At 44.8% G+C, this 72,089-nt stretch overlaps 5 protein-coding genes across 7 annotated transcripts; 1 reads left to right on the top strand and 4 right to left on the bottom strand.

Moving 5' to 3' along the window:
- Window positions 1-28,605: 28,605 nt before the first annotated feature.
- LOC123395459 lies at window positions 28,606-29,661 on the bottom strand. Its single transcript, XM_045090464.1, has one exon. It carries the CDS (start codon window positions 29,389-29,391, stop codon window positions 28,798-28,800), a length of 594 nt encoding a protein of 197 aa, XP_044946399.1. The 5' UTR covers window positions 29,392-29,661; the 3' UTR covers window positions 28,606-28,797.
- A 72-nt stretch (window positions 29,662-29,733) lies between these two features.
- Window positions 29,734-30,841, top strand: LOC123395460. The gene has a single exon (XM_045090465.1). It carries the CDS (start codon window positions 30,039-30,041, stop codon window positions 30,597-30,599), a length of 561 nt encoding a protein of 186 aa, XP_044946400.1. The 5' UTR covers window positions 29,734-30,038; the 3' UTR covers window positions 30,600-30,841.
- A 6,684-nt stretch (window positions 30,842-37,525) lies between these two features.
- On the bottom strand, window positions 37,526-42,365 carry LOC123398512 (ankyrin-3-like). Of its 3 annotated transcripts, XM_045092974.1 has the most exons (9): window positions 42,143-42,365; window positions 41,594-41,740; window positions 41,377-41,499; window positions 41,047-41,186; window positions 40,776-40,862; window positions 40,454-40,582; window positions 38,917-38,989; window positions 38,207-38,575; window positions 37,526-38,085 (listed from the first exon to the last, which is right to left on the bottom strand). In XM_045092974.1, exons 1-9 carry the CDS (start codon window positions 42,180-42,182, stop codon window positions 37,802-37,804), a joined length of 1,392 nt encoding a protein of 463 aa, XP_044948909.1. In that variant the 5' UTR covers window positions 42,183-42,365; the 3' UTR covers window positions 37,526-37,801. The 3 variants fall into 3 exon arrangements, with proteins under 3 accessions (XP_044948909.1, XP_044948911.1, XP_044948910.1); XM_045092976.1 differs by lacking the exon at window positions 38,207-38,575; XM_045092975.1 differs by lacking the exon at window positions 40,776-40,862.
- A 23,199-nt stretch (window positions 42,366-65,564) lies between these two features.
- Window positions 65,565-67,107, bottom strand: LOC123396516 (aspartyl protease family protein At5g10770-like). Its single transcript, XM_045091432.1, is given in 2 exon segments — window positions 65,565-66,760; window positions 67,059-67,107. Coding segments are annotated over 2 exon segments (1,245 nt in total).
- Window positions 67,108-68,965: 1,858 nt separating this feature from the next.
- Window positions 68,966-70,303, bottom strand: LOC123396293 (luminal-binding protein 4-like). The gene has a single exon (XM_045091268.1). The coding sequence runs from the start codon at window positions 70,301-70,303 to the stop codon at window positions 68,966-68,968; it is 1,338 nt and encodes a 445-aa protein (XP_044947203.1).
- Between the last annotated feature and the right edge of the window lie 1,786 nt (window positions 70,304-72,089).

Here is a 72,089-nt window from a genome sequence, read left to right as displayed (position 1 = left end):
CACACCCCTGTGTTCGAATCCTAGGGTTTTGCGGAGCCCAAAATCCGACATTTGGCGCGCCAGGTTGGGACGTGTGAGGGATTTCCTCGAGCTTCCTCCCTCCCAGACCGTTGCGCCGATGGCCGGCGACCAACCAGCTTCTTCGGTCCTCGTCGAGCTGGTCTCCAACCGCCACGTCACAGCGGCTGGAGACTCGCATACCGATGTCGCAGGACCAGGTGGCTCGTACCAGGCCATCAACATCGTCTCCACCATGACGGCCACCCGTGCCACCCAGGCGCATGGGGGATGGGCGGTGGCCCGGGCACCCGCAGTGCACAGTATCAACTTGGGGGACCTCAGCACACACGACGTGTTGCAGATGGCAAGAGAGATGCTCCGCCAACGACCGACACCAGGGGGCTTCGATGCTTGGGCGGACCACATCATGGAGCTAATCGCCATCGCCCAGAAGACCATGTAGCATGGTACATCTTCAAGGCCATAGGCGCCGGTTGCCGGGGGTTCGCACCGTGTGCCGGCCCCCAAGCCTACAAGCTTTGGGGCCCTTCCCGTTCTGAGCGGGACCGAGATAGAGGCGATTCACGCTGCCCTCCACCTTCTCCAGACCCCAGCGACCGGCCCTGAAGCGCACCACACCGACAACCACCAGGGACGAGAAGCCAACGGCAGGACGATCGACGCGCACGCTGGCACGCATCACCCAGACCAGGTCGTCCCTCGACAGCCCGAGGCGGCCGACAGGAGCGCTCCATCCTGAGCATCTAGCAGAGGGCTGAAGCGATGGCACGGGTGAACTACGACAGCGGAGATACGACTGGGTATCAAGGCGGAAGTCAGCACCAGGCGGCGCCGGGACCTGCCATCAGCAGCAAGAAGAACAAGCGACTTCGCGTGGAGGCTTATCGCAGGAAGATCTTCGAGCAGCAGGGCCGGGGGGATCCCCCTCCGCCGCCAAGGGGGGCCGCCACCATCGCGCTCGTGAACGGCCACGAGGGACGGTCGAGTGACTACATGGAGCCGTACATGCCGGAGTATGCGGCACTACCTGACCCTCGAGACGAGGAAGAGCTCCAGGCATCCCCCCAGTGCGCCTATCCTCCTTAGGAGTGAGGAGCGTTTGGGGGCTCCTCCTGGATCCGGGCCCAAGAAGCGCGGGCAAGGGGGCGTCCTCAGGACGAGGGGCGCGGCGTCAGCCGCCCTCTTCACAGAAGGACTATGTAAGGCCAAACCCACGGGCCTCAGGAGTACGAGCCTAATGCCACGATGAGACGCAAATGGCACGGATCACCCGCGACGACCACGATGCAGGCGTGAGCGTCGGGGCCTGGCCTCGCGAGGCGTTCCTGAGGCGCAAGGGGACTTCAACTATTCAGCGAGGTATGGATTTACTGCCTTAACGGGTGTCTGCTGCCCATAGGAACTTCAACTATTCAGCGAGCTGCTACGCATCGCCCCAACATGGAGTTGGGGGAGCCCCGCGGCTCCTCAAGACCACAATTGACAGGATAAAATCAGAGTCGCTTGAGCGTCCAAGGGGGCTCCACAGCATGGCGCTCCAGGCGTCTTACCAGTCACAAGGCCACCTGCCGCCCTTGATATCGTCCTTGATCTGGTCGTTATGAGGGGTGGCAGGGCCTAATCCCATAGCTGAGATCGTTCATTCGGTCGCAAGCAGCGGCGGTCGGGAAATGTGCAGGACCGGGTCCTGGCGACGCAGAGCCGCTTGAACGTCAAAAGGGGGCTCCGGAGCATGGCGCCTCGGGAGCCTTACCGGTCACAAGGCCACCTACCGCCCCGACAACATCCTTGGTGATCCGGTCATTGTCGGGGGAGGCAGGGCCTGACCCCGTGGCTACATCCGTTCACTCGGTCCCACGCAACGGTGGTCGGGAAATGTGTGGGACTGGATCCTGGTGACGTAGAGCTACTCGAACGTTAGAGGGGGGTTCCTGAGCATCGTGCCTCAGGGACCTTACCGGTCACAAGGCCACCTGTCGCCCTTAACAACGTCCTTGATCCAGTCGATGTTAGGGGAGGCAGGGCCCGACCCCGTAGCTACATCCATTCACTCGGCCCCATGCAACGGTGGTCGGAAAATGTGCGGGACTGGGACCTGTCAACGTAGAGTCATAAAATTCCCTTAACAGGCCTCCCGGGATGGAGCACAAGCACACAAGACCTGCATCAACCCGCCGCACCTCTGCATCGTCCTTCAATCCTTCCGGAACCTACTTCATCCCGTGACACTCTCACGTAATAACGAGCCGAGGCTCTATACACCCAGGGCCCCCGAGGACGCGGAAGGGGTCCACCCCACACCTAGTGGAAGACCTTAGCTCCGCGCTAGGTACAACACAGTCCACCAATGACTCTAGAAGCTCACGCCCCAATGCCTTGGGGGTAGGGACACTCACGAGGCCAAAGTGTCCTGGCGACCTCCCATTTACACCCCCACCTTGACACTCTCACGTAATAAGGAGCCGAGGCTGTATACACCCAGGGTCCCCGAGGACACGGAAGGGGTCCACCCCATGCCTCGTGGAATACCTGAGCTCCGCGTTGGGTAAAATACGAAGGCAATCAGCATGGCCTACCAATGACCATGCTTGCAGCTGGCAAGGAAACCCATATAGTCCGCCAATGACCATGCAGCTTTAAATGTCGGACACGGCACTTGCTTGCTTTCTCTTGAATTCGAACTATTTTCCACTGAGTTTGAACTGGATGATTTCTTAAGTTGGTTTTTCCATTCTTAATGACCGATGTTTGAAAAAGAATAAAAAGGGGGGAAATTTTCTCTGGCGTTTCTTATTTCACTAGCTTTGAAACCTCCCATTCGGAGGACGTGTTTGGAGACAACCGCTCCGCTCCACCCCTAGGAGTCAAGGAGCATGATTGCAAGGACTTGCCACCTTAGAGGCAACATTTTTCAGTGGTCAACCCCCGCTCGGGGTGTGGACCGAAACTTGATACCACCACAAAGAGTCTCGGGAGGCCTCAGGGTCCCCTGGGCCAATGACCTAAGGAATGAAGTGCGGAATCACTCGGGCGCCAGAAAGGGGGGTTCCTGGGCGTGCCTCAGGAGCCTTACCGGCCGATAAGGCCGGGGCCTGACGATGCAGAACGGCTTGAGTGTCAAAGGGGGCTCCTGAGCAGTGCGCCTCAGGAGCCTTACTGGTCGCAAAGCCACTCAGCCCCCAGGGTGTCGGGGCTTTGCCCCGCGAGGAGCAGCCTTGGTAACGGGTTGAACCTCACGGCGGCAAGGAAATGTGTGGGACCGGAACCTAGAGACATATAGTGCCGAATGGGTCTTCACCTCGTCCCGCCTACGAAACAGGAGCTGCACCAGAGGAACTATGCAAGGGACCGACCCAAACCCACGAGCTAAGTACCTCACAGGCCCCAACTAGGACACTCTCGCATTACACCAAACTAACGGTGAATTAAAAACATGCCCACTAATGAAGGGATGCAGGGCCTAAGGCTTCAACGACAATAGGAAGCTAGTCCAGAACCCTGATACGTTCATTTTGCATCATGTTTTCACATTGATATTTATCGCTTCTTGGTCTGTTATTTCACTTCACGGTACAATACTTATGCCTTTTCTCTCTTATTTTGCAAGGTTTACATGAAGAGGGAGAATGTCGGCTGATACGTCTCAAACGTATCTATAATTTTTTATGGTTCCATGCTGTTATCTTGTCATCTTTGGATGTTTTATGTACCTTTTATATCTTTTTTGGGACTAACTTATTAATTCAGTGCCAAGTGCCAGTTCCTGTTTTCTATGTTTTTGGCTCTTTTCAGATCTGATTTTGGAACGGAGCCCAAACGGAATAAAATCCCCGAAATGATTTTTTCCCGAACGGAAGAAGATCACGGGGCCTGTGGGCCAAGCCAGGAAGGCTCCAGGGAGCCCACAAGCCCTCACTCCACCACCAGGGGGAGACGACGGTGGCAGGGCTTGTGGCCTCCCTGGGCGCCCCCCTGACCTAGATCTTTGGCCTATATATTCCCTAAAATACAGCAAAAAATCAGAGGAGCCTCGAAAATACTTTTCCGCCGCCGCAAGCTTCCGTTTCCGCAAGATCTCATCTGGAGACCCTTCCCGGTGCCCTGCCGGAGGGGACTTTGGAGTTGGAGGGCTTCTTCATCATCATCATCGCCCCTCCAATGACTCGTGAGTAGTTCACTTCAGACCTACGGGTCCGTAGTTAGTAGCTAGATGGCTTCTTCTCTCTCTTGGATCTTAAATACAAAGTTCTCCATGATCTTCATGGAGATCTATCCGATGTAATCTTCTTTGGCGGTGTGTTTGTCGAGATCTGATGAATTGTGGATTTGTGATCAGATTATCTATGATATATATTTGAGTCTTTGCTGATTTCTTATATGCATGATTTGATATCCTTGTAAGTCTCTCCAAGTCTTGGGTTTTGTTTGGCCAACTAGATCTATGATTCTTGCAATGGGAGAAGTGCTTGGTTTTGGGTTCTACCATGTGGTGACCTTTCCCAGTGACAGTAGGGGCAGCAAGGCACACATGAAGTAGTTGCCATCAAGGGTAACAAGGTGGGCTCTGTCGTTGATATGAGATTTTCTAGCTACATCATGTCATCTTGCTTGAGGCGTTACTCTGTTCTTTTGGACTTAATACACTAGATGCATGCTGGATAGCGGTCGACGTGTGGAGTAATAGTAGTAGATGCAAACAGTATCGGTCTACTTGTTTTGGACGTGATGCCTATACATATAATCATTGCCATAGATGACGTCACGACTTTCGCGGTTCTATCAATTGCTCGACAGTAATTTGTTCATCCACCGTCTACTTGCTTTCATGAGAGAAGCCACTAGTAAACACTACGGCCCCCGGGTCTATTCACATCTATCGTCTACACCTCCTCTTTTACTTTGCTTTGTTACTTTGTTGCTTTCAGTTCTCACTTGGCAAACAATCTATAAGGGATTGGCAACCCCTTCCTAGCGTTGGGAGCAGGTTCTTTGTGTTTAGGCTGGATCTTGTGATACTCCTCCACTGGTTCGATACCTTGTTTCTCAAAATGAGGGAAATATGTACCACCACTGTGCTACATCACCCTTTCCGCTTCGAGGGAACACCAACGCAAGGCTCCAAGGCCACGGGGGAAATCCTTTGCATATTTGCCTAGGAAGTCTCTTAAGGCGTAGCCGCACCAGAAGGATTCCTGGTGCCGTCGACACGACTATTCCTGGCGCTGTTGCCAGGGAAGCACAGCTGACATCAGATGTATTTCTGGCGCCGTTGCCGGGGAGGAGAGATCTATCCAAGTAGGTCTCACAAACTCATCTCTTGCATTTACTTTTTTGCCAGTTGCCTCTGGTTTTCCTCTCCCCCACGTCACATTTGCCGTTTTCATTTGCCTTTCTCCTTTGCCTTTTTCGTTCGCCCTTTTCTCTCGTTTGCCTTTCCGTTGCTTGTGTGTTATGTGCCTTCAATATGCTTGCATATTCGCTTGCTGAAAATCTAGTGATATGGATCCTCCTCCACTTGGTAAGCTCTTCAAGAGACCCACTTACGTGGAACGAATTGCTAGTGAGTTGAGTGCACTTGACTATCTTTATGGAGTTTTGCTTGAGATGCGTGAATCTGAAAATTGTGAGGAAGAAATTTATGAAGTGATTCACGAGGGCTCCTTGGATGAAAAGCATGATTGCAATGGTTTCACTATAAATTCTATTAGTGACAATCATGCTAAAAATATGCAAAACCCTAAGCTTGGGGTTGCTAGTTTTGCTATGTCCACTACTTGTTGAATTAATCATGATTGGGGTGATGATCTTTCTTATGATCTTGAAAAAAATTTCAAACCTCATGATGAATATGATATTTGCAACAATATTGAAAGTGGGATTGGAGAAGTCATGACTTTAGTTGATGATAATCCCACTATTTTTGAAGAGCGTCAACTTTGCATGCATGTGGATCATGAAAAGAATATATTATGGGATAGCTATATTGTTGAATTTGAATATGATCCCACATCTAATTGCTATGAGAGAGGAAAATATTTGGTAGAAACTTTCATGTTACCAAATTACCTCTCGTTATGTTGAGATTGACATTGTCTCTTTCTTCTTCCTCGCATATGGCAACTATTGGTTGTCTTGCCAATTTGTTTCCCTATAAAATGCCTATGCATAGGAAGTATGTTAGACTTAGATTCCATCACCTTTTCCTAGCTAAGGGCGTTAAACAAAAGCGCTTGTTGGGAGGCAACCCAACGAATCTATCCCTTTTCTTTCTGTTTCGTGTTTTTCACACTTTCATAATTCTGTTATGATTGTGTTTTTTGTGTTTCTTTTTGCTTTTGTGCCAAGCAAAACCGTTATGATTAGTCTTGGGGATGATTGTTTGGTCACGCTGGAAAAGACAGAAACTTTCTGCTCACGAAAAGAATTTCGCCGCCGCCACGAGGCGGAACTTGAGCAAAACCAATCTAGAGCTCCGGCAGGACGATCCTGCTGGGGAAACTTCCCTCCCGGAGGAGGAAATCATCGCCATCGTCATCACCAACACTCCTCTCATCGAAGGGGACTCGTCACCATCAACATCTTCATCAGCACAATCTCATCTCCAAACCCTAGTTCATCACTTGTAACCAATCTCCGTCTCGCGACTCCGATTGGTACTTGTAAGGTTGCTAGTAGTGTTAATTACTCTTTGTAGTTGATGCTAGTTGGATTATTTGGTGGAAGAGTTTATGTTCAGATCCTTGATGCTACTCATTAACTCTCTGGTCATTAATATGATTATGCTTTGTGAGTAGTTACTTTTGTTCCTGAGGACATGGGATAAATCATGCTAATAGTAGTCATGTGAATTTGGTATTCGTTCGGTAATTTGATATGTTGTATGTTGTTTTTTCCTCTAGTGGTGTTATGTGAACGTCGACTACATAACATTTCACCATTATTTGGGCCTAGAGGAAGGCATTGGGAAGTAGTAAGTAGATGATGGGTTGTAGAGTGACAGAAGCTTAAACCCTAGTTTATGTGTTCCTTCGTAAGGGGCTGATTTGGATCCACTAGTTTAATGCTATGGTTAGACTTTGTCTTAATTCTTCTTTCGTAGTTGCGGATGCTTGCGAGAGGGGTTAATCATAAGTGAGATGCTTGTCCAGGTAAGGGAAGTACCCAAGCACCGGTCCACCCACATATCAAACTATCAAAGTAACGAACGCGAATCATATGAACATGATGAAAACTAGCATGACAAAAATTCCTGTGTGTTCTCGGGAGAGTTTTTCCTCCTATAAGACTTTGTCCAGGCTTATCCCTTGCTACAAAAGGGATTGGGCCCCTTTGCTGCACCGTTGCTACTTTTGATACTTGTTGCTTGCTACGAATCATCTCACTACACAATCACTTGTTACCGACAATTTCAGTGCCTGCAGATTTTACCTTGTTGAAAACCACTTGTCAGATCCTTCTGCTCCTCGTTGGGTTCGACACTCTTACTTATCGAAAGGACTACGATTGATCCCCTATACTAGTGGGTCATCAAGACTCTTTTCTGGCGCCGTTGCCGGGGAGTGAAGCGCCTTTGGTAAGTGGAACTTGGTAAGGAAACATTCATATAGTGTGCTGAAATTTGTTGTCACTTGTCACTATGGATACTAATCCTTTGAGGGGCTTGTTCAGGGTAACTTAACCTCGAACGGAAGCACAAATAGTTGCTCCTCAACCTGCTGCACCTACTGAAAATATTTGCTTTGAATTTCCTTCAGGTATGCTTGAGAAATTGCTGGCTAATCCTTTTACACGAAATGGAACATCACATCCAGACTTGCATCTAATCTATGTAGATGAAGTTTGTGGTTTATTTAAGCTTGCAGGTTTGCCCGAGGATGAGGTCAAGAAGAAGGTCTTTCCCTTATCTTTGAAGGATAAGGCGTTGACATGGTATAGGCTATGTGATGATACTGGATCATGGGACTACAATCGGTTGAAATTGGAATTTCATCAAAAGTTTTATCCTATGCATTTAGTACATCGTGATCGGAATTATATTTATAATTTTTGGCCTTGTGACAGAGAAAGCATCGCTCAAGCTTGGGGGAGGCTTAAATCAATGCTATATTCATGCCCCAATCATGAGCTCTCGAGAGAAATTATCATTCAGAACTTCTATGCTCGGCTTTCTCATGATGATCACACCATGATTGACACTTCTTGTACCGGTTCTTTTATGAAGAGAGATATTGACTTCAAATGGAATTTATTGGAGAGAATTAACCGCAACTCTAAAGATTGGGAGCTTGAAGAAGGTAAGGAGTCAGGTATGAATTTCACTTTTGATTGCGTTAAATCCTTTGTTGAGACAAATACTTTTTGTGACTTTAGCGCTAAGTATGGACTTGACTCTGAGATAGTAGCTTCATTGTGTGAATATTTTGCTGCTCATATTGATCTCCCCAAAGAGAAGTGGTTTAAATATCATCCTCCTTTAGAAGTCAATGTAGTTAAACCCACTCTAGTTGAAGAGAAAGTCATTGCCTATAATGATCTTGTGGTTCCCGGTGTTTACATTGAGAAACCACCTTTCCTGTTAGGATAAAGGATAATTCTAAAGCTTCAACTTTTATACATAGAGGCTACATTAGAACACCTACACCCCTGACCAAATTAGAGTTGAACCTATCATTGCTATTATCAAAGATCTTCTGTCCGACGATGTTGAAGGACATAATATTCACTTCTGTGAAGATGCTGCTAGAATGCTAAACCTCACGCTAGAGACAAACATAGGCTTGTTGTTGGCATGCCTGTGGTTTCTGTTAAGATAGGAGATCATTCTTATCATGGTTTATGTGACGTGGGTGCTAGTGTTAGTGCAATACCTCAATCCTTATATGATGAAATCAAAGATGAGATTGCACTTGTTGAGATAGAGCCTATTGATGTCACTATTCAGCTTGCCAATAGAGATACTATCTGCCCTGTGGAAATTGTTAGGGATGTTGAAGTCTTGTGCGGTAAAATGAAGTATCCTGCTGATTTGCTAGTTCTTGCTACCGCTCAAGATAGCTTTTGTCCCATCATATTTGGCAGACCCTTCCTCAATAACGTCAATGCTCATATTGACTGTGAGAAGCAAACTGTCACTGTTGGCTTTGAAGGTGTGTCACACGAGTTCAATTTCTCCAAGTTCGATAGATAACCTCATCAAAAGGAGTTGCCTAGTAAGGATGAAACTATTGCCTTAGCTTCTATTGCCGTGCCTCCTACTGATCCCTTAGAGCAATACTTGCTTGAGCATGAAAATGATATGCATATGGATGAAAGGGATGAGATAGATAGAGTTGTGTTAGAAAATATCCTATCCTTAAGAATAACTTTCCTGTTGAACTGCTTGGGGATCCACCCCCACCAAAGGGTGATCCTGTGTTCGAGCTTAAACAGTTGCATGATACTCTTAAGTATGCTTATCTGGATGAAAAGGAGATATATCATGTCATTATTAGTGCTAGCCACTCGGAGCATGAAGAAAAGAAGTTACTAAAAACTCTGAGGAAGCACCGTGCTGCTATTGGATATACTCTTGATGATCTTAAGGTCATTAGTCCCAGTCTATGCTAGCACAAGATTAAAACCGATCATGATTTCAAACCAGTTGCTGATCATCAAAGGAGATTGAATCCTAAGATGAAAGAAGTAGTAAGAAAAGAAATACTAAAGCTCCTGGAAGCGGGTATTATCTATCCTGTTGCTCATAGCGATTGGGTGAGTCCGGTGCATTGCGTCCCTAAGAAGGGAGGCATTACTGTTGTCCCTAATGATAAGGATGAATTGATCCCACAGAGGATTATTACTGGCTATAGGATGGTGATTGATTTCAGGAAACTGAATAAAGCCACTAGGAAAGATCATTACCCTTTGCCTTTTATCGACCAAATGCTAGAAAGGTTGTCTAAACACACACACTTCTGCTTTCTAGACGGTTATTCTGGTTTCTCCCAAATACCAGTTGCACAATCTGATGAGGAGAAAACCACCTTCACCTTCCCTTTCTAGAGGTTCACATATAAATATATCATCTCTGACACCATCTATGATTGTGAACACTCACTAAACTATTGCATGCCTAGAAGTAGATGTTGGACAAGGAAGACAACATAATGAATTGTGTTTACTTGGTTCCGAACAATGTTATATGATTAGAGATCCCTTAGCATGTGACGATTGCTTCCACCTCACATTAGCCAAAACTCCCGCACCAAGTAGAAATACTACTTGTGCATCCATAAACCATCAACCTAGTTTTGCCATGAGTGTCCACCATACCTACCTATAAATTGAATAAGATCCCTCAAGTAAGTTGTCATCGGTGCAAGCAATAAAAATTGCTCTCTAATATGTATGATCTATCAGTGTGTGGAAAATAAGCTTTGTACGAACCTGTGATGAGGAAGACATAAAAGCGACAGACTGCATAATAAAGTTATTTATCACAGGGGGCAATATAAAGTGACATTCCTCTGCACTAAGAGGACATGCATCCAAACCTCAAAAGTGCATGACAACCTCTGCTTCCCTCTGCGAAGGGCCTATCTTGTACCTTTACTTTTTGCCCTTGAAAGAGCCATGGTGATCTTCACCAATTCCCTGTTTCGCCTTTATCTTGGCTAACGTCATATGCTTGGGAAATATCTATATTCATATGTCAACTCGGAAGTAAGTATTCATGAATTATTATTGTTGGCATTACCCTTGAGGTAAGCAGTTGGGAGGCAAAACTATAAGCCCCTATCTTTCTCTGTGTCCAACTGAAACTTTGATCTCATGAGTACCACGTGAGTTGTAGCGATTGTAGAGCACGAAAGAATGATTGAGTATGTGGATTTGCTTTACAAGCTCTTATTTGACTCTTTCTGATGTTGTGATAAATTGCAATTGCTTCAATGACTAAAGGCTATCGGTTGTTACTTCTCGGTAACGTTCTTGATCCATGCTTTGCTTTGTGAAGGAATTATCACTTTATCATGAGAGATTATATGTTGGTATTGTTGTTCTGATCATGATCATGACGCATGCATGTTCGTATCTTGTTTTGTCGACACCTCTCTCCCTAAACATGTGGACATATTTATTGAGCTAGGCTTTTGCTTGAGGACAAGCGAGGTCTAAGCTTGGGAGAGTTGATACGTCCATTTTGCATCATGTTTTCACGTTGATATTTATCGCTTCTTGGGCTGTTATTTCACTTCACGATACAATTCTTATGCCTTTTCTCTCTTATTTTGCAAGGTTTACATGAAGAGGGAGAATGTCGGCAGCTGGAATTCTTGCCTGAAAGTGGAGCAAAGTTGAGATACCTATTCCGCGCAACTCCAAACGCCGTAAAAATCAACGAGGATTTTTTTCCGGATTTATAAAAAATACTGGGCCGAAGAAGCGCCAGAGGGGCACCAGGGGTTGGCCACAAGCCTGCACGGCGCCGCCACATACCCCCCCCCCAGGTCGCGCCATGAGGGCTTGTGGGCAGCCTGCTGGCCCACTTGCCCCCCTCTTCTGCTATATGAAGGGTTTCGTCCAGTAAAAAATCAAGGAGGATCTTTTTCGTGGTTTCGCCGCCACCACAAGGTGGAACTTGAGCAGAACCAATCTAGAGCTCCGGTAGGACGATCCTGCCGGGCAAAATTCCCTCCTGGAGCGGGAAATCGTCGCCATCGTCATCACCAACACTCCTCTCATCGGAGGGGACTCGTCACCATCAACATCTTCATCAGCACCATCTCATCTCCAAACCCTAGTTCATCACTTGTAACCAATCTCCGTCTCGCGACTCTCATTAGTACTTGTAAGGTTGCTAGTAGTGTTAATTACTCTTTGTAGTTGATGCTAGTTGGATTATTTGGTGGAAGAGTTTATGTTCAGATCCTTGATGCTACTCATTACCTCTCTGGTCATGACTATGATTATTCTTTGTGAGTAGTTACTTTTGTTCCTGAGGACATGGGATAAGTCATGCTAATAGTAGTCATGTGAATTTGGTATTCGTTCGGTAATTTGATATGTTGTATGTTGTTTTTCCTCTAGTGGTGTTATGTGAACGTCGACTACATAACACTTCACCATTATTTGGGCCTAGAGGAAGGCATTGGGAAGTAGTAAGTAGATGATGGGTTGCTAGAGTGACATAAGCTTAAACCCTAGTTTATGCGTTGCTTCGTAAGGGGCTGATTTGGATCCAGTAGTTTAACGCTATGGTTAGACTTTGTCTTAATTCTTCTTTTGTAGTTGCGGATGCTTGTGAGAGGGGTGATACGTCTCCAACGTATCTATAATTTTTTATGGTTCCATGCTATTATCTTGTCAACTTTGGATGTTTTATATGCATGAATATGTTACTTTATATCTTTTTTGGGACTAACCTATTAACTGAGTGCCAAGTGCCAGTTTCTGTTTTTCCGTGTTTTTTGCCCATTTTCAGACGGAGTCCAAATGGAATGAAACTTTACGATGATATTTTTGGACCAAAAGAGACCCCCGAAGCTTTGGAAGAAGGCCAGAAGAGCCACGAGGGAGTCACAAGCCCTGACGCCGCCACCACCCCCCTAGGTGGAGCAGGGCAGGCTTGTGACCTCCTCGTGGGCCCAACCGACGTAATTCCACCGCCATAAATTCCTATAAATTCAGAAACCTAGCTCGGGAGTTCCGCCGCCGCAAGCCTCTATAGCCACGAAAAAACAATCTGGAGCCCGTTCCAGCACCCTGCTGGAGGGGGAATCGATCTCCGGTGGCCATCTTCATCATCCCGGCGATCTCCATGACGAGGAGGGAGTAGTTCTCCCTCGGGGCTGAGGGTATGTACCAATAGCTATGTGTTTGATCTCTCTCTCTCGTGTTCTTGAGATGTCTTGATCTCGATGTACCATGGGCTTTGCTACTATAGTTGGATCTTATGATGTTCTTCCCCCTCTCCCTTCTTGTAACGAATTGAGTTTCCCCTCTTGAGTTATCTTATCGGATTGAGTCTTTGAGAACACTTGATGTATGTCTTGCACGTGTCTATCTACTGTGATCAACTTGCGGGTTTGTGACATTGGGAACCTATGCATATGGGTTGGCACACGTTTGATTCATGTGAGTACTCGATGTATGTTTTGGTGATCAACTTGCGGGTTCGTGACATTGGGAACCTATGCATAGGGGTTGGCACACGTTTTGACTCTCCGGTAGAAACTTTGGGGCACTCTTTGAAGTTCTATGTGTTGGTTGAATAGATGATTCTGAGATTATGTGATGCATATCATATAATCATGCCCACGGATACTTGAGGTGACAATGGAGTATCTAGGTGACATTAGTGTCTTGGTTGATATGTATCTTAAGGTGTTATTCTAGTACGAACTCTATGATGGATCGAACGGAAAGAATAGCTTCGTGTTATTTTACTACGGACTCTTGAATAGATCGATCAGAAAGAATAACTTTGTGGTGGTTTCGTACCCAACAATAATCTCTTCATTTTTTCCCCGCTATTAGTGACTTTGGAGTGACTCTTTGTTGCATGTTGAGGGCTAGTTATATGATCCAATTATGTTATCATTGTTGAGAGAACTTCACTAGTGAAAGTATGAACCCTAGGCCTTGTTTCCACGCATTGCAATACCGTTCGTGCTCACTTTTACCATTTGTTACCTTGCTGTTTTTGTAATTTCAGATTACAAAAACCTATATCTACCATCCATATTGCACTTGTATCACCATCTCTTCGCCGAACTAGTGCACCTATACAATTTACCATTGTATTGGGTGTGTTGGGGACACAAGAGACTCTTTATGATTTGGTTGCAGGGTTGCTTGAGAGAGACCATCTTCATCCTACGCCTCCCGCGGATTGATAAACCTTAGGTCACCCACTTGAGGGAAAATTGCTACTTTCCTACAAACCTCTGCACTTGGAGGCCCAACAACGTCTACAAGGAGAAGGTTGCGTAGTAGACATCGAGCTCTTTTCTGGCGTCGTTGCCGGGGAGGTTAGCGCTTGAAGGTATATCTTTAGATCTTGCAATCGAATCTTTTTGTTTCTTGTTCTTTATCTAGAAAAATACAAAAAAAATGGAATTGAGGATGCCTCATATGCTCCACCTTTTCAGTGTCTTTCGAAAGCATGATGGGAAGGAAAATTGTGCTCAAGTGCTGAAAGAAGAATTACATAGAATGCTTGGCATAGAATATGTGAATGATGAGCATGATTTCAATGTTGTTACCATGAATTCTATGAATACCCATGATGCTAACGATATGCAAAGCCACAAGCTTGGGGATGCTATATTTGATGAAGATGATCTTTTTAGTTCTTCCACTTTGAATGATCAAAATCATTTTGATGAAAGCATGCCCCCTATCTATGATGATTATTGTGAGGATACTTATGCTTTGAAGAAGAGGGATGATAAAACTTGTCATACTTTTGAAAACCCCTTTGCTAAACCTTGCTTTTTATCATTGTGGACACAATTTGTAGTGCTCAAGTCTTTTACGATACTCCCACTACTACTCTTGAGAATAGATTTCCTTATGTGGAGAGTAGTAAAATTTCTATGCTTGTAGATCATGAAAAGAATGCTTTAGGTGATGGTTATATTGTTGAATTCATTCATGATGCTACTAAAAATTACTATGAGAGAGGATCATATGCTTCTACTTATTGCAATAGTATCAAGCTTCCTCTCCATATGTTGAAATTTTTGAAGTTATGCTTGTTTTGCCTTCCTATGCTAGTTGATTCTTGCTCCAACAAATTGTTTGATCACAAAATCCCTATACATAGGAAGTGGGTTAGACTCAAATGTGCTAGCCATTTCCTCCATGATGCTCTCGTTTTGTTTCAATCCTTACCTTTTATGTGAGCATCATTGAAATCAATGCCTAGCTAACGGCGTTAAACGATAACGCTTGTTGGGAGGAAACCCAATGAATAAATTTTTATTTGCTTTTTACTTCCTGTTTTGTTTTATCCAAACCATCATAATTTTGTTATAATTGTGTCTTTTGTGTTTCTTTTTGTGTGTGTGCCAAGAAAAACCGTTATGATTAGTCTTGGTGATGATTGTTTGATCATGCTTGAAAAAGACAGAAACTTTCTGCTCACGAAAAGAATTTTCATTTTTATTCTATAAGAGCTTTTGAGTTGATTCTTTAGGCTGCTGATTTCTATGAATTTCTTCAGACTGTCATAATTGTTCAGATTTTTTGAAGTACCAGAAGTATACGAAGTATACAGATTGCTACAGACTGGTCTGCTGCTAACACATTCTGTTTTTGTTGAGTTGGTTGCTTATTTTGATGAAACTATGGATAGTGTCGGAGGGTACTAGCCATGGAAAAGTGAAAATACAGCAACCCAACACCAACATAAGTAGAATTTAAGTTTGCTACAGTACCTAAGGAAGTGGTGATTTGCTTTCTTATACTAATGATATCACGAGTTTCTGTTTAAGTTTCGTGTTGTGAAGTTTTCAAGTTTTGGGTGAAGTTCTTATGGACAAAGAGATAGAGAGTGGCAAGAGCTCAAGCTTGGGGATGCCCAAGGCACCCCAAGTTTATTCAAGGATGTCGTAAAATCCTAAGCTTGGGGATGCCCCGGGAAGGCATCCCCTCTTTTGTCTTCGATCCATCGGTAACGTTACTTGGGGTTATATTTTTATTCACCACATGTTATGTGTTTTGCTTGGAGCGTCTTGTATCGTAGGAGTCTTTAAAAAAATTTTGTGTCACAATCATCCTTGCTTCATACCTAGAGAGAGACATGCACTCACCGTGATTTTGTCGAGGTTCACTTATATCCTTTGGTAGACAATTCAGCTCACATGTGCTTCACTTATATCTTTTGAGCTAGATACTTTTGCTCTATGTGCTTCACTTATATCTTTTAGAGCGCAGTGGTGTGTGGCTTGGTAGTTGATCTATGCTTTGAAAGTAGTCTCAAAAGGGGTAGTTATCCAAAGGGATACGAAAACTTCCACCTTCATGTGCATTGAATAGTTAGAGAAGTTTGATTCAATTCAATTAGTTTTGAGTTGTGGTTTTGGTAATATTGAAGTCATGCTAGTAAGGTGTTGTGGATCTAGAAATACTTGTGTTGAAGTTAGTAATTCCCGTAGCATGCACGTATGGTGAACCGCTATGTGATGAAGTCGGAGCATGATTAGCCTTTTGATTGTCATCCTTTGTGTGGCGGTCGGGATCGCGTGATGGTTTATACCTACCAACCCTTCCCCTAGGAGTATGCGTTGAATGCTTTGTTTCGATTACTAATAAAACTTTTGCAACAAGTATATGAGTTCTTCATGACTAATGTTGAGTCCATGGTTTAGATGCACTTTCACCTTCCACCATCACTATCTTCTTAGTGACGTGCAACTTTCGCCGGTGCACAAAACCCACCATTAGCCTCCCTCAAAACAGCCACCATACCTACCTAATATGGCTTTTTGAAAGTCATTCCAAGATATATTGCCATGCAACTACCACCATGACATGTGCCACCACGTCTACATTGCCATTGCATGATCATAAGATAGCTAGCATGATGTTTCCATTAATGTCTATGCCATGCTAGATCATTGTCACGGTACACTACTGAAGGCATTCCATATAGAGTCGTCGTTGCTCTAAGTTTTGAGTTGAAAGTGTGATGATCATTATTGATGGAGCATTGTCCCATGTGAGGAAATAAAAGAGGCCAAAAAATGCCCACCAAAATAAAAATAAAAAAATAAAAAAAAGAGCCCAAAGAGCCCACCAAAAAAATATGAGAGAAAAAGAGAGAAGGGACAATACTACCACCTTTCCACACTTGTGCATATTAAGCACCATGATCTTCATGATTGAGAGTCTCTCGTTTTGTCACCACCATATAGCTAGTGGGAAATTTTCATTATATAACTTGGCTTGTATATTCCTATGATGGGATTCCTCAAAATTGCTTTAGGTCTTCGTGAGCAAGCAAGTTGGATGCACACCCACTAGTTTTCTTTAAGAGCTTTCACATACTCCTAGCTCTAGTGCATCATTTATATGGCAATCCCTACTCATTCACGTTGATATCTATTGATGAGCATCTCCATAGCTCATTGATATGCCTAGTCAATGTGATCATCTTCTCCTTGTTTTCCTTGCAACCTCCACCACACTCCACACCACTTATAGTGCTAAAACCATGGCTCACGCTCATGTATTGCGTGAGAGTCGAAAAAGTTTGAGAAAGTAAACATGTGAAAACAATTACTTGGCCAATACCGGGGTTGTGCATGATTTAAATTTGTTGTGCAAGGATGATAGAGCATAGCCAGACTATATGATTTTGTAAGGAAAACCTTTTTTTGGCCTTGTTATTTTGAAAGTTCATGATTACCTTGCTAGTTTGCTTGAAGTATTATTGTCTCCACATCAATAGAAAACTATTGTTTTGAATCTAACGGATCTGAACATTCATGTCACATAAGAGGAGTTACAAAGGACATCTATGCTAGGTAGCATGAAAGCATCAAAAATTCATTCTTTATCACTTCCCTACTAGAGGACGAGCAGGAGTTAAGCTTGGCGATGCTTGAAACGTCTCCAACGTATCTATAATTTTTGATGGTTCCATGCTATTATCTTGTCAACTTTGGATGTTTTATATGCATGAATAAGCTATTTTGTATATTTTTTGGGACTAACCTATTAACTCAGTGCCAAGTGCCAGTTTCTGTTTTTTCCATGTTTTTGGCCCATTTTCAGACGGAGTCCAAATGGAATGAAACTTTACAACGATTTTTTTTGGACCAAAAGAAACCCCCGAAGCTTTGGAAGAAGGCCAGAAGAGCCACCAGGGAGTCACAAGCCCTGACGCCGCCACCACCCCCTAGGTGGCGTAGGGCAGGCTTGTGACCTCCTCGTGGGCCCAACCGATGTAATTCCACCGCCATAAATTCCTATAAATTCAGAAACCTCCAGAAAAAACCTAGATCGGGAGTTCCGCCGCCGCAAGCCTGTGTAGCCACCAAAAACCAATCTGGAGCCCTTTCCAGCACCCTGCCAGAGGGGGAATCCATCTCCGGTGGCCATCTTCATCATCCCGGCGATCTCCATGACAAGGAGGGAGTAGTTCTCCCTCGGGGCTGAGGATATGTACCAGTAGCTATGTGTTTGATCTCTCTCTCGTTTTCTTGAGATGTCTTGATCTCAATGTACCATGGGCTTTGCTACTATAGTTGGATCTTATGATGTTCTTCCCCCTCTCCCTTCTTGTAATGAATTGAGTTTCCCCTTTTGAGTTATCTTATCGGATTGAGTCTTTGAGAACACTTGATGTATGTCTTGCACATGTCTATCTGTTGTGATCAACTTGCGGGTTTGTGACATTGGGAACATATGCATATGGGTTGGCACATGTTTGATTGATGTGAGTACTCGATGTATGTTTTGGTGATCAACTTGCGGTTTCGTGACATTGGGAACCTATGCATAGGGGTTGGCACACGTTTTGACTCTCCGGTAGAAACTTTGGGGCACTCTTTGAAGTTCTATGTGTTGGTTGAATAGATGATTCTGAGAATATGTGATGCATATCGTATAATCATGCCCACGGATACTTGAGGTGACAATGGAGTATCTAGGTGACATTAGGGTCTTGGTTGATATGTATCTTAAGGTGTTATTCTAGTACGAACTCTATGATGGATCGAATGGAAAGAATAGCTTCGTGTTATTTTACTACGGACTCTTGAATAGATCGATCAGAAAGAATAACTTTGTGGTGGTTTCGTACCCGACAATAATCTCTTCGTTTGTTCCCCGCTATTAGTGACTTTGGAGTGACTCTTTGTTGCATGTTGAGGGCTAGTTATATGATCCAATTATGTTATCATTGTTGAGAGAACTTCACTAGTGAAAGTATGAACCCTAGGCCTTGTTTCCACGCATTGCAATACCGTTCGTGCTCACTTTTACCATTTGTTACCTTGCTGTTTTTGTAATTTCAGATTACAAAAACCTATATCTACCATCCATATTGCACTTGTATCACCATCTCTTCGCCGAACTAGTGCACCTATACAATTTACCATTGTATTGGGTGTGTTGGGGACACAAGAGACTCTTTATGATTTGGTTGCAGGGTTGCTTGAGAGAGACCATCTTCATCCTACGCCTCCCGCGGATTGATAAACCTTAGGTCACCCACTTGAGGGAAAATTGCTACTATCCTACAAACCTCTGCACTTGGGGGCCCAACAACGTCTACAAGGAGAAGGTTGTGTAGTAGACATCAAGGGGTTAATCATAAGTTGGATGCTTGTCCAAGTAAGGGCAGTACCCAAGCGTCGGTCCACCCACATATCAAACTATCAAAGTAACGAACGTGAATCATATGAACATGATGAAAACTAGCATGAAAGAAATTCATGTGTGTCCTCGGGAGCGTTTGTCCTCCTATAAGACTTTGTCCACGCTTGTCCCTTGCTACAAAAGGGATTGCGCCACTTTGCTGCACCATTGATAGTTTTGTTACTTGTTGCTTGCTACGAATCATCTCACCACACAATCACTTGTTACCGACAATTTCAGTGCCTGCAGATTTTACCTTGCTGAAAACCACTTGTCAGATCCTTCTGCTCCTTGTTGGGTTTGACACTCTTACTTATCGAAAGGACTACGATTGATCCCCTATACTTGTGGGTCATCACACCCAAGCACGCGGCAGCATGAGAGGTGCCTCAGGAGGGCAGAACTTCTAGAAGGTCGTGCTTCCCTCGTCGCCCGAAGCCACGATAGGTGCAGCAACGGGCCCTAAGCTTTCCAGCCCGGCTAGAACGACCACCACATGCAAGCCATCACCTCAGGAGTAAAAGAAAAGAGGAGAGCAGCAAAGGTAATAACGGCAAAGGTTCAACGCCCGACAGGGCAGGGTCTTTTTGACATCGTAGGAACAGGTAAGCAGAAGATGGGGGCGCCTAGGGGGAGGAACCGCCGGCAGCGCCCTTGATGACCGGGAGCTCGGTGTGTCAGAGTCATCCTCCTCGCTGGAGACGGGTACCCAGGCGCCTCGAGGAGCGAGAGCGACGCCGTGCAACTTCAAGACACGTGGATCACCTGACCCGCAGGCAAATGGGGCCCGCGACGTTTTGGGCCATCTTCAAGGCTTCACCGAGAAGCCAACCCAGGCGCGCCTTGGGCCCGGGGGCTACTGTCGGTGTTCTAGGAATGGAGGTACCCAGACCTGCCTGCATGCGGCCTAGGGCTGGCCCACTTCATCAATGCAAGATTGGCAAGGAACATCACCACCCTGAACAAGGCCCTCGTGAGGGGCCAAGCCTCGTGAGGAAGGGTGACATCAAGACCCGCAGGTGGGCCTCCTCAGGACCCCTCCAGAGCGGCGAATATTTCAAGGCTAGGCCGGGCCTCAGGAATCAAAGGGTGACGCCATGGACGGACAGGCGAGCAACCGATGGAAGGACGGGGAAGTTTCCCCTTTAGTGCAAAAGGGGAAGGAGCATATCAGGGCCCCAAGGGCATCTTCAAAAGGTTTCCCTTCTGGTGCAACAAGACCACTGCCACCCGCCGGCAGGACGAGGGTCATCCCTACGCCCACCTCTGCGTCGCTGGTAGCTACTTTGCAGGCGAAGACCACTTTTGACAGGGGAAGCATGTTCCCTTGTCTTCCACCGAAATTGGCTGTTGTGGGATCCCTTCCCACCTACGATAAGGGAAGAGAACCCGTGCCTCCACTATAAAGAGAGAGGGAAGGATACTTGACAAGGGGTCGGATCATTGAAACCCTAGAACAACACGCCTAGCCACTTGGCATCCGGAGGCTCGAGAGCACTGTACTAGTTCATCCACCTACCTCCATGAGAGGCAATCCACCAAAAGCAGGAGTAGGGTTTTACGCTTCGTAGCGGCCCGAACTTGGGTAAACTGTTATGTTCTGTGTTCTCCTCACCATCATGAGGGTTCTTCACTGTTTCTATCGAGTAGCGGGCTAGGTAAGGCCGAGCCAAGAGAGATCGCCGCACACGCCCCTGTGTTCGAATCCTAGGGTTTTGCGGAGCCCGAAACCCGACAGAAATGCAAGAGATAGAATACTTGAGATACCACCACAAGAATCTTGAAGAACACCTTCAGAATGAATAGATCATGAGCCACTTTAGAGAAAACTTCACCAATGCACCAGAATAATAGAGAAACGGACGAAGGAAAAACAATTGAGAATAATTCGAGAATGAAAGATGAGACCGATGAAATCATCAGAAATGATGGCCTTCGGAGGATCGAGAATGAAAACAATTCTGAAATGCACCGGATAGCAAGAAAGGGATTACTCATGATTGGAAACAATTCAAGATGATAACATAAAGCTGAAATGATGAATCTTCAGGTGAATGGACCAAGATTTGAGACAAACACACCTTCGGTCTTCCAAGCATAACTAAGACACTCCAGAATAATGAAGAATGAAAGATTGAGCCAAAGATGAGAAAATAAATTTGAAGTGATCTTAAAGAAGGAATATGACTGATGAAATTCATACTAACGTCATAGTTGACAAGAATTTAGAGAACTCCGGAAAAGATTAGAAGAGCCTGGAAAGATCTCGGGAAAGCGTGTGCATTATGGGCCCACTCAAAGACACACCGTTGAAACAATTGGTTAGAAAAGAGAGATTGCACCGGTACGATTGAAAACACGACGAGGTGAGACCCTCGAAATAATTGAAAGGATTGAAAATAAGAAACTTCTGAGATATCTTCAACACTCCCGCTAGAACAGAGAAGGATGAAAAAAACAAGAAAGACTTTAATAAGAACTTTCTACATGGAAAGAATTTAAATAATGAAAAGGATATGATGAACACGGAGAGCTTGAATTGGATCCACCAGATAAGAAAACAAGAATGAGAGATGATGAACTTAGAACTCCTGAGAATATTCACAAAAAATCACCGGTTACGATAGAGAAGAAATGATAGCGGAAGCATCAATGAATCGAACTACACTTGGATAGAATCTAAACAATGAATAAAAGGTCACGAGGTGGGGAAAACAAAAATAACTTGGGACAAATAAGATGACCTCCGGAAATAAATGAGAGATTGGTCTTGCAAAATTGGAGAGGATTGAATAACTTGAAGAGAAGCACACCGGTTGGAAAAGAATTGCCATGACAACTCCGGTTCAGAAGAATTGAAAAGACAACTTGATTGAGCAAAAGAATCAGCATTCCCATACAAATATCAGGACACCTCTTAGAAAAGATATGAGATCACCATTTGACATCAAAGCAACTCAAATTACCATATTCCAACAAAACAAAGGATGAGGCTTACGACACAAGCCAGAACAAATTCATGTCAGAGATTTTGTCCGATATTTTCGTGGATAGGATGACATGGGCTCTATCCTACAAAGCCATCATGTACAAGGCAGTGCACACGACATACGAAGCATCCACGAGTCGTAGAAAGCTACAAGGACTCTTTAAGACACAACGAGAACCGTTGTAAGACGACCATGAACAAACGAATCCACTAGATGTCGAACCCCAACCTCACATCATGCATCTGTTGGAAGATTGTCCTATAAGTAACTACTTGAATTCCCAACTAAGAACTCCCGAAATTTTCTGGTCATGCAATCGGGTCCACGGATACAAGGAGTAAAGTCCATTGCTCAACTCCTAGCATCTAACTCGTCGAGTGTATCACATCCATCAACACATAACCAGAATCTAGGAACCTCATCTATCTCAGACCCTCGTAATCACAACGACACTAAGTATGGCGATACATCCGGACCTATCTACACTAGTACTGGGGAAGCCAAACTCCTCTCGCCACTGCTATTATTGAAGCAATTTCGAATATCCTTCGTCCTGAGATACTAAGAAATATGAATAATAACGATATGCTCAAGAATCCCCTGGATCTCAACTCCCCAGAATAAAATCAACACAGTAGGAGGCACCAAGTCAGAACTCTGTCACATTGACATCATATAGATTCTAAAAATATCCGCGTGATCCTAAAATAATTTGAGTGAGAAGAGGAGTAGAATTAAAATTATTACGTCAAGATTACTTACCAAAGCATACAAGAGGAGAAAAAAGAATCCTACTCTCGATATATAACTAGACTCAAAGTAGTTTTTCACTAAACTCGACTTGGCCAAGTTCGATCAATCAAGGGGGCTCCTAGGTCGGTACAGCTCTGATACCAGCTTGTAACGCCCAAGATGCGGTCCAATCCTTATTTTGGCGCCAGGGCCTCGACAGGCATAGAAACACATCTCGTCGTTTCGCAAGAATGGATATGTTACAAGTACATGTATTGAAAAGATGAGTATAAGGGGTTGGCTTACACTCGCCACAAGCTACATCAGACTCACATCAGTACAATACATACAATCATCACGAAGAAGAGCAGGGTCCGTATACGGACGAAAACAAATGATAAAAGAACGACATCCATCCTTGCTATCCTAGGCTGCCGGCCTCGAACCCATCCTAGATCGATGAACAAGAAGAAGAAGAAACTCCAAATAGCACAATCGGCGCGCTCACATCAAAGTAACTATTTACCTGTACCTGCCACTCGTGTTGTAGTAATTTGTGAGCCCCAGGGACTCAACAATCTCATTTCCAAAGGTATCAAGACTAGCAAAGCTTAATGGGTGAGGTATGGTTAAGTGATGAGGTTGCAGCAAGCGACTAAGCATTTATTTGAGGTGGCTAACTTATTAGTACAAGAATAAGAGGGGGATGATCTACGCATTATCGGAATGAACTAATATTGATCAAATGAATGATCCTGAACACCTATTTACGTTAGACATAACCCCACCGTGTCCTCGATCGGAGAAGGAGCTCACGAAAGAGACAGTCACGGTTACGCACATGGTTGGCATATTTTAATTAAGTTTACTTCAAGTTATCTAGAACCGGATGTTAAACAAAGTTTCCACGTTGCCACATAACCACGGGCTCGGCTTTTTGGAAGATTTAACCCTGCACGGGTGCTCCAACTAGTCCATCACAAACAACCACGCGCTGCGAGAAAACAACCTCGATCAGGGAAACTTGTGATCTCCTCGGGTTCCTATTGGAAAACCTCAACCTCGAGATAGGCAAAAGTATCCTCGGAATCCCTCGCAAAAGACACTCGAGAAAGGTAAAACAAGTCTAGCAAGGCCGCCCGGCATGTCGACGATCCCGATAGGAGTCACGTATCTCCTTCTCAGGACACGACGGATAGTGCTCTGTTTTGGACCAGCACCATCAGCACTGGCCCTCCCTGTATTATGTTGAATTACTCCTTGGGTTCATAACGCCCTATGTTTTTCAGTATTAGCAGGATTATTATGTTGGGCAAATATAGCCAATGTTGGGCCTTGCGAGACGAGTTTTATACCAAAACGAAATTCAAGGGGGCCCCATAACAACCCTAAGCATGTTAGGAGCGCTCATTTATGGAATATAACATAGGTAGCCGAAACTAAGGCGACAAAGGTGGAACAAAACACCAGGCTAGAAGGCCAAGTCTTCCACCTTTTACCAAGTATATAGGTGCATTAAATTAAATAGCAATTAATAAGGTTATATAACAAGAAACCATGTTATCACATGGAAGCAACTGTACCTGCAGCTAGCAATGCTATCCAATGGTTAAGCTAGCGGTAACATAGCCAATGAGTGGTTTGCTAGGTTGTACAAAGGTTGAAGTTTTTCATGGCAATGTTGGGAGGCTGACATTTAACAGGTGGTAGGTAGAGAGACATAGCGATAGAAACGAAACAACTAGCATGGCAATGATAGTAATGGTATCTAGGGAAATGATCATCTTGCATGTAATCCCGCTTGGAAGAAGAACGACTCTGAGAAGCAAACAAACCGACATAGTCAAAGGGATCCTCACATTCTGACACGCTTGCGGAACTCTAACGAGACGAAGCAAATCGGAAACAAGAATCAACACACGATATTCACCACAGCACATGCACGACATGATGCAATACGCTAATATGATGCATGATCAGTTTCAAATATGCAAGGCATGGCATGGCCATTCACACATCCAAACGCTACACATTAAGTGAAGCTCAATATGCAAGGAGTTGCATATTGACGGAACTCCACATTTAGTTATGGGATTTTTATTTCTGTGCCCCTGGTTCGTTAGCTCTACTCATTCATCCCCACGCTCTTAACTTTTGCTCACTTTTCCCCACTCCTTTGCCTGAAACCCTCAGAACTGGTCACAACGGACGTTGCCGTCGGGTCAATGCTTTGACCGTTAACTCTGACGAGTGGGGACACGCTAGACTGTGTCGCCCGTTGGACCTGACAAATGGGGCCACGTCGAACGATGCCGCTATTCGCTCGTTGGGCCGTGGTTAGATCGTTGGGGCGTAACGACATGAGCCTGCTATGCATGCACGTAGCTAGCCTGCCTCCATGCGCTGATGCCCGCCGCCACGATGCGCTGACCTCCCCTCTTTCTGCACATGAGCCGCCACGTACGTTGACCGGCCTCTTTCTGCATCCTATCCGCCACGGACGCAGGGACGGTCGCTGCTGGGCCCTGCGCGCGTCGTAACAACATGAGCCTGCTATGCATGCACGTAGCTAGCCTGCCTCCATGCGCCGATGCCCGCCGCCACGATGCGCTAACCTCCCCTCTTTCTGCACATGAGCCGCCACGTACGCTGACCGGCCTCTTTCTGCATGCTAGCCGCCACGGACGCAGGGATGGTCGCTGCTGCTGGTTCGTCTCATGTCACACGCTTGTCTCCCCGATTCACTTGCATCTATTCGACGTGGCAATTAAAGTGGCGAGCCGCCATGATTTTTGCATGCTAGCCGCCACGATAAGCCTGCTATGCATGCGCGACATGAACCGCCTGCCTGCCTGCCAGCATGCGTCGATGCGCCCCGCCACGGCTGCAGCCTTCCTGTGAGCCGACATGATTCTTATAATTTTGTTCAACAAAATATGAGTTATCTGTCATTAATAATATCATTAGGAAGTTTTTCAAAATGTGCATCCATTTTTGTGACATATAGATAGTTTTTTGTGGTAAAATTATTGATCAAAGTTAGACATAAAAAAATTAAAGTTGCTTTGTATAAAAAATAGAGGGAGTAGCAAGGTTTTCCAACCAAATATAAAATAAAACCGAATGATCACTCACACTATTAGCATATAGACACACAAGAGACATCTTATAAATATGGTGAATCCATAAAAAAACCCGGTTATCGTATTTGATTGTGTCAAGGTAACCCTATCCCATAAGAGCATCTACCACGAGACCCCCATACTGCCCAAACGTCGGGGCAGGCTGTCTGGTTAGTGTCCGGACGAAAAATTGTCATACAACCGGGTGCCCCAAATCTTGCTCAAGCGCACAAACTGACCAACACTCCTTATATCAAGTCCTTATCTTGGGAGGATATGGGGACGACCGGACTGACCAACACTCCTTATATCCACTCCATATCTTGGAAGGATATGCGGACGTGTGGACTCGCCCGCCACGTCAGATCCAACCCACTTTGGCCCTGTCAACCACATATAAAATTGGACACTATCCGCACTCCAAACAAAACCCTAGCCACATTCCACTCGAGTCCAGTCCCCTCCACCAACAAGCTCACGTACATCGATCTCTCCCCTTCTCCAGCATGGCGGGCAGCGCATCTGAGTCCAACACCTCTTGATCCGTTGACCCGGAGCTCGGCCCATGCAAACCCAATGAGGAGACGGTCGCCCGCCTTGTGCTCCGATGTTCCTGGGAGGAGTCCTCCCGCGACAGCGGTGAGACTCCATTCAGCGGGAATACGTCCCATCCGCCCAAATGACGCATGGATCCGGCGTGAGCCGTGTCGCGTTGACCCACCGAAGGAAGTGCGGCTTGTCCGACGTCTGAACACCGTGGCGATGCACAACGGTGCGTTGAGACGAAGGTGAATGCTTCGGCCTCATCCGACGCAAGTATGGCGTGATGTGCTCCTCCGTGTGAGGCAGCGGGCGCGGGAGGCTACGGTAGCCCTCATGGCGGACGTTGGCAAGGAGGAGTCACACTCTCCGCTCCATGTATGGTGTCCGACAACCCTTTGTGCTGCAGTCGTGTCATGGTGGATGTTGCTAGCTCCGACCACGACGGATCCATGATTGACCGCACATCCACCGGCGACATGCAGGATACAGGCTCCGACGAGTAAGAGTAGGGCATGGGACATGTTGACACCTTGAGCACGTGAGCCGATGCGTGTGCCATGTCCTACTCCACCTTGTCGGCGACCGCACCAACACTCTTAGAGGGGCGTAACCAGACATGGGCACGACGAGGCCACACGAACTCCGCTTAAGATTAGGTTTTTTGTGCATGTAATAATATGGATTTGAGGATTTTGCAAATGGGGTATCTGGTTCTCAAAATGATTTTTGTTGTGCTGTCGTCTGTGGACTTTTGGGGGTGATGAGGAGAGAGATTTTGGTACTAAGTGTATAATGCATCACATCTCCTACTTGAGAATGGCGTTTTGGAGGTCGGCCTCCATGAAGGCCGAATTTTTCAAAAAAAATAAAATTCAAAAATTTTAGTTTCAGAAAATCTGAAAAAAATATACAACTAAAGAAGGGTGTGATACGTTTGTGTGTAAAATTTCAGGTCGAAATACTTTGAAACGTGATCTGTACAATAAAGATAAATTCATGGTCCGAAATGATGAATAGTAACATATGTTAAAAAATCCTAGATTAGTTTTTTTTTGCATAGCTCTTATTTCAAAGTATTTCATTTTAAAAATTTACACATTTATGTATTATACCTTCATCTATCTATGTATTTTTTCAGGATTTTTTAAAATATTAAAATATGAATTTTCATGAAATTTGAAAATTGCTTTTGGAGGCCTCATGAAGCTCAGCCTCGAAAAGCAATTTTCGTCTCCTACTCCCTCCATAAACACAGGTCAAGGGAGTAGTTCCCAACCCCCTTAGGCAACCTGAAAGTTGTTTTGATCATTAAGTGATGTTTAGACGATGTATACAGTGCCTACTTGGATGTTTCGTAGCGTCATGGTAACCGGTCGGTTAGATCACATGTTAGCAATGTACATATGCCCCTAGGGAAAATATCAGGTGATACCACCCTTTATACGCTACCATGATATCATTTTTCAAAAATCATATTTAGATAATTTAGAAAATTCTGAAAAAAATTATGGATATTCAAAAGACATATGTCTACAACCCTTACAAAAATCAGATTCAAATTCCAAATACCTATTGAGAAACAAAAATGACATATTTAGAACGAATAGTGTCAAAAGAGACAAAACGTGAACAGTGTCAGAAATGATACTATTCACACATATAGATTTGTCTTTTTTGTTTCCCAATGTATATTTCAAATTTTGATCTGAATATTTTAGGGGTTATAGACATATGTCTTGTGAACATCCATAATTCTTTTCAGAATTTTTTGAAGCATGTAAATGTGATTTTTAAAATTTTATACTAGCATGGAAGCATGCAATAGGTGATACCACCCTGCCCCCGTAAACTAAAACAAAAATGTATACACAAGCTTCATACATACAGTATAATAACTGCGCAAGAATAAACAGCACAATCGAGAGTCACATCTCACTCACCCATTGTTACCCACAACCACAATGGCACAACACAAATACACCATCACATAAAACTAGTTTTGTAGCAGGCTAATGAATTTGGTGACCAGGTGTATCGAGTGGTCAGGTGGTAGACATGGATGCAACGACGGCGTGCGCAACGATGGCCATGGAGCTGAACCGATCGTTCTCCTTGGGCAGCGTCGCCTCGCCGGCCATGCCGGCGCACCCGGACGCGACGTACTGCGCGGCCTCCAGCACCTCCCGCGCGCCGCTGTACCGCCCCGCGGCGACCGACCGCGCCGCCCACCGCAGCGCCGGGACGGCGCCGGCGTAGAGCTGCAGGCACGACCGCATGCCCTTCCTGGCGTCGGCGTCCGCTGCCGAGGCCGGCGCCGGGACGCGCTCCGCGTGGAGAGCGAGCGCGGACTCGATGCTGGCCTTCGCCGCCGTTGCGTTGGCCGCCACCAGCCTGGTCGCGAGCGCCGCGAGCTCCGGCGCGCCGCGCGCGGAGCGGCAGGAGGAGGAAGCGTCGAGGCAGAGCGCGGACGCGCAGAGCTCCGGCGTGACGTAGAAGCTGCCCAGGCTGCCACAGAGCTGGTCCAGCGGCGTAGAGGGCGCGGCGCCGGAACTGGACGCGCCGTGGACGCCGGCCGCCGAGGATAGGACGAGGATGAGGAGAGCACCGAACATAGGAGAGGAGCTGGCCACGGCCATGATGCTGGTGGACGTCTCTGTATCGTATCGTCTCCCCCCTCGGTCTTATATTAAAGAATGACCACGCCCGGTACGGTCTTAACGATGGGATCGTCACGTTCTCTCTGCTGCTCGTTTCATCAGAAATTAGTTGAGACGAGATGATCTGGGCCGGCTCAGGCAGTGCTCGAAGTGTCACACACTAATTACTGCTGTTGCAGGCAGTGCTGATCATCTACTCCTATCCATCGATACGTAGTATAAAGTCCCACTGAAATGAATGCCACCTACGAAGCGACGCGCGCAGTAATGGAGGGTGCCAGAATAATGTGACCCATCCGTCGCCCATGAGTTAATGGCGACACCGGGGCGCACCGTGCTCCGCCTGCCCCGCAGCCGCATGCAACCGCAATCACTCATGGCGGATCAACCACCACAGACGAGAAACGCAAATCCGATGGGACAAACACAAGCCTCGCATCGCATGCATGCATTCATGCACGCATATGCTCCCATTTATCAGCTCACCTACCCACAACCACACCAAGAAACAAATACAGTTCTAGTACCACGGGCGAGCGAGAGAGCTCGATCACACTTCAGTAAGTTCACGAGCGTCAGTGTCGTCGGCGTCAGGCCAACCACCAGTCCACCACAGCCACCAAACCATGACCTCACGCAGCAGCTCATCCCTCCTCCTCTTCGTCCTCCTCGCGCTTGCCGTCCAAGCGGCTCCCTCTGCCGGCGCGCCGGTCGTGGACACGGTGGCGGACTCGTGCGACGCGATCCGCGACTTCGTGGACTACGCCTTCTGCGCGGCCGCGCTGCGGTCCAGCGGGCCGGGCGCCGCCACGGCGGACCGCCACGCGCACCTCCTCATCGCGGCGGACCTCGCCGCGGCGCGCGGCACGTCGGCGCGGGACGCCGCCACCGCGATGGCGCGGGACGAGCGGGACCCGGGCGCGCGCGACGGGATGGAGGCGTGCGGGATCCTCTACGGGGCCACCTCCGTGCCGGCGCTGCAGTTCATGCGCGGCTACGCGGCGGCGAGGGCGTGGGACCGGGCGCGCTCGCTGCTCTCGCTCACGGGGCAGGCCGGGATCGGCTGCGAGGCGGCGCTCGCCGGCGCGCCGGCGGCCAAGGGGAGGATGGCCGCCGCCAACCGCGAGTTCGACCAGCTCACCACCATGGCCACGGCGCTGCTCAACAAGGTCGATCATCTCGGGTGACGTGGTGACATGCCATCAGAGTTCCTGTGTTAATAACCAGAGCCCTTGTGTTGATTATTGGAGTAGTTCCTTGAGCAAACTATAGTAAGGGCGCATGTTGATTATTAATTCCTTCAGCAAACTACTGTAGTAATCGCGCATGTAAAATTTGGATTATGATTACTCCCTCCAACAACAGTTTATAAGGCATGTACATCCATGCCACCTAGGAGTATTTGAGTAGTCAAGGCTACCTTTTCTAATCCCGTGCAATGGCTTGGAATACATCCATGTACTCGGCAAGTCTTTTTTCAAGCAACTCTGCCTTTTCATTAAGAGAAGAGAATTAATTAATTAATAAAGAACAACCCTGTCGAAGAGAAGAGAAAAAAATTGTCCCGCTAAGAAGGATGTCGAGTGTGTCTTTGATGTACTGCAATCTTGATGGGGCATAGTTCGGTGTTCTGCTAGAACTTGGAGCATCAAGAAATTGTGGAAAGTGATGACTGCTTGTGTGATCATGCACAATATGATCGTAGAGGATGAGCTTGACAATGTGGTGCCTCAACATGACGGAGAAACGACATCGTTTGCACAGTTCATTCAATTTCATCGTAAAATGCGTGATTTAAAAACTCATATTCAGTTGCAAGATGATTTGGTTGACCACATGTGGGATCATGTTGACAATCAATAGGTGTATCTTGTAGATAATTTAATTTTTATTAGGCTTGTAAAACTTTGTTATATTTTATTTTCGGTTGTGAAACTATGCTATATCATTTGCTTTTGAAAAATATGTAAAATATTTGTACTTGTTGAAAATCGACGGTTACCCGACCATGTGGATAAATATAAGTCGGCGTGTTGGACGCGCTGTCAGTCCAAATCATAAACCGGACAGATAAAGAGCCAACGGATGAGTCAAACGGACGAAAAAAGGGATAAAATTACTGTTCGTTTGGGTCGATCGATTGAAATTGCTCTCACTAAGACAACTCGGTGAAACAAAGAGGTGAAAAATTGCTCTCACTCACAGCGAACATATACACATGCACATATTTTGTTTCAACCAAAAAAAGATTCCAGAAAAAGAAAGGTATATGAAGGAGTAACTTATTTACGATGTCTTTTTACTTTCTACTCCTTCAGTTCCTAAATATATTTTTTTAAGATTTTCATAAAAAACTACATATAAAACAAAATGAATGAGCATATACTCTAAAATATGTCTATATACATCCATATGTAGTTTCCTAATGGAACTTCAACACTAAATGAGAAGATTATGCATGCATTGTGCAAGCTCGACTTCAACAAGCACTGTAACCCATGTCTCCCTCGTCGAGGCGGCACGACAGGCCCCCCAAACCCTAGAGCAGCTCCACCTCCCGTGTTTATCCCTGGCCGATGCCGTCAACGGCAGTGGCGGTGCCGGTGCGATCCTGTTTTGCGCCGGATCCAACGGGGTTGGCGAAGATCTGATTCGTATTTGTGACAGCCCGAGACCGACACTCCAAAAGATTCCCCTCTTTTTCGTTGTCGTCGTGTTATTATTTTGTTTGCCGCATTCATCATCGCATCATTCGCATCATCTGCATTGCATCGGCACTCCATTGCCACCAGTTTTCAAAACCTGCATCCGTTATTAGTTTCCGGTTCTCTTTGTGTTCGTCGTTGACCGTTTTGAGCCCGAACATACTCGCACGCGCCCGCGGCACCGTTAAAAATCTTGTTTTTAAAATTGTGTTTGCAAATATTCTCGGATTTAGTTGAAACTTGGCGTGTGGTCTTATTTTAATATAGGTAGGCCGCATGCCAAATTTCATCGCAATCGGAGTCCGTTTGATACTCGAACGGTCGACCGTAGCGGCACTGTTATCGGTTATTTATCGGACGTTTTTTCGGTGTTTTAAAATCACGTTGCCGGATGCCCGTTTTCCCTCTCATCTTCGGCTAGACTACTCTACACGGCCACTTAGCCCGTCCCCGCATTCGAGACCGTTCGATTTAGATCGCGCGGCTGAAATCAGGGTGAAAAACTGCAACCCTAGCCCGTCTTATCTATAAATAGACAGCCCTACCCTGCCAATTTTGGAACCCTAGCCACATGCCTCGAAATCCATGCAGGCAACTCTCTCCCCAGCTAGCCACTCCACCCACCTCCAGCCGCACGGGCCCGCGAGCCCAGATCTGGCCCGCCGGGCCCGAACCGCCGCCGTCGCCCTCGGTTGGAGCCCCGTTCCCGAGCGCACTGCCCGACCCCGCCGCCTCTCCTCCGTGACCGGCCGGCCGGTGAGCCTCCGGAGCCATAGGAACCAGTCCCCGGCGCGGCCGCCGCCGCTCGTCAGGTCGAACCGCCGGGATCTCGCACCCCCGCCGGCCCTCTCCTCCTCCCCGTGCTCTCTTTTCTCCTCTCTCCTTCGTCTAATCCCTCTCATCTTTCCCTCCTTGCTGCAGGACACCGGCCGCCATGGAGACGCCGACTCGAGCTCCGCCCAGACCTGTGCCGGATCTGTGCTCCTCCGCCATGGATCTGCCCCCAGGCTCCGTCTCGAGCCTCCGCATCGCCCATGGTCGGCCTCCTTGTCGCGAGCACCAGGGGTGTGCACGTTCTTAGCGAGCGAAGGGAGAAGGACGAACGGTGCCGTTGACCGCACTCTACCAGGCCGCCCCATCGCCTGGGCCGCCTTCTCCATGCAAGAGGCCCAGCTCACCCTGCTGGGCCAACCGACCTCCTCAGCGCCCCAAGGCCCACTAACAGCTGCCCCGCCGGCCTGCGAGCCCCGCCTCCGTATGGGCCTAAGCCCCCCAAAAGGTGAGCCTCGGCCTGCCCTTCCCCGTGCCTATATGTCACTCGTGCATTACATAGCTATGTGGCGCTTAGTTCTAGACCCGGACCAGCATCTAGATTCGGCCCATTAGCTTTTTTCCGCGTTATGCGATTTTTCAATTAACTCAGGAATTTCATGTTTTTTAGGAAAATGCATTATTTTGAAATGTCTGTATCTTTTAATTCGTACGTCGGATTGCAACAAGTTATATATGTAACTTGGCTAGAATTTCGCGTAGAAAAATATTTTCCAACTCTCATACATATTTAGAACTGTTAGGTGTGATGTTTGCATCGGTTTGCGTGTCGACATGATAGAAACAGTTTAGGTCATAGTTATTTAACCGTAGCTCCGTTGGAGATGATCCATATATGTAAATGGACTAGAACGACGAGTAGAATCACGTGGACCACTTTGTTTTTCCGTTTAACAAACATAAAATGTGATTAGGACAGATCTCGACAGATTTAGAATTTAACACATGGGGTCATTTTGGAGATGCTATATGTCGTATCCGGCCTCATTTAAAATGTCTAGATAGGTAGTTTAAATTGTGTTTCACCCCTTGCCATGTTTAACAACATTTAATATTGCCATACAAATAAACGGGAGTGAACTAAATAATTAAACGTGAAGTTCCGTCAATATGCAACTCGTTGCATATTGAGCTTCACTTAACGTATAGTGTTTGGTTGTTGTGAATTGTCATGCCATGCGTTGCATATTTAAACTGATCATGCATCATATTAGGTTGTGCATCATGTCGTGCATGTGCCGTGGTGAATATCCGTGTTGATGCTTGTTTCCGGTTTGCTCCGTCTCGATAGAGTTCCGCAAGCGTGTCGGAACGTGAGGACCCGTTCGACTACATTGGTTCGTCTGCTACACAGAGTCGTTCTTCTTCTCAGTGGGATCTCAGGCAAGATGATCATTTCCCCAGATATCATTACTATCATTGTCATGCTAGCCATGAAAACCTTCAACATGTTCACAACCTAGCAAACCACTGATTGTTTATGTTACCGCTTGCTTACATTTGATAGCGTTGCTAGTTGCACGTGCAGTTGCTTCCATGTGATAACATGGGTTCCTTGTTATATCACCCTATTAATTGATATTTAATTTAATACACCTATATACTTGGTAAAAGGTGGAAGGCTCGGCCTTTCTAGCCTGGTGTTTTGTTCCACCTTTTTCGCCTTAGTTTCGGCTATCGGTGTTATGTTCCATAAATGAGCGCTTCTAACATGCTTGGGGTTGTTATGGGGACCCTCTAGATTCTTGTTTTGGGATAAAGCTCGTCTGGCAAGGCCCAACATTGGTACTATATTTGCTCAACATAATAATTCTGTTAATACTGAAAAACATAGGGCGTCATGAACCCGAGGAGTAATTCAACATAATACAGGGAGCGCCAATGTTGATGGTGCTGGTCCAAAACAGAGCACCGTGCGGGGCCAACTCGGGGCAACTCGGGAGATGTCTATCAGGCCACTGTACGCTTCGCTTATCCGTCGTGTCCTGAGAACGAGATACGCGACTCCTATCGGGATTGTCGACACGTCGGGCGGCCTTGCTGGACTTGTTTTACCTTTCTCGAGTGTCTTGTGTGAGGGATTCCGAGGATGCTTCGGGTTATCTCGAGATTGAGGTTTTCCAATAGGAACCCGAGGAGATCACGGATTTTCCTGATCGATGTCATTCCGTCGCAGCGTGTGGTAGTTTGTGATGGACTAGTTGAAGCACCCCTGTAGGATTAAGTCTTTCGGAAAGCCGTGCCCGCGGTTATGTGGCAACGTGGAAACTTTGTTTAACATCCGGTTCTAGATGACTTCAAGTTAATTAAATTAGAACTTGTCAACGGAGTGTGTAACCGTGTCTGTCTCTTTCGTGAGCTCCTTCTCCGATCGAGGACACGGTGGGGTTATGTCTGACGTAAGTACGTGTTCAGGATCATTCATTTGATCATCAGTAGTTCACATTCGTTATGCGTAGATCATCCCCCTCTTATTCTTGTACTCGTAAGTTAGCCACATCAAATAAATGCTTAGTCGCTTGCAGCAGCCTCACCAATTATTCATATCTCACCCATTAAGCTTTGCTAGTCTTGATACCTTTGGAAATGAGATTGTGAGTCCCTTGTGGCTCACAGATTACTACAACACCAGTTGCAGGTTTAGGTAAAGCAATACTTTGACGTGAGCGTGATGATTGTTCATTTGGAGTTTCTTCTTCTTCTTCGTCGTCGATCTAGGATGGGTTCCAGACCGGTAGTCTGGAATAGCAAGGATGGATATCGTTCTTTTATCGTTTATTTTCGTCCGTAGTCGGACCCTGCTCTTTTACATGATGCTTATGTATTGTACTGATGTGACTCTGATGTAGCCTGTGGCGAGTGTAAGCCAATTCCATATATCTCTTCTTTTCAGTACATGTACTTGTAACGATATCTATCCTTGCGAAACGACGAGATGTGCTTCTATCCCTATCGAGGCCCTCGTGCCAAAATAAGGATAGGGTCGCATCTTGGGCGTTACAGTATTATAACAGGCTGGTGGCCTGGGTGCTGCTGGCCTAGATTGCATTAAGGTGGTTGGCCCTACTGTTTTTCAACTACCAAATCGTCGATCTACTTCACGCTATCCCCCACGATCTGGCTGCCGAAGAGTTCCGATCTTCCACTCAAAGATCTCCATTGTTTGGCGCACGGCGTCACTGGATATCTAGGTCGGAATTGATCCGATCGTGTGTGCAATTATCTATGGCTAGAGAGGCTTCATGAATGCAAGGCGGGAAACTTCGATGCCTTGTCGGTGTCATGGGACATGTCTAAATAGATTTTCATAACAGCGACAGTGGTGATGGCTGCGATCGGTCGTGCAACAACAGTGATCTTCATGGCAGCGACAATCATGGTGGTTGCGGTCAGAGGCTTGTGATGGCGGAGAGGAGTTTTGGTTATGTTGAAGACTTGGGGCATATATTTTTCTGTGTGACGGGTGTGAAGTACTTGCAGCAGCAGCCTTGACAAGAGGGGGCGACAACACAGATGGACAACATTCCGGTGGTGCATCTTGAGTACCGAGGGTGAAAACCCAAGGTCTGGCCTTCACTGGTTGTAAATGGCAATTGCCTTGCTGAAGGCATTGTTTTGGGATTCCGGTCTTTCTCCAGGGTGAAAACTCAAGATTCTTGAGGCTTTGTTCGGTTATACCCAACCCCGTCGGGATTGGGCACCAATCCCCCCAGATCCGCGTGGATTTCACCCAACCGGGGTCCAATCCCGGGCTGCCTGCTACATGCCTTCGGTTAGCCCCTGCTGGGATGAAACCCCGATCAAACCCCTCCCAAACCACGTGGAAACGACCGGGAAGTAACCCTCTCCTCCCACCCCGTGGAAACAACCCTCGCTCGGTTATTCTCTCTCTATCGCCACAACCCCTCTCTCCCTCTTTTGATTTCGTGGCGGTGCCAGCGCCGGAGAAGGAGGGACAGCGGCAACACTACTGGAGGAGACGGCAGGGGCACTTCCCCCTCCCCTTCCCCTCCCTCTCCCCTCTCCAACCACCAGCACCTCATCCAACAGCAGTGGCGGCGCGAGCTGAGCGGCGATCCAGAGCAAAACCACTGTGAGCTTTATGGCGACCACAACGACTCCATCGCCGGCATGCTTCTTCCCCGACGGTGGACTTGTAAACCCGCGCTACTCCTCCTCTTATTCCTTCCCCTCGTCCTCTAATTTCTAGGGTTCTTAATCTGTTTCTTGCATAATGACTTCTGATTGTTGGGATTAACCGAATAGACAATAGTATTACAGGGATTGTGGGTGTCACCAAATCCCTGCGTGGGTATAATCCCCTCGAGGTTTGTTTTCCATAGAACCGAACAAAGCCTGATCGGGTGACAACAACACTTGTGGATTGTTTAAGGCGTCGTTTTTTAAGAACCTCTTTCGTTTTATTACTTTTCTCTCTTTTTTATTTTATTTTTAGCTGTTTGCATCTTTGTTGGTGCAAAGGCTAGGTATAATTACTATCTTTGCGATATTTATATATTCCCTTTATTGAAAAAACTAGCAAACTGCGATGAAACAATCAGCAAGAGACAACGACATTTCCAAACTACACTACATTTGATGCTTAGAAGTTTTAACTAAACTTAATGCCAACAACAATCCAATACAATGGACCTAACAGGAGGAAAATTTTCCAAGAAAACATTTTGGCACTGTATGCAATGATGCAACCAGTCACTTAAAGCACGTTAAAGAGTACCAGTATGATCCCTAAACAAGCCTTAGAGAGAAAACAGTTATGTGCTGCATTAACAGGAAGGCAACAGCAAGTCTGAATCAGTTGATGGTTAAGGTTTCTTTCAAGGATAAATGCTTCACTGTCCAGATGGCCGACGCTCCTTCAACCGCCCAGAGGATTGTCGGCGGCCGCCACTCCCGGGAGATGATCTGGCCTGCTTTTGAATTTGCATTAACGGTAGAGATTCTCGTCGTCCTTGGGCAGCCTGCCTGACCCACCAGAGGTACAAGATGAAGATCAGCAGGATGACGAAGACAGCTGCAAACAAGATAAAAAGGATCTTGCTGCCATGTGAATTTGACGGAGGCCTCTCCATGACAGTCTCCTTACGAGGAGGGGCAATCTCTTTTCGTGAACAAGCTGAGTGGAAACAGAAAAAAGAAAAGAGAAGTTATAATTCTTTGCAAATGTATAATAAAGCTTCCTATTCAATCTTTCTACCGATTTGTCTTGAGCAAATTGCAAGACAAAAGCACCACACCTTTGCCACATACTACGACAGGAAACGACCATTTTGCAACAATAGCTCTGTCCTTTCCCTGACAAGAGATATATGTTGCTGCCAATTCAGGATAATGAAGCTTTGCCCTCATGAAACGGCATAAACAACACTTCCCATTTTCACCACTAGCCGGCAACTCATCAATTGCATATATCAGTGCTTTGCAGCATGAGACTGAGGGTGACTTCCATGACTTGTCCGGTTGCATGCATGAGAGGACTGCAACACTGATCATGTCATATCGACAAGTGCCCTCACTGAAACTTGTATCATGTGTGATGGAATGCACCCCAGTAGATAATAGAAGGATGGCAAGCAAAAAGACAAGCAACAGGTACATAGTAAAAACTGTCAAAAACAGAGGAAAAAACTTATCATGCTAAAAAGAAGCGCTAAGTAATCATTGTAGTAATAAACAATACACAAATAAGGGCAGACAAAGAAAGACGCATCAATCAATTAATCATTGAGGTATGCAATCTATGACTCACTATCTGGCATGCATTTTGGCACAACGATTACAACATGAAGCAGCCTGGTACAATTACGTGAATGCAGAAAAAATAACTACAAAATATGAAACTAAACACCAACCCTGTACCATAGGATCTCAAGTTATTATACTCCCTCCATTCCATAATTTTGGAACGGAGGGAGTACTTGGAAAGCACAAAGAGAAAAAGAAGTACCTCTCAGTAGTTCCACAATTGCTTTCATGGTTTGGCCTGCAGCTCGTGGAACATCTAATCCTGCATTGCCAATCTTAATATGTAGCTAGCTGTCAATTACTCAATTACGATCAAGTATAACAACATGATTAAAGCGACGTCATTGGAATATAGAACTAGAATAGCTCAACTTCACAAAAGAAGAAGCATATACCAACCATAGATGTTTTACATGCTCAAGACATGTCAATCTCAACATACTTTACAGTATTATGTACGAAAATACATGGCCCCACGACCCCAGTTCCCAATCTGTATGTTAGGTGGTCTATACGTTAAATTAGCAAGACACCTTTCAGCTTGGACCTTGAGTCAGTTAGAGGGATGAGATCTATGATTTTTTGGATTTTTAGGCCTCTATAAAGAAGACCACCTATCAGGAATAAAGCAAGAATAGAAGAATAGTTCTTCTATCTTGCCACCAGGGGTGAGGGCCACTCCCTAACCCTAGTACATAACATATAACATCAGAACTTCTAGCCTATCAGAGAATGCCGAACAGCAGCCAGCCTAAAAGCTTGCACAGCGACATAGTCCAAGTGGCGAACAACTGAAGTATAAGCTATCTATGCATGTAAACAGAGTTCACAAATATTCATCGAAGGAGGATGGAGTATAAGCTATCTATAAGACGGCAACAAAAAATTATGGTCCAAATAGAAAATACGAAGCAATCATGCATTAAGCTTCAGGAGTACATAACGAGTTGATTTTTGGAGAATTCACAGTTTTAATTATCCCATCAACACTCCAATCTGGCAGAGATGGAATCGGTTTTGCCCCAGGAAATAGAATTTGAACAAGCTTGTGTCGACCACTAGCTGCTGCCAGCTTGATAGGAATTGCTCCATGCTATATCATGAAACAAAACATAAGACGCACAAAATAACAAAGCAATTAATGTCACCATTTTTTTTCATCAAGAAACGTATAAGAAAATGAGACATTGCTGAATTCATCCCACAGGCAGTAACTGTCCTAATGCTGTTATATGAACAGAACAGAAGTTGAAGCTCAAGTAGAGCTAGACACAGTACTCCATCTCCAATTCTAGTCAGTGTGGTTAAGTACAAGACATGATAGTACATGGTCTTAGAGAAACAACAAAAGTGGAATTCTAGGGACCTACTAGTATCATGTTTCTCAAATGAGATATGTAAAAGCTGCTGTATCGAATTTTGTGACCTACTTGTATCCTGATTCTGCGATGAGATATGTAAAACCTGTTGTATCACTTGGCACTGGAGCTGCAATCTTGGGATGTCTGACTAGGTCAATTAGTCCAAACTCTGAAGCAAACCAAAACAGATGCAACTAGAATATAAACCTACTGTAAAATTATTTACTTGACACATGAACAATCAGTACAATGCACTGATCTCCACAGAGGTTTTAGCTAGATTCCACCCGGCAGCGCATAAGCGGGGAGAGAGGGCCAAGATCATAACTCTGAAAGCGTTAGAGCTACCAGTAAACAGAGAGACAAAAACAGAGCTACCTGGTTAGAGATGTTAAGATTGGCTCCACCATCTGGTAAGACCTTGGCAAAGTCGGTTAAGCCATCATCAACAGCCTCCATTAAAGGGATTGGTCCAGAGCATTTACGAGCGCTCACATCAGCACCAGCCTATAAATAGAAGTAGGGTAAGCTTAGAGGTAGGATTTACGCAAGTAATCATGATAGTAAGTTCAATAGGAACAGAAGGCTGGTTTGCTAATCAAGATTTTCTACCCAACAAGCTATGCTTAAGGAATCAGGACACATATACAAATAGAAAAAAGAACATAAGAAAATGCATCAAGTCAGTAAGTTATTGGACCTCAATAAGTAGCCTCATGCATTTCAAGGACTTCCCACAGTAAGTCATCACGAGTCGTGAAAATACATGATGGGCAGCTTTATTGGGCTGAAAAAGGAAATGAATCACAATTTTGAAAACATCTAGTCAGATGTATATTTCCACCAAGTGTTCTGATGCACCTCCAAGAATAAACCATTTGATCTTCAAGCCAAATGAAATTTATAGCATTTGCATTTCTGATACATACAGATATGCGTCCTGTTAGGTAACCATGAAAAAAACAACTTACATCAGCCCCATGCTCCAGTAGAACCATTACAACCTGATCGTGGTCCTTCACAGCAGCCAAGTGTAATAGCGTCCCTCGGTAACAGATAGGATCCACATGTCGTCCTTTGGACAGCAATAGCCTTACAGACTCACAGTGCCCTGGAGGCACAACAAAATGCAGTACATATCCAAACAGATCAGTGATGAGAACCTAAACCAGCAAGCCTCTACGGCGTATATATTGACAGTAATTGTAGGCAACTAATATTTGATTTTCCATTTTTGCCGAAGCTATGCAAGCAATGTCATTCAGCGTCAAAAGAGTGTACCGAGGAATGAGAAAGCGCACCTGCCACTGCTGCATTGTACAGCGGCATGGAGACCTTCTCGTCGGGCATCGCAGGGTCACCGACATGATCCCTCGTAATCTGGACATTCCCCTGGAGTGCGGCGAGGAATATGGGTGTCACACCTGCAAGGGAACACAACATCTCGGTAGTAACCAAAGGAGAAGAACTTCCTGCATGGATGCACAAGATTTCAACTAGCTGGATGCGAATGCGCACCTGTCTTTGACTCCGAGTTGACATCAAGCCCCGCTCCTTCCACCAGGAACCGGCAGCTCACCAGGCAGCACTGCCTCGAAGCGAAATGAAGCATGGTTTCCACATCCGCGGCCTTGGCTCGCCGCAGGCCCACCTTCTTTGCTGGTTCTAGCAAGGAGAAATCGCAGGAACAAACTGAAGTCAGACATCAGAAACATCTCAACGAGCAAAATGGGGAGGATTAATTCAAGATGAAGCTTGCACAGACGAGACGAGGCACCAAATCGGCCACTCGCCCCACTGATTTCGTGTAGTGAGGCCGCAAAGTCTCGGATTTGGAGGGAACCACATTTGGGGGTTTTCGCCTAAATGAGCGAATCGAAATTCCGCCGGAAAACTCACAGGGAAAGTGCGGATCTGATGTTCGCAGGGAAACCATCCAACCCCGAATTCGTCCGCAGTGCACGAGCACCACTCGAGCGTTCGAAACAAGGAAGACTAATTGAGCATACAACATTCCACCAACGGCAGAGAGGGGGAGAGAGAGAGAGAGAGAGATGCGGTTCTTACTCTTGAGGGCAGCGTCGATGCTGGAGGGGGAGGAGGCCATGCCGGCGGCGGCGGCGAAGGTTCTAACGGAAGCTAGGCGGCGCCAAGGACGTAGGGTTTCGGGAATTTTGGGAGGGAGCGGGTGAAGGCGAGGCGACGGCGACGGCGACGGCGAGACTGGGGAAGGAGGCGGTGTCTGTGGCGCGAAACAGGCTGTCTGGGTGGGAGGGAATGAAAAGCAAACAGCCGTCCGTCGAACTAAGAGGTGGGTGCAAGAGACTACTAGTGTCTTTAAAAGGCTAAAGTTTTAAGCATCCCTAACTAAAGAGAGGCTAAAATGTGTATTTAGTTCTCTCTCTTCTCATTTAACTCCTCATGCAAGTTCTGGATTGGAGGGTTTGGAGGATAATAAATGCTCATTAACTTGATTTTAGTCTCTTTAGTATTTGAATCCAAGCATGGATGAGGCTAGCAAGTTTTAGTCTCATTACTTTTAGTCATGGGACTAAAACGTATCAAAGCATCCTCTAAAACGTGGTTGCATGGTTAGAAGGAATCTGGTATTCACTGTCCACCACAGTTTAAATCTCATAGCAAAAATGTTCGTGCGTTTGTAACGAAAGAAAAACTATTGGGTTATGCAGGTGCGATAGATATAAAAAAAATATGAATTCAATGCAATAATGACATAAGGATTTTTGAAATGTTATTTCACAAAGTATATCTGAGTGGTATCATGATGAGATAAGACACTTTTAAAATGTAATTTTCAAAACTAAAAATATAATGCTCATCATGGCTTGATTTGTTAACGTGTTAAAAAAGGTATTTTATGGCTGAGCAAACTGCAAAACACGGAAACCTTTTTTTATCCGACGTGAGGGACTAAATAAAATCATAAGATGACCTTTAGAGGTTTTCTAATAAAACCTTTATGTAAGTGACAGTTAGTTTTGTTCATTATTAACAGATGTGTTTTAATTTTTGCAAACATTTTCTAAAAGTTGATAGACATGTTTTTCAAATTCCTGAATATGCTTTGAATATCGGATCATTTAAAAAAAATCATGAACATTTTTTATTTCAAAACAATTTATTTGAAATCATGATTTGTTTTATAATTTGTGAGCAATTTTTGAACTCATGAACATTTTATGCGTTGCCGAATATTTTTGAAATACACAAACAGTTTATCATCTTCCTACTTTTTTCAAGTTGATCACTTTTATTTTTTTTGTTTTTTTTAAATCTGTAATTAATTTAGAGAAGAAAAACCAAAACATGAATAAAAAAGTAAAGAAAAAAATACTAAACATGGTGCCATGATCTGCACATGGGCCGGCTCATGCATAAGAGTGGAAAAAAGGTCATAAAATGTGCTTTGAATATCGGAACATTTTAAAAATCATGAACATTTTTTATTTCATGACGATTTATTTGAAATCGTGATTTGTTTTATAATATTTGAGCAATTTTTGAACTCATGAACATTTTATGACTTGTCGAATATTTTGTAAATACACAAACAGTTTATCATTTTTCGAATTTTTCAAACTGACAAGTTTTTTTTTTTGTTCTTTTGAAATCTGGAATTAATTTAGAGAAGAAAAAAAAATCAAAACAGGAATAAGAAAGTAAAGAAAAAATGCCCTGAGCCGGCCCATGCATAAAAATGGTAAAAAGGTAGAGAAAAAGTGGTGAGAACCAAGGATTGAACCCTGGTCTCTGGCGTGGAGGATTGGAGCTCTGACCAACGCGCTAGTCTTCTGTTACTGGTCATTAAATATATCAGTCCTTTGAGAACATAACAAGGGGCGGCGATTTTTGAAATTCGAAAAATTAATCGTTTCTATACTTACGGGTGGCATTGGTGGGTAATTTTTACCAACTTTAAGGGTAATTCTAATGACGGACGACACAAGCAATATGTGCTTTATTATTAGGGAGAGATATTTAATATTGGTGCTTACATTTTTCTGAATTTATTTCAGCTCTTTCGACAATGTGCGTTCAGTGGAAGGAGACGTTCCCGTCTACTACAAAGGCGTGTGTAGCGACTTCGTCAATCTCAAGATGATGTGACGGTTTAGTCTCTTTCGAAGGTGCTTATAGGGATATGATGTGCGTGCGTGTGTGCGTTTATAGGGATGAGTATACTCCTTGTGTTCCTAAATATAAGACTTTTTAGGCTTCGTTCGGTTAAGCCCGACCCCGTGAGGTTTTGGGTTTAATCCACGCGGATCGGTAGGGATTTCCCTCGTCGGGGAATAAACCCGACGCATCTAGTTTTTTCCGTTCGGTTAAGTCGCGTGTGGTATTTCCCTGGCCCAATCCTCCCCAAACCCACACGGAAAAAATCATCTCCTGGCACCCCGTGGAAGCAATCCCCGAGCGAAGCACTCGTATCATCTCTCCCGAGCTGAGGCGCCAGAAGCGAAACGTGGCGGCGGTGGCGCAACCTACATGGAGGAGGAGGGTGCCCCCTGGTTCGACGAGCTGCCACGATGACCTGCCGGAACCCTAGCCTCCGATTGTCCCATCTCCCCCGTCGCCCCCTTGCCATGGCCGAAACCCTAGCTCTGGAGAAGTGGTTGTTGCAGGCAACGGGATCTCTAGTTAGTTCTCTCTCGCTCCCCCTCCCCCTCCCACTCCCTCTCTCTCCCTCTCTCTCTAGCGGCACTGATTTGCCCCCTCCATGAAAACCTAGCCGGATCTTGACCTGTCTTCTCAAATGTCAAGATCGAGCCAGGTGATTAGTTGTTGTCTTTATGTATGGATTAGAAGAGGAGCAACCGAATAGGTTAGGCACACAGGGATTCGTATGAATGGGGAATGGTGGGGGTTGGGTGACATGGCGGGGATCACCCAATCCCTGGGAGGTTAGAAACCACACCTGGATTCTACTTTTTGTAACCGAACGAAGCCTTAGAGATTTCACAATGGACTACATCATTTAAAGCAGGACATGAGTAATGCCAATCACGTACTTCATGATAAAAATGGACAAATTGTTCGAACGTTGCATCAGGTGCCTACTGAGGTTCAACATTCTCATCTTGAAAATCAAATCATTGGTCGTAGATGATACCATCACGCTAATCCTCCATGATCATATTGTCCATGATCACACACACAGTCATCACCTCTCAAAGCTTTTGTGTGCTTCATGCCAATGCAGGGTTTCAAACAACATCCCATCGAGACTGAAAGACACTGAAAGCACGCTCCACATCCTTTCTAGCACGCTCGTGCATTTGGGAAAGCATTTGTCTCTTCTCTCCTTGCGGATCGGGTATGTGATACATCTCCAACGTATCTATAATTTTTTATGGTTTCATGCTATTATCTTGTCAAACTTTGGATGTTTTGCATGTCTTTTATTTATTTTCTAGGACTAACTTATTAATTCAGTGCCAAGTGTCAGTTCCTGTTTTTCCATGTTTTTGACCCCTTTCAGAGGAGATTTTGAAACGGGGTCCAAACGGAAGAAAATCCCCGAAAAGATTTTTTTCTCGAACGGAAGAAGATCGAGGGACTTGGGAGCCAAGCCAGCAGAGCCCCAGGGGCCCCACAAGCCCCCACCCCGTGGCCAGGGGGCGCGCCATGCAGGCTTGTGGGGCCCCTGGAGGTCCCCTGACCTAGATCTTGCGCCTATATATTCCAAAATATTCCCAAAAAAATCATAGGACGATTGCAATCACTTTTCCGCCGTCGCAAGCTTCTGTCTCCGCAAGATCCCATCTGGGGCACGTCCTGGTGCCCTGCCGGAGGGGGGGATTCGGACACGGAGGGCTTCTTCATCAACACCATGACCTCTCCGATGATGCGTGAGTAGTTCACCATAGACCTACGGGTCCATAGCTAGTAACTAGATGGCTTCTTCTCTCTCTTGGATCTTCAATACAAAGTTCTCCATGATCTTCATGGAGATCTATCCGATGTAATCTTCTTTTGCGGTGTGTTTGTCGAGATCCGATGAATTGTGGATTTATGATCAGATTATCTATGAATCTTATTTGAGTTTCTTCTGATCTCTCTTATGCATGATTTCATATCCTTGTAATTCTCTTCGAGTTGTGGGTTTTGTTTGGCCAACTAGATCTATGATTCTTGCAATGGGAGAAGTGCTTGCTTTTGGGTTCATACCGTGCGGTGACCTCACCCAGTGACAGAAGGGGTAGCGAGGCACGTATCGTGTTGTTGCCATCAAGGGTAAAAACATGGGGTTTTCATCATTGGTTTGAGATTATCCCTCTATATCATCTTGTCTTGCTTAAAGCGTTACTCTGTTCGTCATGAACTCAATACACTTGATGCATGCTGGATAGCAGTCGATATGTGGAGTAATAGTAGTAGATGCAGAAAGTATCGGTCTACTTGTCTCGGACGTGATGCCTATATGCTAGATCATTGCCTTAGATATCGTCATGACTTTACGCGGTTCTATCAATTGATCGACAGTAATTTGTTCACCCACCGTAATACTTTCTATTTTGAGGGAAGCCTCTAGTGAACACTATGGCCCCCGAGGGTCTACTCCACACCATATTTTCAGCCATACACTTTTTACTTCTTTGCACTTTCCGCCTTCAGATCTCACTTTGCAAACAATCTTGAAGGGATTGACAACCCCTTTGAAGCGTTGGGTGCAAGCTTGTTTGTGTTTGCGCAGGTACTCTGGACTTGACGAGACCCTCCTTCTGGATCGATACCTTGGTTCTCAAACTGAGGGAAATACTTACTGCAACTGTGCTGCATCACCCTTTCCTCTTCAAGGGAAAAACCAACGCAAGCCCAATCTCCGTCAACGTGTCAATTTCTGGCGCTGTTGTTTGAGAAGTAGCAGAAGGATTTCTGGCGCCGTTGCCGGGGAGGAAGATCAAGTCAACAACTCATCCAAGTAAGTGTCGCAAACTCATCTCTTCCATTTACTTTGTTTGCCAGTTGCCTCTCGTTTTCCTCTCCCCCACTTCACCAATTTGCCTTTTTCGTTCGTCTTTTCGTCCCCCCTTTTTTCTCGCCCGCTTTTTGTTTGCTTGCGCGCTTGCTTGCCTGCTAAAGCCCGAATGGCCCCACTAAGGGATTTTGATGCTCGCTTTGCTAAGTTAGAAGAGATTGAAACTAGTGTTAAAGGCTTCATGTCTACACAGTTTGAATATAATAGTTACTTCCGTAGAGAGCTAAAGGAGCAAAATTATTTTCTGGCTTTTATGAGTAGAGAAGTTGATGATATGGCCAAACAATTCTTTGCGCTAAACTCCCAGTTTGCTCGTCTTGAAAATCTAGTGGGCCAGATTTCTCATAAGCAAGCTACTTTAGTCAATAAAATGGCTGCTAAACCCGAAACTCGTGATGAGAATCACGAAGATCTTAAAGTGCTTGGTGTGACTCCCATTGAATCTTTGTTTTCTTGTGTCAAACCTAATGATTATGGGGCTGGATACGAATCCACTTTGGTTGAAAAGTGCCCCAATGATTCGGAGTCCATCTATCTTGATGCTAAAAGCATTAAAAGTGGAGTAGAAGACGTTAAAACTTTGAGTAGTAATGAAATTACTACCGTGGATTTCAAGGAATTCAATTCTGATAGTTGCTCCTTGATTGAATGCATTTCTTTGATGCAATTCATGTTGAACTCTCCACACGCTTATAGCCAAAACAAAGCCTTTACCGATCATATCGTCGAAGCTATGATAAAAGCTCTTGAAGAGAAACTTGAATTGGAAGTCTCTATCCCTAGAAAGCTTCATGATGAGTGGGAACCTACCATCAAAATCAAAATCAAAAACTATGAGTGCAATGCTTTGTGTGATTTGGGTGCTAGTGTTTCTGCGATTCCAAAGTCTTTATGTGATATTCTGGGTTTTAATGAGATTGAAGAGTGTTCTCTTAATTTGCATCTTGCTGATTCTACTATCAAGAAACCCATGGGAAGGATCAATGATGTTCTTATTATTGCAAATAGGAACTATGTACCCGTGGATTTCATTGTGCTTGACATTGATTGCAATCCTACATGCCCTATTATTCTTGGTAGACCTTTCCTAAGGACTATCAGTGCTATCATCGATATGAAGGAAGGGAATATTAGATTTCAATTTCCTTTAAGGAAGGGCATGGAACACTTTCCTAGAAAGAAAATAAGATTGCCTTATGAATCCATGATGAGGGATACTTATGGTTTGAGCACCAAAGACGACGATATGTGATTCTATCGCTTCTATGCCTAGCTAAGGGCGTTAAACAATGGCGCTCGTTGGGAGGCAACCCAATGAATTTATCTTTTTCTTTCTGTTTTGTTGCGTCCACACTTTCACAATTCTGTTGTGATTGTGTTTTTTGTGTTTCTTTTTGTGTTTGAGCCAAGCAAAACCTTTATGACTAGTCTTGGTAATGGTTGTTTGATCCTGCTGGAAAAAGACATAAACTTTTCGCTCACGAGATGATTTTTCGTTTTTATTCAGAAAGAGCTTTTGAGTTGATTCTTTTTTTCTGCTGATTGATATGCTTTTTCCCCAGACCGTCGTAATTTTTCAGATTTTTTGAGGTACCAGAAGTATACGAAGTATACAAATTGCTACAGACTGGTCTGTTTTTTGACAGATTCTGTTTTTGTTGAGTTTGTTGCTTGTTTTGATGAAACTATGGTTAGTATCGGGGGGTACTATCCATGGGAAAGTGAGAATACAGTAGCCCATCATCAATATAGATGGAATTCAAGTTGCTACAGTACCAAAGGAAGTGGTAGTTTGTTTTCTTGTACTAATGTTATCACAAGTTTCTGTTTAAGTTTTGTGTTGTGAAGTTTTCAAGTTTTGGGTGACGTTCTCATGGACAAAGAGATAAGGAGTGGAAAGAGCTCAAGCTTGGGGATGCCCAAGGCCCCCCAAGCCAAATTCAAGGACACCAAAAAGCCTAAGCTTGGGGATGCCCCGGGAAGGCATCCCCTCTTTCGTCTTCAATCCATCGGTAACATTACTTGGAGCTATATTTATTCACCACATGATATGTGTTTTGCTTGGACGTCTTGTATCTTAGGAGTCTTTTCTTTTTGTTGTGTCACAATCATCCTTGCTTGACACCTTTTTGAGAGAGAGATACATGCACTCATCGTGATTTTGCTAGAATGCTCATTGTGCTTCACTTGTATCTTTTGAGCTAGATACTTTTGCTCTTGTGCTTCACTTATATCTTTAGAGCACGACGGTGCGTGATTTGGTAGTTGGCTTATGCTACGAAAGTAGTCCCGTGTGCTAGGTACCCAAAGAGGATGCAAAAACCTCCATCTTCATGTGCATTGAGTAGAAAGAGAAGTTTTGATTCCTCTCAATTAGTTTTGAGACGTGGATTCGGTAATATTAAAAGTTATGTTATCAGGGTATTGTGAATCTAGAGATACTTGTGTTGGAGTTAGTGATTCCCGTAGCATGCACGTATGGTGAACCGCTATGTTAGGAAGTCGGAGCATAATTGATCTATTGATTGTTATCCTTTGTGTTGAGGTCGGGGTCGCGTGATGGTTTACACCTACCAACCCTTCCCCTCGGAGTATGCGTTTAGCACTTTGTTTCGATTACTAATAAAAAAGTTTGCAACAAGTATGTGAGTTCTTTATGACTAATGTTGAGTCCATGGTATAGATGCACTTTCACCTTCCACCATTGCTAGCCTCTCTAGCGCCGCGCAATTCTCGTCGGTGCACAAACCCACCAAATTCCTTCCTCAAAACAGCCACCATACCTACCTACTATGGCATTTTAATAGCCATTCTGAGATATATTGCCATGAAACTCCCACCATTCCGTCTCATGAATTGTACCGTCACTCTCATATTGCCATTGCATGATCATACTAGATCGTTGCACATCCCACTACACTGCTGGAGGCATTTCCTATGGAGTCATCATCATTGTGATCTTTGAGCTTTGAGTAACTAAAAAGTGTGATGCTCATCATTATTAGAGCATTGTCCCATGTGAGGAAATAAAAAAAAAGAGGCCAAAGAGCCCAAAAACAAAAAAAGAGAAAAAAGAGGCCTAAGAGCCCAAATAAAAAAAAGAAATGAGAGAAAAGAGAGAAGGGACAATGCTACTATCTTTTTCCACACTTGTGCTTCATGTTAGCACCATGTTCTTCCTGATTGAGAGCTTCTTGCTTTGTCACTACCATATGCTAGTGGGAATCTTCGTTTTATAACTTGGCTTGTATATTCCAATGATGGGCTTCCTCAAAATTTCCCTAGGTCTTCGTGAGCAAGCAAGTTGGATGCACACCCACTAGTTTTCCTCTTGAGCTTTGACATACTTATAGCTCTAGTGCATCTCTTGTATGGCAATCCCTACTCATTCACATTGATATCTATTAATGGGCATCTCCATAACCTATTGATATGCCGAGTCAGTGTGACCATCTCCTCCTTTTTGTCTCACAACCACGACCACACTCTATTCCACCTATAGTGCTATATCCATGGTTCGCGCTCATGTATTGCGTGATAGTTATAAAATTTTTGAGAAAGTAAGAGTGCCAAAACAATTACTTGGCCAATTCCGGGGTTGTGCATGATTTACATTAGTTGTGTGAGGATGATGGAGCATAGCCAGATTATATGATTATGTAGGGATAACTTTTTTTGGCCTTGTTATTTCGGAAGTTCATTATTACTTTGCTAGTTTGCTTGAAGTATTATTGTTTTCATGTCAATAGCAAACTATTGTTTTGAATCTTACGGATCTGAACATTCATGCCACGTGAAAGAAGTTGCAAAGGACAACTATGCTAGGTAGCATTCCACATCAAACATTTATTCTTTTTCACTTCCCTACTCGAGGACGAGCAGGAGTTAAGCTTGGGATGCTTGATACGTCTCCAACGTATCTATAATTTTTTATGGTTTCATGCTATTATCTTGTCAAACTTTGGATGTTTTGCATGCCTTTTATTTATTTTCTGGGACTAACTTATTAATTCAGTGCCAAGTGCCAGTTCCTGTTTTTTCCATGTTTTTGACCCCTTTCAGAGGAGATTTTGAAACAGAGTCCAAACGGAAGAAAATCCCCGAAAAGATTTTTTCTGGAACGGAAGAAGATCGGGGGACTTGGGAGCCAAGCCAGAAGAGCCCCAGGGGCCCCACAAGCCCCCACCCCGTCGCCAGGGGGCGTGCCATGCAGGCTTGTGGGCCCCCTGGAGGTCCCCTGACCTAGATCTTGCGCCTATATATTCCCAAATATTCCCAAAAAAATCGGAGGACGATCGCAATCACTTTTCCGCCGCCACAAGCTTCTGTCTCCGCAAGATCCCATCTGGGGAACGTTCTAGTGTCCTGCCGGAGGGGGGATTCAGACACGGAGGGCTTCTTCATCAACACCATGACCTCTCCGATGATGCGTGAGTAGTTCACCATAGACCTACGGGTCCATAGCTAGTAACTAGATGGCTTTTTCTCTCTCTTGGATCTTCAATACAAAGTTCTCCATGATCTTCATGGAGATCTATCCGATGTAATCTTCTTTTGCGGTGTGGTTGTCGAGATCCGATGAATTGTAGATTTATGATCAAAGTATCTATGAATCTTATTTGAGTTTATTCTGATCTCTCTTATGCATGATTTCATATCCTTGTAATTCTCTTCGAGTTGTGGGTTTTGTTTGGCCAGCTAAATCTATGATTCTTGCAATGGGAGAAGTGCTTGGTTTTGGGTTCATACCGTGCGGTGACCTCACCCAGTGACAGAAGGGGTAGCGAGGCACGTATCGTGTTGTTGCCATCAAGGGTAAAAAGATGGGGTTTTCATCATTGGTTTGAGATTATCCCTCTACATGACGTCATCTTGCTTAAAGTGTTACTTTGTTCGTCATGAACTCAATACACTAGATGCATGCTGGATAGCGGTCGATGTGTGGAGTAATAGTAGTAGATGCAGAAAATATCGGTCCACTTGTCTCGGACGTGATGCCTATATGCTAGATCATTGCCTTAGATATCGTCATGACTTTGCGCGGTTCTATCAATTGCTCGACAGTAATTTGTTCACCCACCGTAATACTTGCTATTTTGAGAGAAGCCTCTAGTGAACACTATGCCCCCCAGGGTCTACTCCACACCATATTTTCAGCCTTACACTTTTTACTTCGTTGCACTTTCCGCCTTCCGATCTCACTTTGCAAACAATCTTGAAGGGATTGACAACCCCTTTGAAGCGTTGGCTGCAAGCTTGTTTGTGTTTGCGCAGGCACTCTGGACTTGACGAGACCCTCCTTCTGGATTGATACCTTGGTTCTCAAACTAAGGGAAATACTTACTGCTCCTGTGTTGCATCATCCTTTCCTCTTCAAGGGAAAAACCAACGCAAGCCCAATCTCCGTCAACGTGTCAATTTCTGGCGCTGTTGTTTGAGAAGTAGCAGTATGGTCTTCACAAGAGTGGACCACTGAGGATAGATACCATCAACTAGGTAATATTCATTGTTGTACTGGTGGCCATTGATCTTAAAGTTGACCTCTGGGAAGTGGCCTTGTGCAAGCCTTGCAAATACTGGAGAACGTTGATGAATACTGATATCATTGTGAGAATCAACCATGCCGAAGAAAGAATGCTATGTCCACAGATCTTATGAAGCCATCACTTTAGTATGAGAGTGGCACCTTTCACATGCCCCTTGTATCGTCCTTGCCAAGTAAATGGACAATTCTTTCACTTCCCATGCATACAATTGATACTACCAAACATGCCCGGAATGCCCCTCTTGGCATTGATCGCCAACAAACTCTCGGTATCAGGGACATTTGGCTCTCCCAGATACTCAGGGCCTAACACAGCCACCACGGCCTTGTAGAAAATGTACATTGATTGGAGACATGTGGACCCACTTATACGGACGTACTCATCCACAAGAACGCCAGGAACTCCATATGCAAGCATGCGAATAGCCGCAGTGCACTTTTGATAAGAAGAGAATCCAAGCTTGACAAGGGCATCCTCCTTGCACTCAAAGTATGAGTCATATGCTACCACTCCCTCCTGAATACGATTGAACACATGTCTTGACATATGGAAGTGGCGGCGGAATTTGTGTGCTTTGAAAAGTGTGTTATTCTCAAAGTAGTCGACATAGAGAAGTGTGCGACCTTTCTTCCTATTGCAGTTCAAGGCCAACCATGGCCGGTGATTGATCCCCTAAACCGAGGCCGCATCCTACTAATGTGGTCGTGGATGACCAATGGATCCGCCACAAGCTCTTCATCATCTAAGGACGAATCATTCGATGAACAAATGAAGTTGTGAAAGAAAAACTCATCGCTGCTATCCGTAATACCTTGTGAGAAAATTATCGAACACCTTGCAATCGTGGTGGAGACGTGGCCGAGAAGAGCAAGTCCGTTTCACGAAGCGAGGTTGGTGTTGGTGGGCGTGCGCCCTGCGACACTGTATCGGTTGTTCAAAATTGTTTGGGTCGACGTTCGTTGGTGGCGGATGTAGCTTCTCTCCCACCGGCAGCAAGGAACCATGAACGCCGACAAAAGTCTCTATTGAAACACGGGCATTGACCTTGTATGAAAATGACGTGGTTGTGGGGCGGACGACCTCAATGGAAGGCGATGCACCCGTAATTGGGGGTGGAGGCGACGATGCGGGGGTGGTGGGCGAAGGGCGGAGGGAAAGGGCAGGGTTAGGGGAAATAGTTGTGTCCCCGATGGTCGGGCCAGGGGAAGGACAAGGGCGCACATACCGCCCGTCCGCGCGTGTCTGTTTGGCCACAAACGCATCCCAAAGTTGGGTCGGGAATGGGACGAAAGCGGACCAAAAACGGACATTGGTCCATTTGCTTCCGCACGTTGGCGGTCTGTTCTGTCCGTTTTGCCCCAAATGGACGCGGGCGGACCATTTGGGGTCGTGCGTTGGAGTTCGACCATAACGTACCATGAGTTGGCCTCACGGTCGGGAATCCATTGCGTCTACGTAAATGACGCTTTGATCTACCGGGGATGGTGGCTCAAGGCGCATGACTGTGACCTCATTGAACACAATGATCACTGTCTCATGCTGCAAACCCTTCGGTGGCTCGTCGTCCCTGCGGCCTTGGACTCAAAGTTGAATGTAAATGCCGATATGAATTATGGCCCGTCTGCTGTTGAGTTTAATCCCACATCGGTCGTTGAAAGGAGACATAACACGACTTATAAGGATGGGAGTGTCCCCTCCTAACAGGCTAGTCTTTTAGGGGGAGAGGGCACAAGGCCTCTCATAAGTTGGTGCTGCTTTCTGGTTGGGTCTGATTAACGCATGTGGGTAAAAACATTGGTGTTAGCGGACCCGGGATTGCTAACAAGGTGCCCAGAATAAATCTCAGTCGACTCATGGGTGGTCGGTCATGGTTGATGGGCTAGAAATGCTGGCGTTAGCAGGTCCATGATGATCGATGTGTGAGGGAGAGATCTTTGGGTTTAGTCCCACATCGGTTGTGGAAGGAGACATACCACGACTTATAATGATGGAGGTGTCCCTTCCTAACATGCTAGTCTTTTGGAAAAAAAAAGGAGTCAAGGCCTCTCATAAGTGAGTGTCACTCTCCGGTTAGGCCTGATTGACGCATGTGGATCGAAAACGTTGGTCTTAACGGACCCGAGATTGCGTATTCTACAGGAAAAAGTATTAAAAAAATATCCAGAATACCAGAAAGCGGCCCAAAGGCATTTCTAAGGGATTTCCTAAAAATAGCTACCCAACAGGGTAAAAACATAGTAAAGTACTAGATCATTAATGACGCGGGTTGCCGCATCCATCCACTTAAAATGTTGTACTTCCTCGGTCAAGGTTTAGAAGGCGTGCATGAAACTTCTCTAGGACCTAGATAGTTATTGATTGGTTGTGAAATAGGTTAAAAAATAGCATTCACAATACTCATGCATATAGAAGTAGTACAAGGGAGTACTAATTAGCTGCTAGGAGTAAATGCGTCCTTAAACTTTGTCTATTGTGAAAATGCATGTAAATTTAACCGTGCCTTCTAAACCGTGACAGAGGTAGTATGATAATGTTAGAATTTATATTAAATAACATTGAGTTGTAGTATAACTTCAAGTGCATTTGTAGTGTAAGATGTTAGTTATGACTGACCATATTTTTTGTGAATTTTATTATAAAGTGTTAATTATAAAGACCATAACAATACATGATTATGTGTCGATCCACTTCTCCAACAGTCCAGTGCATATTTTCATAATATAGAGCACCAAGAAGCATAAAACTTAAATTTACATGACTAAATGAAATATGGATCTTAACTGAGTAAGTGTTTTTTAATAAATTTATATGATGGTTGCTTCTTGAACCTAATAGGCTCGAACTTGCTTGAAGATGTAAATACACGTGCTGCAACATCTTCCAATATTTATAGAAGAATTGAAGATATGGAAGAAAATTTAGGACATCAATCTAATTGAAGGTACAAAGTGTTGCCTCAATCTGCTAACGATCGCCAAACATCCTAATGTTACAACTCTACGCACCTCTGATAGCCAAGTAAATGATGGTCTTTCCAACCTGCTATCAGTGCATAAATAGCTGAATCCCTAACCGATGATAGGATCGTATCTTTCCTTAAAAAAGAATGTGCTAGTGACTCATCAGGTTTCTTCACCAGCGAATATACATTGTAATTATTTTTGGAACTTCCACCAAATTCCCTTAGCTTTGAGTGTTTCAAAATAATCATTTAGGTCGCTGAAATTTAGAAGGATCAAGGTTTTGAGGCTTTGCTGAGCTAGGAGGATTCATGCAGCAACTGAGCGGGCAGGATATAGAGGGCCTCTCAAAAAGATACCATAGTTTGAAGAATCATCATTTCATTATTGATTATTTAACACATATCGCGCAACATGTAGAAATTTCAAAATACTCTGGTCTGATTACAACAGTACGGGAACAAACCAAATGGATATTCCTTCTCCCTGACCAAAACTTTGTAGATGGCTCGGAGTCTCAACATTTATTTTATTTGTTTATTCATTTTATTCAACGACATGTTGATACATTGAAGTACATAAAACCAAAAAACACAATTAGACACTTTAAAACATATCCAACTTCGATAACAACAAGTATGAATAGCCGACCACCACACTTACAATAAATCAAAACTAGTATGAGAAACAAATCCAAAAAAGGCTAAGCTAATCCTGCGCAACTGCTAAGATATTTCTAACACCATCAGGTTAGAGAAAGATAATGTAATCATTTTAAACACACCATGCCTCTATCTCGAGGTAATTTATGTGACAATGACAATACTGAAAGAAGCAACAGAAAATGAAATAAAAAGGTTATATAATCTGTAAAATGCAGGCATGCAAGTATGCACATTAAAGGAACCTAAACTGCGGTAGCAGGTTGAAAGACTAATTTAATGATTTTGACCGGTCTAACGATTTTTAAATCAATCGACAACAACCTGTCTATAAAAACATACCAATCTCGGCACCCTCCCATCACCTATAAAAAAACTGTTACCATGCGATATTGAAGCACCAATATAGTACATGCAGCCTCCGACGCGAAAAGTTCTCTACATAAATATAGCTTGGTTACCAGATAATACATAATCACACCACGAAAGGCCCACCAAATAACCGCATTATATATACAAATAAAACACACTCTATCATCTACCCCACCGGTCAAACTACATATTCAAGGGAAAAATTAAGTAGGAACGTGCGCACGCGTGTCTTACGGTACGCTCGTAGCGTCCGTTCAACCGCTAGGGAATGATTAGTCATCTGCACATTTCTTTATTTCTTCCATCGCTTTCCAGATCGTGCTATGGTCCAGGGCGTGCAATCCCATTAGTCCCGGTTCCCCGCGAACCGGGACCTATGGTGTCATTGGTCCCGGTTTGTGAGGCCAGGGCGCCGGCCGGACATCGTGGGCCATTGGTCCCGGTTCGTGTCACCCCTTTGGTCTTGGTTTCATACACGAACCGGGACCAATAGGTCGGAACCGTTCGTATCCCCCTTTAGTCCCGGTTGGTGGATCAAATCGGGACTAGGTGGACCGTTCGTATCCCCCTTTAGTCCCGGTTAGTGGATCAAACCGGGACTAAGTGGTGGTGGCAACCGTTAGTATCACCCTTTAGTCCCGGTTGGTGGCTCAACCCGGGACTAAAGGCCCAAACAGTTTGCTTCCCATGTCGTTTCCAGCGATGAAAAGCACAACTGAAGCAGAGTCTCTCGTCATGCTCTGTTTCACTCCTCTCTCGCTCTCCTCTCTTCTTCCTTTCTTCTTCCCCTCTATTCTTCACTTCTCTTCTTCCACCATACCAACTCGCTTCGGAGAGGTGCTCGCACATGGCAAGACCAAACTCGATGTCGTGTACACGAACGATAGCAGGGAGGTGCCGCATTTTCTTAGACAGTTGATGGGATGGGTTGACGCCGCGGTGGAGCATGAGCAATTCTTGGGGCTTGATCTGGAGTACACGACCGATCAACTAGGTGTTGTCGTCATCCAACTATGTTTCAAACTTCATGTCTTGATCTTCCAATGGGCGAGGTATGTTTTGAGGCTTTCTTTGATCCAAGGTTATGAAAATTGCATATAACTATCTGTCTAGGTTCCATTGGATAGTAATATGCAGTTTTCTATATATGTTCCATTGGATAGTTAATGGAGGGTTTCTTGATCAATTCATAGGATATGAAAATTGCATACGATAGCAATATGTTCCATTGGAATCCTATAAAGATCAATTTCTCTTTAGTTGTAGTGAAACAATTTTCCGCGGCGTTCTTTGATCCAAGGTTATGAAAATTGCATATAGTGGTCTCTTTAGGTTCCATTGGATAGCAATATGCAGTTTCTCTATATGTTCCATTGGATAGTTAATTGAGGGTTTCTTGTTCAATTCATAGGATATGAAAATTACATAGGATAGCAATATGTTCCATTGGAATCCTATAAAGATCAATTTCTCTTTAATTGTAGTGAAACAATTTTCCGCGGCGTTCTTTGATCCAAGGTTATGAAAATTGCATATAGTGTTATCTCTAGGTTCCATTGGATAGCAATATGCAGTTTCTATATATGTTCCATTGGATAGTTAATTGAGGGTTTCTTGATCAATTCATAGATATTAAAATTGCATAGGATAGCAATATCTTCCATTGTAATCCTATAAAGATCAATTTCTCTTTAGTTGTAGTGAAACAATTTTCCGCGGCGTTCTTTGATCCAAGGTTATGAAAATCGCATATAGTGTTCTCTCTAGGTTTCATTGGATAGCAATATACAGTTTCTATATATGTTCCATTGGATAGTCAATTGAGGGTTTCTTGATCAATTAATATGATATGAAAATTGCATAGGATAGCAATACCGTCCATTGGAATCCTATAAAGATCAATTTCTCTTTACTTGTAGTGAAACAATTTTCCTTGTTGCATATTTGCAAAACCGTGGGAGAATATATATATGTCATAGTTAATTTACGATTTCTTGATTAATTCATAGGATATGAAAATTGCATAGGATAGCAATATGTTCCATTTGAATCCTAAAGATAAATTTCTCTTTAGTTGTAGTGAAACATTTTCCTTGTTGCAGCAGTATGTAACATTTGTTGCATTTTAATTTGTTATTGTTGCAGTAGTGACAAGCATTGTCCAGAACTCATGGACTCCCTTCGTAGCGGCATAAGTTTTGTTAGCGTTTACATAAGGAATGAGAAGCTAAAGATGAGGCACATCTTCGGTATTGAGATACCAGCTGACTGACACATTGATCTCCATGAGAAATTCAGGCTTCGACATGATAGGACTTTGCTGGCTCATATGGCAGTCGCCTTGATCGACGAGGAGTACGCTGATATGAAGACCAAATTCCCAAGGTCTCAGCACAGACATTGGGAGAGGACCCCACTTGACCCTATCAACATTGAGTATGCAACAAAAGGTGCGTACGTTTCATACGAGTTGTGCCGCAAGATTCGAATCATCAACTATGGCCAACGTCACCTCACACCAGGTTGGGGACATTCTGATTCAGACGAGTAGTGTTCACAACGGCGAACACTTGTATATATATGTGTGTTAGCTATTATTATGTACTGCTTGGACGAGTATTATTATGTACTGCTTGGACCAATTTATATATGTCTAGTTTCTGTTTGTGGCATTATAGTTTCCAAATTTGAATGGTTTAGCCCTTTCTAACTTCATTTGCTACTTTTCATGGTATCATGCATTTCGACCACATATACATACACGAAGTGCATTTAGTTTTTTGCCGCAACCCTCTCAACTTTTTAGCACATGCTATGTGGGTGAACTAATGATACCATGCCAACTTTCAACCTATTTAGAGTTCATTTGTAGTGCTTTTCAATTTTTGGGTCATTTAGCTTAAAAAACACTAAATGTATGAAAAACACCAAATGAACTCAGAAAGTATTGAAAATTGATGATGTGATCTTGAATGGTGCATTTTGAACACACAAAAAGTCTTGAGTTCAAATAAGTTCAAAAAAATGAAATCCCTTTTGTAACAGATGAGTTTTCGTAAGAAATCCTGATACTTCGAAAGAGATTATCCGATTTGTACACGAAGTGCATCCATTTTTTCCCACAACCCTCTCAAATTTTTAGCACATACTATGTGGGTGAAATGATGATACCATGCCAAGTTTCAACTTATTCAAAGTTCATTTGTAGTGTTTTTCAATTTCTGGTTCATTTAGCTCAAAAAATGAGTAAATGCATGAAAAATACCAAATAAACTCAGAAAGTGTTGAAAATTAATGATGCGGCCTTGAATGGTGCATTTTGAACACACACAAAATGTTGAGTTTAAATAAGTTTAAAAAATGAAATCCCTTTCGTAACAGATCTGTTTTTGATTAAAACAGTCATTTAAAATAACCTAAAACCTACAAATTGAATATAATGGTAAAACACAGTAATATTAAATAGCATGAAAAATAATCACTCAAAAATATTTTTTTAGTAAAGTTATTCACAAAATAAAATAAATAAAGTAAAAAAGCGAAACAAAAAAGCTAGTTTTTTTTTTGAAAAATGCCACCTACTAGGCCACCACGGCCTGAATACGACTAGAAACCCAACCACAGAGTTGGGCTAGGATTCAGGCCCGCAGAAGGCCCAATAGGCCCAAAGACAGTGACAAATTAGGCCCGGAAGCCTGCAGTTGAGAGGAGCTTGACAGGGTCTGCGCACCAGCGCTTATAAACCACCCCCGGGCTCTCTCGGCTAGCGAGGTGGGACTAAACATCCAACCGCACCGCGACTGTGACAGGCACAAGCCTTTAGTCCCGGTTGGTGCCACCAACCGACACGAAAGTCTTTTGTGTTGGTCGGTGGCACCAACCGGGACTAAAGGTCTCTTCTTCCCGCCCTTTGGGCTGTTGAAAATTGACATTTTAGTCCCGGTTTGCGGCACCAACTCGGACGAAAGGGTTGAATTGGTCCCGGTTTGTGCTTCCAACCGGGACCAAAGGTTTTCGCATATAGGCGGGAATTGTCGAAATTTCCCCCAAACTGTCCCATTTGCCGCGAGCCCGTCCTCCTCGTTGTCGTCGCCGTCCCGAGCCCGTCGTCGTCCTCGTCATCGCCGCTGCCCCGAGCCCGTCCTCCTCCTCGTCATCGCCGCCGCCCCTGAGTCATCACCGTCGCCGCCCCGATCCAGTCCTCCTCCTCATCGCCGCCATCCCCGAGCCCGTCGTCGTCACCGCCGTCCCCGAGCACATCGCTGTCACCTCCCCGAGCCCGTCGTCGTCGCCCCCGAGCCCGTCACTGTCGCCCCGAGCCCGTCGTCGTCACCCCCGAGCCCGTCATTGTCGTCGCCACCCCCCGAGCCCGTCGTCGTCGCCGCCCCGAGCCCATCGGCCCCGGTGAGCTCCTCCGCTACCTAATTAAATTGCTAGTTTTAGATGTATCTTAGTTTTAGATTTCATATTAAATTGGATGAGTCAAAGCTTTTGCAAATTTAGTTTTAGATGTATTTTAGTTTTAGATGTATTTTAGTTTTAGCTTTAGATTTCTTTTTTTGCGGTAAAAGATGAGTCAAAGCTTTTGCAAATTTGTTTCTCTATTCCTGCCCATTGCTACCTATAAATTGGAATTTGCAAACAAATCATCAATGACATATATTAATTCCAGATTTATTCTTTAAATAGTAGGGCTTTAAATAGTTGTAGAAATTGTTCTCGACGTCGACGATGCCCATCCCGCATCCTCGTCGTCGACTCGGTGGTGACCACCTGCTTGATAGGCGCCAGCATGTGTGGGACTGGGCTTCGCCGGGCTGGCACTGGGAGGGGCTAACTTCTGGGGGGCGCATCTAGCGAGGAATCATGCTCCTGTCGCCTAATCCGGCGCGTCAGAGCAATCCGCCTCCTCCTTCGCCTCGTTGGCAACGTCGGAAGACAAACACCGCCGCTCCGACTCCTCCGGCGCGCTAGAGCAGTCCGCCTCCTTCTCTCAAGAGGAAGAGATACGCCTCCTTCTCTCCGGCGACTAGCAGTACAAGCAGAGACGGGAAATATGGTCCATCTCTCAAGCCTTTGGAAAAGTTACCATATGAGAGGACCAAGCAGGAAAACGAGGACATATGTCGTGCCGAATTGAGGGCCCTTTTTGCAAAGAAAACTCCACCTCAAAAGGAGAAGCTAGATCCGATGAAAGTGGAGCGCACTATCAATCAACTGAAGCGACCACCACCGCCTCCGCCGGATTCCAACTATGACCGCATTCTTAAAAAGACATATGCACAAGCGCGGTGGTCGGGAACTAGTTCCAGTGATGCAAGGAGAAGTGGGAAAACAATTCCCCAGCTCGTCCAAGAGGAGAAGCAATCGCCCCCCGCTCAAGGTGTCTAGTGATATCATCGTTGCTAATCATCCGGGGATTGTGCCCGATACCAATCCTGATGATTACTTGGGGGATGAGGTAACAAAAGAACAATATAATACGTGCGCGGGAAGCCTCTCGTCAAACCTCGTCATCCTCATCTAACAACGATGATGCACAAATTGCATGAGTTGTACATGAAAACCTGCAGGGAGTCTGAGATAGACGCTATGTATGTGGCAGTGAAACCAGAGCACGAATTCATTGGACTTCCCGTGATTCCTATTCAATTTGAGTAGTTTTTCAGTTATACAATCAACTAGCCCTCGACAAACAACTCATGACTTTCTACTTCCTGTAAGTCTGTAGCTCAGCTCATTCATTGCATGTATATATAATTATCCTCACTATATATATTATGTAGATTGAAGATCGTCGAATCAAAAAAAGCAGGAATCGTCGACGTTGGGTTCATTAGCCCAGATGTCATAAATGAATTGACGGTACGAAACTCAATCAAAGAGATCGATGAGAACTTGCTAAACTCGTTCCTTATACATCAAAACAAAAGAGAAATAATCTTTCCTTACAACTTCAAGTGAGTGTTGCTGTCTTCTCTGTATACTCGGTTTCGCTTACTCGAGGTTAAGTAATGTAATTGATGAGTTATATATGCGTGTGCAGATACCACTTTATTCTACTATCCATTGACGTTGGCAGGGCATTAGTAAATGTCTTAGACTCAAGACGTAAAGCCGAAGAGGATTATGTATACATGTCTGCAATGCTCAAGAAGTAAGTCCAGTCAATACCGGGACCATATCGGCATGCAAATTTCGTTCATGGGCTGATATCAAGTAATCATTTTTTTTGCGTGGCAGGGTTTGAAAGAAGTTCGCCAATAAGGTTCCCGGTCTAAACAAATAGTTGCGATTTACGCACCCCAACGTAAGTAGTACTAGATAGTTCCGCACATCTCTAATTGATCCAAATTTTCATCAATATATCATTACCATGCTTGCTTATCAGTTTGATTGAACTCTATTATCGTAAAGTGCATGTACCAGGTAGAAGGGACTGTTTTATGTGCATACTGCGTATGCGAGTTCATTCGCCACTCGACCTGTGAGCGGGGCTTCTCTAAGGAACTATTTAAAGTACGTAAATAATATTCACAGTTTTATTTTATATATTACCATCAATTGTGTTGATTTTTATTCATATATATGCATGTATTGACGCCCCTTCTTTAAATTAGATCTACCAGATGCGGGATGAACTCCTACCGTATGATTGCATACGAGCAATTCAAGAGGAATTGACGGGATTCTTTCTTGACCATGTCATACCTCAAGACGGAGAATACCATGTGGATTTGTGATTGGATCTTAATAAGATGATGTTAGGGATTGTAAAAGATGTTATATTGTATATATATGTTAGGGATTGTAAATGGTTTTCTTCATTTTCTTATTAGCTACCATGAAGTTCTTTCTATATGTATAGTAGCTAGCGTCGACCAAGCACGGAGAAAGAGAGGACGCTTCTCTCTATTAGCTACTTAACACAATATGAAACCACTAAATTAACCCTCCAAAACCCCCAACCCCCCATTCAAAAAAAACTCAGCTCCGGCCAGATGCTGACGCGTGGCGGGACTAAAGTTCCTCCTAACTGGGCTCCCCGCAGCGCCCACGTGGAGCTCCTTTGGGACCGGTTCATAAGCCAACCGGGACTAAAGGTTTGGGTCTTTAGTCTCGATCATTTAGTCCGGGTTCTAGAACCGGGGCTAATGGACCTCTGAAACCGGGACAAATGGACCTTTTTATACTAATGCCCCCACCCGATCCGCATTGAGTCGTTGTTGACCACATCTCCTTCGCTGCCTCTCGTCTCTCTCCTTCCTCCCATGCTTGCTTCTCTCAGCCAAATCCCCATTCCATCAGGGGCCGAGAGGGCATGGGATCTGGTCCTGGGCATCAAGGGCAAGAGCCACGCTAGCGGAGCAATAAGGAAGAGGTGGTCGGGTAGGATAGGAATAGGATTGAGAGAATGGGGAAGGGCATGTGTCGGACAGCATGCAACACCCACGGGTTATGATGACTATTTTTGCATCTCACTATCTCAATGTTGTGTCATGTGTGTCTAATTCATGGATTCAGCTTGCGTCCTCTTATTCATGCTGACTTTTTTTCTCACCGCTCCATTTGTGTTTCTGATGCATATACCTAGATTTTTCTTTTTTTCGCAAGTACGTACTTGGTAGTCTTGGCACTAAGCGTTTTTAGTATGTAAACTAAGCATTCCCAGCATATCAATTAACCCAGCAAGTAAGCATTTTTTTACATACGAATGGAAACTGAGAACTTTTTAATCTGAAAACTAGGTATATTTCCAGCATGACAACTAAGAACTCTTTCACCTGGAAACTAAGTATTTTTCTAGCATGGCAACTAAAAACTTTTTAATCTGGAAACTAGGTATTTTTGGCAACTAAGAACTCTTTAATCTGGAAACAAGCTATTTTCTACATGGCAATTAAGAACTTTTTAATCTGGAAAGTAGGTTTCTTTTTATCATGGCAACTGATTTCTTTTTAATCTGAAACCTAGGTTTCTTTTTTACCATGGAAACTAAGAACCTTTTTAAGCTGGAAACTACGTGTTTTTTCTAGCATGGCAACTAAGAACCTTTTAATCTGAAAACTACGTGTTTTTTCTAGCTTGGCAACTACGAACCTTTTAAGCTGGAAATTAAGTGTTCTTTTAGCATGGCAACTAAGTACTTTTAAGCATTATTTTAGCATGACAACTAAGCACCGGTAGTTTGGAGACTAAGCATTTGCATGGTAAGTAAACACCTCTAATCTGGAAACTAGGCACATTTTAGCATGTCAACTAAACTCTTCTTGTAATCTAGGAACTGAGCAATTTTTAGCTTCGCAATTAATAACTTTTTCTTCCTCCATTTTTTTACCCTGGCAGTGGTTATAAGATACGTTGTCTAATGAGAAATTTAATGTTTTTTTGGAAAAAAAGCAGATGGAGACGGTGAATGCGACATAAACTTGACACATACACGATTGCTCTAGATTAGAGAAGCACTATTAATCTGAAATGGTACACAACATAAACTTGACACATACACGGTTGCTCTAGATTAGAGAAGCACTGTTAATCTCAAACGGTACACAACATAAACTTGACACATACACGGTTGCTCTAGATTAGAGAAGCACTGTTAATCTGAAATGGTACACAACATACACTTGACACATACACGATTGCTCTAGATTAGAGAAGCACTGTTAATCTGAAATGGTACACAACATAAACTTGACACATACACGATTGCTCTAGATTAGAGAAGCACTGTTAATCTCAAATGGTACACAACATAAACTTGACACATACGCGATTGCTCTAGATTAGAGAAGCACAGTTAATCTAAAAACGAGAAGCACTGTTAATCTGAAAAAGAGAAGCACTGTTTTTAATCCAATACCAACACCAATCAATATTCAATACTGAGGACCTTCATCAGTCTGGTCTCCTCCGAAGCTAAGGTATAGGCATGTATCTGTGTCAACATGCACCAGCTTGAAATCCAAACTTGCTGGCTTGGATATCATAGACGACCCTGAATGATCTTGTTGCCCTGTTCCCTAGGATTGGAACCCCTGTCAGTCCAGCAACATCTGGCTGAAACGTGGAGCAAATTTTATCTGCTGACACTCGATAGAACACATTCTCTGACGGGAGCTTCAAGGTAGACCTTACAAATTTCATCTCCACCGTTGGCATGTCGTGCCAGTTCACTGAATCCCTAGTGGATGTAAAACAGATTTTATTCCTCCCAGCTGTTTGTCGGGTATATCCCTTGGCTAGCATTGCCGCTGTGACCGCCTTATCAAACGCACGAAACACCGGGGACAGAATGAAGGTGTCGATTGTACCAGTATCCAGTATTGTCATTCGAGTTGCGTAGATTGACGGGTCGACTTGGAGCCGTATCCCGTTGACCGTCATGTCAAGCTGCTGAAGAGCATACACCGGATTATCTCCATGCGAGCCATATTCAATCAATGGAATGAACTGTAAATTGTACCGATCATACGGCCCAATGGATAGAAACCCTCCATTTGTATGACTACCAGGAAAGCAGTGAGAAAACGCAGTGTAGTTGGTATGACGAACTACCTGACGAAAGAAGGAGTAGCTTGCACCCCCAAATCCAACAATGCCCGCATCACCTGCATAGTACCTGTCATCTCCACTGCAGCCAAACATGAAACCATCAACGCTGAAGTTGTTTCCTAGAGTGAGCTTGTCCTTGACCAAGCTGCCGGCTGTGTACTCTTCTGATCCATACCTCAAGCTGTAAAGGCAGCTATTTTGCTCCTCGTTGCAGCCAAAGGGAATACCAAGTGTTTCGTGCACATGACCACAGTCCTCAGTTGAGCAGCCGATGGTTTGGTATGTTGAGGACTGAAGGGGGTCAAATTTCCGTCCGGCCTCTTCAGCTTGATCATGGCATTTTATCGGACAAGGTTGGCACTGAACCCAGGAAAGTGTCGAGCCGGTGTCAATGGTGACGAGATTCAGAATGGCCGGAGTGCCCAAACCGATGGCCATGAGGAAGCGATCTTTATGGATTTTGTTGTCCTCAAAGGAATACCATGTTTCCTGTACATTTGCTATTTGTATTGATGCTTGTATGCATGGATGCTTCTCGTGGAACACTGGGAACTGAAAGGCACCATCACCGTTCTGACCAAGATCTGCTACCATAATTAATTGGAGAAGGATTAAATACAATTCACTGTGGCTATTATTTCCCTCCCATTGCAAGCCACATCATTGAGCTAATACTTTGCTTTGAGGAACTGCAGATCAACACAATGTTACGCTTGCACTCAAGAATTTACACATGGATAATTTATTTGGTCATTTTTGTGAAAAAGTCCTTTGTTTTGGTTCAAGGACAGTTAAATATGGAAAATGATGGGAAAATTTGGTGATTGTATGATTAATCACCGCACCATAGCTAATTCAAAGTGTGCAGGCAGACCTACTTACCGACAAGCACTCCTAAACTTGACTAGTTGATTACTTATTCTAAAATCATCAAATATTTCCATAATCTTGCTCATACACTACATTCTGTATTCCATCACAAGATGTTTTAGAACTTCATCACTTCTGGTAATACTACCTCCGAAAGTATAACAATAATACATTTGTGTTGGCACCTAGATATATATATTAACTGAGACAAGAATAGGCTAAGTTTGGTTACGCGAATTGAAACATTTCTAAAATACAAATGGAGATGCACATCATTTTTATGAAGAGGAAGAAAGGTCAAAGCAGCAAGTTATGTCAAAACTGACGACCGTGCTGAGATATCCTACACTTTGTACATACCTAAACAACCGGCAGTCCTCACAGCCCTACTCAAGCCAAACTTTGACCGACATCTGTTTTATATATTTAGTTTGTACGCCCTCTGTTCCTAAATGCAAGACATGTTGATAGTTCAATTAAACTGCGAAAATGTCTTATATTTAAAACAGAGGCAGTACATGATAATGATTTCTTTATACAGGATATAGCTTGGTTGTGTTATTCTACAGAGGTGGCTGCCTGCTACATCCTAAACCTGAAACATAAAAGGTGCATCTTCGTTGTTCGTTTTCCTTCCAAGAGATTACTTAGATCAGTGGATATGGGTGCAAATTAGCTCAGATTTGTTAGTTAGATGGGTCATTATATTAACTCAGTAGATTCATTCTATAATCACAACTACATCCATTCCAAAATAATTGAAGTTCTAGATTTACCCTAAGGCAAACTTGCTTAAGTTTGACCAACTCTATAGCAAAAAAAATGCTAAAGTCCACTGCATGGATTACACATTGTACGAAAGTATATTTCATAAAGAATCACCCAAGACTAATTTGGCATTCCAGATGGTAATATATTTTTCTCTATATATACTTGGTCAAACTTAAACAAATTTAACTTAGGGCAAACCCATAACTGGAATTATTTCGGAACAGGAGTAGTAATACCTTCTCCGAACATAAATTTGAAAAACAATAGAAACGAAGTTTCGAAGCCTATAGCAGTAAGATAAACAGTCAGAAATCTTTGTGTACTTTCTTAGTTTAAGGAATAGACGGAGATTTCTAATCATTTGTCTTACTGCTACAGTTTCAAATTTAATTTACATAACACATAATTAAGTAACTAATTATGCTCATGTGTTAGCCATTGTTACTGCCCTTAATACATAATATTTGGAAAAATCGTAAACAGAAACTTGAACTTTAGCATAGGTATAGGAGATGAGGAGCATGAGCTAGAGCATTACCGTAGGCTGCGGGGCATAAGCTAGAGCTGGTGCAGTACTGAGACGTACAGCTTAGTGCAAGCATGATGAGAATCAAGTACTCCATGGCTAATATTATTCTCCAGAGAAACTTTGCTTCATATATAGAACCTGGCCAGGCAATACGCGCGTACTCTAGTTGCTTAGAGACATGCAAAACAAGCTCACCACCTACCCAGTCATGCTTATCGATCACACTACTAGAGTAACTATAATAGATGGCATATGGTCAGTAACAAAATTATTATTAGTCATCGCAAAAAAAAAGTAACAAAATTATTAGGAAGGAAAATGTTATTTGGACCTAAAACAGTTGGGCAAGGTAATTCAGATAATATATATAGGAATTTTGATGAGTCTGAGTCAAACTCCATTGTATGTTCTTCTTTAACAAATACGTGTAAGTAGGTAAATAAAATGGAGAAAATAAGAAGTTATCACAAGTGAGCATGCAGTTCCATTCCATCATGTAAGGCTGTAATTAATCCTGAGATTCCAACGTTCACATTTAACAAAACCTAAAAAGAAGAAGAGGACAAACTACAATTCGTCATGAGTTTAGTGATTTGCTGACTACAGTCATGGGGGAAGTTCAGTGGGTAAAACACCAGTCTGTGGAGTATCCCCACTGACGCCTATCGACTCCCATGCATGGGTACCCATTCGCCGTAGGATGGCCTAGAAGGGCAGCTCCCAGAGCGACGGTTTGGTCCGGCATCACCGACGACGCATTGACGTTTTTCAGCTTCCTCCCATCAAAATAATCGGTGACGAGTCTCCGGATCCTGGGGATCATGGTGCTTCCACCAACTAGCACAATCTCATCAAGCAGGTCCTTGTTCTCGTCTAGCTCAGCCTGTCTCATGGCACCCTCCACCAATGCCATGACCTTAAGGAACAAGTCATGGTTCATCTCCTCAAACTCGGCCCGGGTGAGCGAGCCGGAGAAATCGACGCCGTCGACAAGTGACACGATGCTCAGTTCGGCAAGGTCTTGGCTGCTCAACGCCTTCTTGGCCTGCTCGCACGCCGTCCTCAACCTGCCGAGCGCGCCCTGGTGGATGAGGTCCTTGCCGTGCTTCTCCTTGATCTGCTTGACGAAGTGGTCGACGATCCTCTGGTCAAAGTCCTGTCCTCCAAGGAAAGGATCTTGGTCCGCTCCCATGAACTCGAAGACGCCGTCCACGTACGTCATGACGCTCGCGTCGGACGTCCCGCCGCCGACGTGGAGGACGAGGACGCTGCCCCCGTCGCGCAGCTTCCGGTGGAGGCCGTGGGCGACGGCGGCGGCGGTCGGCTCGTCGATCATCCTCGTGACGCGCAGGCCGGCGAGCTCCGCGGCCCTCAAGGTCGAATACCTTGATGGGTCGTTGTACTGCTGCGGGACCGTGACCACGACGGCCTCCTGGTCCTGGATCGCGCGGCCCAGGTACGCCTCGGCCGACTCCCTGAGCTTGGAGAACACCATGGCCGTGATCTCATCGGCGCCGAGGTTCTTGACCGCGCCATCCACCATCTTCACCTGGACGAGGGGCCGTTCGCGGCCTACGACTTTGTAGGGCACGCGCGCCATGAGTCCCCGCACCTCCTCCTCCTCGCGCTCGAAGTTGCGCCTCTTCCCGAGCAGGCGCTTGAAGCCGGAGATGGGGGCGGCGTGGTTCATGGCGTCCTCGCCGACCAAGACGGAACCGTCTCCAGGAAAGGCCACCCAGGTTGGGATGCAGAGCTGGAACATGGTTTCGACCTGGCCGTGGCCGTAGCCGGCGACGCACGAGTTGGTGTTGCCCAAGTCGATGGCGATCACCGGAGACGGCGAGTACGGCGCCTGGTTGCCGCCGGTGAACGCGCCCGCCTGGTCGAGCAGAAGGCAACACGCAAGCATGGTCGATACGAGGATGGCCGCGACCCTTTTTTGTTCAACCATCGCCATCGCAACCCTAGCGCCTGTCGTGTTGGGTCTTTTTCTTTCTTTTTTGAGATCAATGTGTCGGGTCTATTTTCTGAGCAAACCGCCGCCTGATTTCCTGATGTTGTTTATGGTCACACGTACGGGTTTGGATCGATCTCTACGTGAGCATCCTACCCTATCCGAGAGCAACTAGTTAGAGCATGTCCAACACGCGTGCAACCGGGTGTTAAAAGTGATTGGTCCGTCCCACGGGTGACGGTTGGTTTTTTCTCTTGCGATTTTTGGGCGATCGCTTCAACCTCTCCCCGCGGAGTCGCCAGCGACGTGGTTTTGATCCTCGCTGTCAGTCCAGGGTTTGCGATCGCGGTTTCCCCCTCTCGTTCAGGGGCTCTTTCCTCTCCTTGTTTCATCCCCAAACCATCCTCCACCAAAGGCCCTTCGTGTTTTGATCTAGGGCACGGTTGTAAGACACGGTTTCTGCTAGATCTGGAGTTTCAAGTGCTGTCACAGGAGAGTATCATGGAGAAGGTAGCAGATCGAATGAAGGGTCTCAAGCTGTCGGTTTCTGAGCAAAAGGAAGTGAAGATTGGGTGGACAGATGGAAAAAAGGTAGGAATGGTGGAACACCAAGCCATGACAAAACTGATGGCGGAGAAACCGGCCTTCGCAAAAGCAATGGAAGCGGCGCTGGGCAGGATACTGTGCCCGATGAAAGGTTTAGAGGTGAAGGATCTTGGAGAGAACATCTTTCTATTCACTTTTCACCAGGAATCGGGCAAGAAAAGGGCGCTGTCTGAGGGACCATGGAGTTTTGCAAAGTCCCTTTTAGTTTTTGAAGATTATGACCCGGACAAGACCCTAAGTGAGTACAGTTTCAGTTCAATACCCATTTGGATACGCGTGTTTGATCTACCGCGGGAAGGGATGAACCGTGACACGGGCGAACTTATTGGCGAAGAGGTGGGGGAGTTTATGGCTGCTGATGTGGGAGCAAATGGCATGGCTATTGGAAAGTATCTTCGTATCAAGGTCCGTATCAGGATTGACGATCCACTGAGAAGGGGATTTATACCTGACATGGGGACAGGAACGCATGGTCGGTGGTGTCGGTTTGAGTATGAATTTCTCCCTGATTTTTGCTATACTTGTGGTTTACTTGATCATATAGAACGTGACTGTCAGATCACTTTGGCGAAGGGAGAGAAAGCTCAATATGGCAATTGGTTGAGGGCATATATACCACGTGGGGGTGGTGATCCATTTAGAGGCCTGTGGGAGAGCGGTCGGGCACAATGTGATGGTCAGGGTAGTGGGAGTAACAGAAGATACAGTCACAAATGGGTTGGTAGTAGGGTGGGCAGTGACAGTGATAATTGGCGAAAGAAGGACCAGGGCTAATTGTTACAGAGTAGTGATGGGGGCGATGTGGAGGACAACAATGCTATGAAGAAACAATAGAATACAACATCTATGGATATACACAGTGGTGTGGTGGTGGGACAGTCTTTCTTAGCGGGAGAGAATAAGGGAAAGAATGTGCAGGAGATGATCTCGTGTGGGGACAGCGTGGTGGCGGGAAGGGGGGTGCATGTGGTAGGCCCTGGGGAGGGGAGGGGATTGGAGGAAAAGGAAGTTGCCATGCAAGAGAATCTTTACGTCGATTAGGGGGGGTGGAGTTGAGGGGTGCAGAACAGCAGGAGGGGACGGGTGTAGAGTTGTCAAGGAAGAAATTTAAGATGTTCTCACGGCAGGGGAGGCCGATGTTAAAAAAGAATGCGGAGGAGAAGTTGGAAGGCAAGAAGAGAGT

Source organism: Hordeum vulgare, chromosome 5H (assembly GCF_904849725.1).
Source record: "Hordeum vulgare subsp. vulgare chromosome 5H, MorexV3_pseudomolecules_assembly, whole genome shotgun sequence".
NCBI classification, from domain to species: Eukaryota; Viridiplantae; Streptophyta; class Magnoliopsida; order Poales; family Poaceae; genus Hordeum; species Hordeum vulgare.
This window is presented reverse-complemented; position numbering and strand designations above follow the sequence as displayed.

What these genes read in the sequence shown, in the direction of transcription:
- LOC123395460 (XM_045090465.1), top strand. Translation starts at nt 30,039, where the DNA reads ATGACCTCACGCAGCAGCTCATCCCTCCTCCTCTTCGTCCTCCTCGCG.
- LOC123396293 (XM_045091268.1), bottom strand. Translation starts at nt 70,303, where the DNA reads ATGGCGATGGTTGAACAAAAAAGGGTCGCGGCCATCCTCGTATCGACC.
- LOC123395459 (XM_045090464.1), bottom strand. Translation starts at nt 29,391, where the DNA reads ATGGCCGTGGCCAGCTCCTCTCCTATGTTCGGTGCTCTCCTCATCCTC.
- LOC123398512 (XM_045092974.1), bottom strand. Translation starts at nt 42,182, where the DNA reads ATGGCCTCCTCCCCCTCCAGCATCGACGCTGCCCTCAAGA. An exon ending in ATCTTAACATCTCTAACCAG is followed by an intron (nt 38,990 to 40,453) that starts GTAGCTCTGTTT and finishes CTACATATTAAG; the next exon opens with ATTGGCAATGCAGGATTAGA. An exon ending in AATTGTGGAACTACTGAGAG is followed by an intron (nt 38,576 to 38,916) that starts GTACTTCTTTTT and finishes TGTTTTTGACAG; the next exon opens with TTTTTACTATGTACCTGTTG.